The sequence below is a fragment of the Ambystoma mexicanum genome, chromosome 2p (genome assembly GCF_040938575.1).
Source record: "Ambystoma mexicanum isolate Mex_15411 chromosome 2p, UKY_AmexF1_1, whole genome shotgun sequence".
Lineage (NCBI taxonomy): Eukaryota > Metazoa > Chordata > Amphibia > Caudata > Ambystomatidae > Ambystoma > Ambystoma mexicanum.
Window position 1 is genome coordinate 1,331,860,173 of NC_090923.1, and position 72,089 is coordinate 1,331,932,261.

Here is a 72,089-nt window from a genome sequence, read left to right on the forward strand (position 1 = left end):
AATACGTTCCATTAGAGTGGCAACCACTCTGCACTTAACCCAGTCCCTGCTGGACTGGGCGCACTTGTTCCCCTCCCCCTCACACTTCCTGTCTGTACACTTGAATGACTTTGAATGTACTTGGCCAAGAAAGATTGTCTGTCCTGTCCTCCCTCCGTCTTCTCCTCCCTATCTTGGTTTTGTCTGAAACCGTTGTGCAGAGGCGCATTAGTTATGGCCAACCACCAATTAATCTGAAATGTCACCAGGCCTAGTACTTTAGTTTATTGTTCTGTATGTCCCTCCTTCTCTCCCCACTCGTTGTCATGTGCTCGCACTATCTGACAAGTCGCTAGACATAGTACGGTAATTTATTGATTGTATGCTCTTTTCCTAACCCCCGTCCTTCTCCCATTCCTTCCTGTCATGCACTTGCACAAGTAGAAATGCCTCAGGCATAGGATTCTAGTGATATTTATTAGATAATTTGGAAACTTCAAGGCCTAAGAATGACGACTGTATTCCCTTGTACCCTTCCCGCCTTGTAGAACTTTGAAGCTCTTCACTTTAGTATAAGCGCTTTACAAATACACAATTACAGTTACAATTACAACATCTGAGGGTTGTACAAAAGCAGTCCCTCAGAATAGTTACAATATTTACCGGAACCTCAGGATCCAAATCGTAAACTCAGTGGAATTCCACATCTCTGCTGCTTCGTACCACAAATGTCCTCTGACTACTTGGTTTCTGAAAGGGTTACCCACTGTCAACTGTTGAAGACTGAGGGCCTCATTACACGGACGGCGGTAACCATGGCGCTATTAGCGCCATGGTTGCCGCCGGTATTTTACCGAGTCCGCCATGGTGAATGGTGGAATTACCGCCCTATTCCAAGGTGTGTGGGGGTGGTAATTCCCCATTCACCGTGGCCCTTCCCCATTCCCATTTTTGCCCCCATAGGGCTCAATGGAAATGGGGAAGGCGGTAATTACGGTACTGCAAATTGCGGCATCGTAATTACCTCCTAGGTCCCTTTGCGGGTCCTGTCCTTAACGGCTGGTAAAACCAGCCGTTAAGGTAGGGTCCCACAAAGGGACCTCGTAGTAAGGCGGTAAGGGTTTACCGGCACTGGTACCCTTACCGGTACCGGTAAACCCTTACCGCCGTCCGTGTAATGAGGCCCTGAGTCTGCGAGTCAGGTGGCTTCCATACTGCAGGGGTCTGCCAGTGTTAATCAGACTTCACTTACCAAGCAAACATGTTCCTGCCTGTATCCCGTCCTTAAATTGCAGTGCTATTGCTGTGTGTCACTAGATGCACCTGTCATGTGTGGATCCCGCTGGATGTTTGCAGAATGCCAGCATCTCATTTTCCCAAACAGCTGTTCTGTTGCCAGGGGGATCCGAGGGCCACACGCATGATATTGATGGCACTGAACATGCTGGGGAACCCAGCTCTATCATATGCTGCATGGACAATTGCTGCTCCTTTACGAACATCCTGCTGCATGGATTTGTGTTGTCTGGCAGATGACAGCATCAAAATGCGATCCTGGTTCATGACTGCGAGGATTATGTTATCCTTCCTGTGATGCCGCTGGTCTTTAGGAACGAGCAAGTGACAAAGCAAGAGCGGACCCCGTTAACCCATTCCGCAAATGTTGTAATGAGGCCCTTGGCCCCTTAGCGGGTCACGCTAAGACTGGCTGGTAAAACCAGCCTGTGCTGATGGGACCCGCTAAGTGACCTCTTATTCGGGCGGTAGGGGGTTATTGGCACTGGCCTCCTTACCAGTGCCGTTAACCCCCTACCGCCAGGGTCGTAATAACCCCCAAAGTGTTTTGTGCACTTATCACATTTTCAAATACAGCTCTCTATTTGCAGGCATAATTTGGCCCATTTGCACGCTTTCCTCCCAATGTGCGCAATCTTTTATTTTGCATGATTTCCTTGTGTAGATGCATTTGCCAAAGTGCTTTTTGGTATATCGCGTGCATCATCTTTTTTTTGCAAATTAGGAGTGAATATGTATACATTTCGGTGCATCTGTTTTGACCATCATGCATGTACGATCCAATCCTTCCTTTTACAGTTGACAACCTTGCATGATTCTGTGCAAGCACTTTATCTCACAAAGCTGCTTCATTTCCCAGAGCAACTTGTATTGGGAGTGCTTGGAAACACATTAAAGATTGTGAGGAAACTCTGTATAGATGATTAAACTGTGAACTGGACTGGATCTGGTTCCATACATACTGTAGGAATGTCTTTGATCACACATGTGGCTTCTGATATTTCGACTAGGCTTGTTTCAGTTTGATAAACCACAGAGAAGATGCAAACTTAAAGGATTTTGTAATTCTTGGTATTTTTAGAGCTTGTCATTTTGCATCCCTGTACGCATCTAACAATATAATGAAAGGCCAGATGTATGTTTGTCCTGTATGTTTGTCAGATGCAGTCCTGTGCAGTAGATACAAAACTGCATAGCTTCGCCTGTTGTTACCACTAGAGGGTGCTGTTGCCTTCGAATATGTCATGCTCCTACTGTGTCAATGAAAACCTGCACTTAGGCTGTGTACCTGGCTCTTAGATTAGTTAGTAATAAAGGACAACAAGGACTATAAAGCAATACGATGTGGGCCTACAAGCCAGCAATAGTTGACTATTCCACATCTGACATGGGCCAACTTGAGATCTCAGTGTACTTTCCTGTAGGTCTTGCTACTTTCAAGACTAAGGGCCTCATTACGACCCAGGCGGTAAATTACCGCCTGGGTCGTACCTTTACCACCATGGCGTAAACTAGGTTTACGCCATGGTGGTTGGCGGACTTACCGCCCCATTCCGAGGTTGGCGGGGTGGTAAGTCCCCATTAACCCATTTACCCTTCCCCATTCCCATTTTTGCCCCATAGGGCATAATGGGAGTGGGGAAGGCGTTAATTACGCCACCGTAAATTACGGTGGCGTAATTAACAACAAGGTCCCATAGTGCCATGGATTTTAACACCTGCTAGAAGCAGGTGTTAAATCCTCCATGGCGCTAAGGGACCTCGAAATCAGGCGGTAAGGGTCGGCGCTGTTTACGCCGCCGTAAACCCCTTACCGCCTGGGTCCTAATGAGGCCCTAAGCCACCCGCCGGATACATATGTGTGATAAAGTAATCTGCTTGTAGTAACTTTCTCAAACAAGTATGCCCCATCCTCAATTAATTTCCAAATTATTCAGCAATCAAACTTAATAGGAGCTCAGACATATTCAAGAAAAGCCCTTCCACACTATGTGCAGTGTCTGCTGCAGCAATAAACTAAGCTGCAGCCCATTAGAGGTGCATTGCTGAAAACAAAGACAACGTGTCTAAAAAAAGGATTTTCCAGCCAGGAGGATTGCTGAAGGTGCATTCTGGACACTTTATACAATCTGCAGGACTGCCTCGATGGCTCTTACAAAAGTCCTAGCTGGCAGAAAAGACCTTAATTGCTTACAGTCCTGATTCCTTTTACTGTGGCCATATGTGGTTGGAGTTGGGGGTGGCCGAGTGCCCTAGTTGGGGGTGGCCGAGTGCCCTTCAGTCAGCAAACTCCCTTTAATTGAATAGTAAAATGCAGTCAAGTTTTCCCGATATCCAGAATAATGATATACCAGAACATGGAATGAATTTCAGTGGAGATAGTTCAGATATGTCTTCCCATTTCTTTGGACAGTTCTTCTGAAAACGCAAAACGTAACCTATAATTCTGGCACCGAATATCCCAGTCCTACTTAAAGGTTCACTTTGTGTCTGCATGGTGCCCTCTCCCGGAGTTGCTTTTGTCTTCCGTCCTGACCTTTCATAACCCCTGGCTGTCACCATCCAAGCGGAAGCTTTATAATGAAACAAGGCAGCAAAAATAATGAGCGCTTAAACACCAGCCAATCCTTCTCCTGAATCCACCGGTACCAAGCAGGTCTCTGGAAGGCGTGGAAGACTTTCTCTTATGCCTGTGAACTCCGATAAGAAAGTGCCCTTCACTCGTCAGTGCGGGCCATTGCCGCTGCTCCGCCATCCTGATTTAAGCATGGGCTCCTTTTATTTACAGTTAAGCATCTTTCTTCATTCATTCTTGAGCCTTCAGCGACATTTTGTTATTGCCTTTTCCTAAAGCTTTAAATAGAGTCTAGTATGTGCATTATATCATATTAGATTTTGCTGTCACTACATGCCGGCTTTCAATAATTCCCTCTATGAACCGACATGTAAAATGGGAAGAGAACTGAAAAAAGAACTCCTCTACAACAATCAGGACTTTGCTTCACTGCCCCTGCAAATCCGAATACTCAAGAAAACTAACAGAAAATGAAGAGAAACCGTAGGTAGAACACTACAATCAGGTCGACAAAGTCAAATGCCCACAGCAAATTCGTCTACACAAAGCAGCCGTGTTAAAATCCAAGAAGTTCCCCCTGCACCGATAGAATCAGAACAGCGGCCAACCCATGAAAAGAAATGTTCGAAATCATCAATGAAATGGAAAAAAAAACAACCTGTCTCATGCAACAACAGCCCCATATGTTCACGTGAGCTCTGCGAGAACATCTCAGACCATTTCAGGAACACAATCAACAACAGTGGTTGAAGTGGGCGGGAGCAGTTGGGAGCGGTGCTCCTCTAATTTTTTTAATTAAGTTTTACTGTTCCTATACTTTTAGTTTAAAAAGAAATTATTCCAGAATGGTTTCATTTTCAAATAAAAAGTGTAGGAAGAAGTTGAAACTTACACTACAGTGCACTGCATGTTCCCTTACAACAGCAGGCACATTTGTTTAGCGGTTTGTATTGCACATGCGAGGAGGGGTGGCAATGGGGTTTGTCAGGAGCGGGGACAGGCCAGCAGGGAACGTAGTTTAGTTTAGTTTATTGTTTTGTATAGCGCGGCCTGGCCCTGGGGCATCTGGGCGTTTGGCACGGTTACATGGTTACAGATAATACATACATATACATAGCTATTGTAGTACATGATAATATCTAAAATATGCATAGTTATTGTGGTACAGGATATGCAAGATATGGACAAACAGTTGTGGAACGAAAATAGTCAGAGAATGTTGGATATATATAGAGATATTTGAGCAGTAGGGTTTTTCTAGTAGTCCTCTCCTTCTTTTCGTACATTTTGACCACTGATCAACAACATCCAGCAGGCTATCGACGCAGCCACCAAACATGTCCCTAGTAAAGAAAATCCAGCAGCACCAATAGAACCTAGTGATTTCAGGCCAATTACCATAGAAGCCTTTCTCAGGCCCTGCCTGTTGGACATTTTCAAAAACATATATAGAAAAGACACCTGAACTTACCCTTTTCAAAAATGCTTGAACAAACCCTTAGAAACAGGAATAGTATCAAAGCATTTAAAGCTGCCTGCATTAAACCTCTCCTACAGAATTCTGCTGGAAGAGTAGACGGCCTGACCGACTACAGGCCCATGTCCAACTTGCCGAACCCAGCTAAAATCTTGGAGAGCTGCATTTACAAAGAAATCTTCTAACACCTGGAGTCAAATGAAGTAATGGATCAACGTCAGCAAGGATTTAGACCAACGAGAGGAACTGATTTGTCACTTCTATCCATCTGGGACGACCAAACAAGGCTGACGATAATACATTTAAGCCATCATTCTATTGCACTAATCGGAAGCTTTTGACACTTTCATCCACACAGCCTTAATGGAGAGACTACAACAATTCAGCATTTGCAACATTGAACTACAACCGAACAACTCCTTCTTCACAAACTCAGACACACTATGTACATCCTTTCACCTCAAGAATGCAAATCATTCAATGTGGTATCCCACAAGGATCAAGCCTATTACCTCTTCTTTTCAAAATATACATGGCCCCCCCTCATGAATCTATTTAAAAAACATGGGCAAGCATGCTACAGCATGCAGATGACACACTATTGATTTTCAAGATGAAAACAGGCAGAGCCGCCAATAAGTCCCTCGCTAGCTGCCTTAGCAAGATAAATGTCTGGGTGAACAAGAACAACTTAAAAATAAATCCACAGTGTAAATCCTGATGGTCACACACAACGATTGCCCATGCACACAGCTTCCCTGCCCTATAGAAATGGGAATGAGAGCCGAAACCTCAACAGTGATGAAAGACACTCAAGTTGTCCGAGCAGTAGGCTCACACACTAGATACACATGTCAATGCCAAAGTACGGACATGCTTCTACCTCCTACATGCAATCAGATGTATCATGCCATATCTCAACTTTCCACACAGGACACATATCCAGTGATGTTGTCCAGAATCAACCAGCAAACAGCATGTACTTAGGTATGCCAGACTACCTCACCAAGAAATGACAGTGTATCCAAAATACGACTGCAGGACTTCTTCTAAGATTAAACATCACTCCATCTCTGAGAAGGCTGACCTGGCTACCAAAGAAGAAAATCATCCATTTTAAAGCACTCTGAATCACACACAAAGCACTGCATGGCCATGGAGTGGACGTCTTTCAATCAAGAAATTATGCTCTACCAACAAGAAAGGACCCTTAGATTTAGCAAAGACATACATATTGAATCAAGGGGGCAAGATAAAAGCAATTGCAGAGGATGAGGTTTATGGCTTCCCCTCCCTGAGTACACCTGTTTTTCTTGTTGTCCCATGATGTTTCGAATTCATAGTTTGTAGGTTTGCTCTTCGTTGAGTGTTTCTTCCTTCCCTTTATTCAGGACTGTCCAGAAGGGAGATCGGGCGATAGTTATTTTCTACCACTTTTCTAATATATTTGAATGATCACTGCTTTTTTCCAAAAGGCAGGCACCGTCCCAGGTCTAATAATAGCATTCAGATTTTGCACAGAATCGGTGCTCAGAGCCCGTCTTCATTCTGATATAAATCTAATGGGAAAAAGTCTGGTCATGCTGCCTTTACGCTTTTTGGGGATTGTAATGGTCTTGCGACTTCCTTCACACAAATGGTGAAATCTACCGCTCCCTTTGATATGAACTCTTCATGCTGGCCTGCAACGGGGTTCTCTTGGTCGTGAACAATATACACTCCTGAAAAATGGGTCCACCAAATGTCTGGAGGGATATGTCATGCGGCGGCCTTGGAAGCTCTGGTATCATTGGAAATACAAGTCCTGAATCCAGGTTACCGGTCTAGACTTTCCCTAAGATGACTGCCGCCGCTATAAGGGTGGGCGCAGCCTAGACTGGAGTGTGTTGTATCTGTTTTCTTTCAGTATCACGCTCGCCGGTTCCCGTACTGGTTTCCTTGCTATTCTCCTGTTTCTGCTGTGCTAGTGTTAACCTTCTTTCCCAGGTATTCATGTCTTCAGTTCTCTGTTGATTCTTACTGCCATTCTTGCAATATCATTCCTGTACTTTCCCCGGGTTATCCAACTTCTGCTGTATTCCTTTTCAGTGAGTTATCATTTAGAGCGGAACCTGGTAACCGTCTTTCTTATCCCTCGAGCGTCGCCCTCCCTGGGCGATGCTTTTGTCTTTACCTTTGGGTTTCCACCTTCTGCGTCCCACGGTTCTGTCTGTTTACTCTGAGCACGCTTCTTTCACTTACCTGCGGCTTCCATCTCCCACGCCTCGCGGTTATGTTCTGTTTACTCTGTAAACGCTTCTTTCACTTACCTGCTGCTATCTGTCTCCCGCGCCTCGCGGTTCTGTTCTGTTTTGCTCTATAAACGCTTCTTTTACTTACTTGTTACTTATGTCTCCCGCCCCTCGCGGTTCTGTTCTGTTTACTCTGATATGATTCTTTCACTTCGCTGTTGCTTTACATCTTCCGCACCTCGCGGTTCAGTTGTGTTTTCTGTTCCCTAATACACTTGGTTATTTACCGGCTGTCCTTATTCTTAGAGCCCGCTATCTGTGTAGTCTTCTTTCTTCCTCCTTGGTTTCTCTGCCGCTTTAGTACTTTTACTTCACTTTCTACCTTCGTGGCTATTGGAACTCCACAGTTCATCTAAAGATTCTATGTTATCCTGGAGGTGAGATTTCTTTTAAGTATTCAGAACTATTTACCAGAAAAGAGCTGACCACTTCTATTGGACTATTGTCTATGAACTAAAGGTACAATCACCTGCAAACCTCAAAGAAAGGGAAGACGCATTACCTCATCCTCCACTTGAATGTTCTACCAGGGTTTTTTATGCCAGATTGGCTTTTTCCCTGAACTTTTGGGAGCCTGCTCCTTCGTGTCCTCCGGGACTTGGTGGTCTATCCTGCCAAGGTGGATTCTGGGGGAGCTCGCCCCTATTTGCATCAAAGGAAGGAGAAGAAGGTGAAGGAACCTCGACAACCCAGCAAGAATGATTCCGAAGTCCTCGACAGCTAGGTGGAAGACACAGGTGAGGATGAATATCGGGATGGATTTGGAGATCCTGACAAGATACAGCAATTAAGAGTCTGTTCTCCATTCTGATCCTTCACAGTGATCGATTTCCAAAATAAAGCACTACCCCTCTCCTCACAGGATTTATGGAGATCTCTCCACTGGTTAGCATCACATGTTCTCTTTTTTGGGTCACTAGATTTTCTAGTCTGCTCAGAGTAATCTTATATTACCTTTATCTATCATAGAGCCAGATCTCACACTGTCTGTACTCTTTTTAGCCTCTCTACACGCATTGTCATACCAGCCACCTTTATCTAGTGTTTCCTTCTTCACTTGGTGCTTGGGCAGAGTAATAAACAGAATAAGATGTTCTCTAAGTGCTTCTAATTCGCTCGGTACATTGCTATCAGAGCTGTTTTCACTACAGATGGCTCCAAAGTTATCCAGGATAGCCTCATACATATTGGGTTTTAAAGCTAGTTCCATGATCCTGGATCATTTTACTGATTTAAGAACATGCCCAGAGATAGCTATTTCCTGAGAGTTAGCTGTCTGGCCACCACCCCCCTTCATTTTGTTCTTTAAGATACTTTGACTTAGGGCCTCATCAGGAGTTGGGTTGTAAACGGGCGCTATTTGTGCCGAGTGGAAATAGCATTACCCCGTGGTGCAAATAGCGCTGCATTACAATATCGCGAGCACACGCATACTGCTCCAGCGGTAACACTATTTGCGCATGGTGAAACTAGCAAGAAACAAGGGCTACCGCCGAAAAACCGAGCGCAAATAGCGATATCGCTCGTAACCAGCGCGATTAGCGCCAGTGGGAATTGTGTCTCCGCAGGAACGGGAAGCACTACTGCAGTGGCCATTTTGCAAATCCCAGTCCATCAAATGTCACAGCTCCCTGAAGCCTTCCAACCCTGCAAACAACACAGAATGTCCCAGGAGAGGGGTCAAAGGTAAGGCTGCCCAAGATCATATAAGCAAACCAAAATTCAGTGAGGGGAAGCTGGTGGTGCTTGCTGACGAGGTGGTTGCACACCATGATGAACGCTATGGTGCCAGGCAACGCAAAACATCTGCCCAGCAGAGGACAGCCATCTTGCATACAATCAGCCAGAAGGTGAAAGTGGTGTCCATCATCTCCCGGACAGGGAAGAATGCCGTAAGTGCTGGAAACATCTGCATGTAAGGGTACGAAGGCTGCTGTCCCAGCCCCGGCTGGAGAGCATGGCTACCGGAGGAAGGACTGTGGAGCCACTGTTACTCACCGCATGGGAGGAGAAGTGTAGCTCAATGCTGGACATGGAGGGCATCAAGGGAGTTGGAGGTGCAGAGGCGGGTGCCAGTAGCCAGGATGCAGAACGTCAGTCAACCCCCCTCCCATCACATGTGCATGCATCATTGACAGTGTAGTTCAAGATGCCCCAGTAGATAGACCCATGTGCCGGGCATTGCGTCAGGGTGCAGTCAGTGGGTACCACAGCAGCCACCTACTACAACAGCCACCTACCGCAGCAGCCATGTCACAGTGCACCAAGGCCACCCCTGTGAGTCAGAACAGTGGGGAGGGCAGCCAAGGGACCCATAGGTGCCATGCACCACACACCAATTGCGGCAGCACATCGGTGCCTCATAGGGACCTGCCAGTGCCATGTACCCAGCCACCCCCCAAAACAAATGGCACCCGTGGAGGTGACGTGGGTGCATTGGTATCAGAAGCATGAATGTCAGACAACAGCTGCCCCAGCACGGTGCTCTTGCCACCCACACACAGAGGCCAAATACAAATTGCCCATGTGGCACACCCCCATATCCATATCCGTCCCCATCATTGTGAACCCACCTGCAAACACCCCTGACCAACCATGTCCATCAGCCCAATTGCCCGGGGTCTTACTCAGCACCATGTAATGTATGCCATGCATGCGAAATCACATGGGGGAATGAAACCTGACACCATCTCCCATGTCACCTACAAACAACATGTACCATAATGCATCAGAAATGAGGCATAGCGAATATCTGCACTGCAGCACCCGTCAGCAGGGCAGGCAGTGTTACAGCCATGTGCCCACATGCTACCACCTGGAAATGTAAACCAACTGCCCCTAGAAGAGTGGGTAGGATGCCAGGCAACCCAGCATGCCCCATGCATGAGAGCAGCACAAATCCGCAAGACAGCCACCAGAGACACGGCACTGAACAACCACCACAGCGTGCATGTGCAGACAAAGGAATGCATGTCACCATTGGCAAAGGATGCACAGATATCACACATAGCATGGGTGGGATGTATACATGCATTCACACAGTGAGTATTGCCCAATGACTGTGTGAGACCATCCCCAAGCATGGCACAAGTGACCAATATTTGTGCTCCACACCATGCAGGTGAATCCGGATATCTGCAGCTGGCATGGCTTATTGTGGCCCACTATACTGCACGAGACTGCCTACAACCATGCCCACAGCCGGACCCGTATGTGCATTGAGCGCACCTTTGGACTCCTCAAGGCACAATTCCGGTGCCTAGATCATATTGGTGGTGCCCTTATGTACGCCTGTGACAAAGTTGGGAAGATCGGGCTGGTGTGGGAAGTGCTACATAACATCTACCTGAGGAAGAATGTGCCACTACCCCCAGATGTGGACATGCCACACCCAGTGGAAGATGCAGAGGAGCAGTATGAGGCAGGAGCCAGAGCAGCCACTCCCAGAGATGACATGAGGGATGGGAGACTGGCCCGGCAGGCATTAATAGACATTTTTTTCTAGTACAGTACACTGGCTCAAGCCCACTTACAGCACTGTGAATAAATTGCACATTAGCACAATCAGGAATGTCCTTGCATGAATGATGTTTTTAATGTAACTCTGTGCACCAACTATTCCCCCTGCTGCCGCACACCACCAAATCCCCAGTAGATTATCCCACCTCCCCCTGCCCACCACCAACACCCCAGTACACTATCCCTCTTCCCCCACCCACCAGCAACTTCCTAGCACACTATCCCCCCTCTCCCTGCCCACCAGCAACTCCACGGCATGCCACTCCAGGCAACTGTTTGCATGTCAATGTCTATGTCCATGGCCTCTTCTCCCCACTCCCAGCAGCCGATAATCTGGAGCACAGCTGGTGCAGGGACTGGTGCCTAGGTGTGCTCTCCTGGGAGTCCCCTGTTGGTGGTGTTGACCTAGAAGGGATGGAGCTGACCCCCAGGAGCTGTTGGCGTACCACTTCATTGATTTAGCAGGTGGACTCTGCAAGAGCAGAGACACCGTCCATCATCTCTTTCTTTGGCTAAATGCTGTCAGTGCAACCGTAATGGCAGTTGTCACCTCCCGGCTCTTTGCATTGTCCCGTGCAATCCTGCGTGTGGCCCCCTTGATCCTGTCCTGTGTTGCCTCCAAGTGTCTGGAGTGGGTGTGCTCGATGGCCTCCATCTCCCTCTGTCTTTGCTCCATGACCCCCAGCCTTTGCATCAGCATGCTGAGTGTTGCCGTAGGCTGCGTCAGCGTGGGCTGTTGAAAGGGGATCCAGCTGAAGGGTGTGTCGGTGTCCGGCTCCGGTGTATGCATGTGCCAGCATTGTGGTGGTCTTTCTGGGGTCTGTCCGCGCTGTTGCAGATGGGGTGGGCTCCCAGGTGTGGTGGAGGTTTGCTGGCAGAGACTGCGCCCAGGGGTTGGTGTCACTACCACATGAGCTGTGTCCGGGCTGCTGTCTCCCTGTGTTTCCGAGAGCACTGGACTAGGTGGCATGTGGCTGGAATTGCCTTGCTCCTGGTGGGCTGAGGGGTGGTTGTGGGCCTGGTCCTGCTGTGATGCAGTGTGGTTGTGGTAGTGGTACTGATGGTGTCAAAGTGCCGGGACATCGCATGCACAGGTGGTCCTGCTGCCTCTTCCTACTCAGATGCCTCTGCTGTTGTTTGTGTGTTATTTTCATTGCTGCGCTATGTACATGTCAGCATGCGTATCCCGGTGTGTCCGCCGTGTGCATGCTCCCTTGGATATCCCCTAACGTTGGTGCAGGTGCTGGCCGGGTGCTGCTAATGCATCCACTTATCATGCCATGCTTCTTGTCAGTGTTCACATGCCCAATCAATTTTACTCAGGTGCCCCACTGTGCATATGTGGCAGAAATTGTACTCACCCACTAGTCATGTCTGTTGTCCTCTGTGCCTCTTCATGTATCCTGGAAGTGTGCTGTTGCGTAGGACCATGGAGTCGTGAGAAGATCCTGGATAGCGGACACAACAGCGGGTCATGAGGTCAGGGTCGCAGGTCACCTGCACTTTGAGGGAGTGGTAGTGGTTCCGGTTCCTGTATGTGGCCTCACGGGCCTGGGGTGCCACCGACATTGGTGCAGTCAATGGCTGAAGTGACATTCAGCAGTTGGGCGGTTGCTTAGAACCTTGCCTTCATGTCATTGACCTGGGCCAGTGCAATATGGTGGTTCACTTGCCACAGGAGGGCATCCAGCATCTGGCCCAGGACTGCACAGAATTTAGGCTGTGCCATGCCATGCATCATGGCCACAGAGTGCTGGAAGGTGTCTGTCCCCACAAACTGCTGGACTGCCACCAGCTTCGCCAGTGGGGGCACAGCTATCCGGATGTTGATCCCGGGTGTTGATCCTGCTCCCTATGTCTTGCAGGATTGTGCCCAGCAAATCAGCGATGGACTCCTTGTTGAGGTGGTACAGGGTGACCAACTAGGTTTTAGGTGAGGGCCAGGGTGAGCACTGACTCTGGGGATGGGTGCCCACCTTGCGTGGACATTTCTCCTCCTCCTCCTATCTCCCCTGTGCTCCCTGTGCCCTGGCCTGGTTGTCCTGCATCTCAAGAACCAGCTGCCTGTCCCAGCTTGTGGCGAATAGTGGCAGCATGGTGTTGGAAACAGTGTTTGGGCTAGGGGTGTGCCTTATTTCGCCCTCTCGGGTGGTTTGGGTGCAAATGTGGCTTCATTTCTGTGTTCATTTACCTCCAGCTGGAGGCACATCTAGGCTGTATTAGCGCTGTTTTTTTGCACTAATACTGCGTACATGGACTTGTGATAGGGCTGTAATCGCGCTTTGTGTTGTCAGTGCTATTAACGCCGGCTGTGATTGCGCTGGCTTTGATAAGTGCCAGATTTGATAAGCGACGGCTCGAGATCCAGCGAAGCAGTATTGGTGGTGCTAATTTATTCATTTAATTGTTTTATTATAACGCGCCTAATACCATACCTGAGTTTGGTTTCTAAGACCGAATCCGGGATTCGAACCTCTGTTGCTCTGCGTGGTCTTGCTTCCAGGACTATCGCGTTGCCCCTGTGCTATCCTCCGTTCCATTATTGACAGATTAAAGGGCTACTGCCCAACTTGTGATGAGGCCCAGTGGTTTATGAGTGCTATCAGACCTTTCCAGGACCTCAAAATGATGTACCTTCGCCTAGTCTTTGCCTGTGATTAGAATATGATCTATGTTTGTTGCTCTGTTACAGCCTGCAAAGGTATTTTTAGATCCTTTCCAGACTGGCCATATGCATGCCCTTAGATTCAGGTCGAAGAATATCCGAGCAGTATCAAGTACTAGTTGCTGGGTGAACTTTGCGGGTTTAGCCTCTAAAGTGGGTATTTACCAGGCTATACCCTAGTCTTCCTGTATACCTTCTAATTCGTTGATTGACTCAAACTGTAAATGTATGTCTCCCGCAGCAACTGTGTACCTACTGTGTGCCTTAGCAATGCTCCTTTCATTTGCTCGATCTTGGAGTCTTTCCAGTGTCGCCATTTCCTGGCTCCCATAGGCCTATTTCTGATGTATCAACTTCTGGGGCAGCAGTGGTCCAGGGATGTAAATCGGTTTCTAAACCATCAATCAGCCCCACACCTCTAGTACACCAGAAGGGATCTGAACAGATTGGAACAAGTAAATTATAAACCTCCTTGTCCAATTCTTCGTAACGTGGACAGAACGGCAGGCTTATCTCTGCAAGGTCATGGATCGTTGGTAAGTTGCAACACAGCGAAAATACAATTATAACCCAATGATAAAAGGGACTGTCCAGTCAAGGTTGTATGAAAATATCTACTTTATTATTACTACAACAGACAGTTCTAGCACACCACAAAATACAAACCCCCCCTCTAAAGGAACACAGAGGACAGACAGTTTTGTGAAGGAAAGGGAAGCTCTTTGGATACTGATAAGAGGGTAATCGGTAAAGCAGTCATTCTTAGTTGTTCAAGGTTATTTGGTTTCAGCACCAAGGGAGAAAGGGGTTGTAAATTCCACAGGGAGCCTTTGGAGAAGGACCAGGACGACAGAACCACAATGTACCTGGTGCTCCGGATGTTCTTGATGCTCGACAGCGTCAAGTCGGTTCCAGGACACTTTGGAGCTCTCGCAACAGAGTTCAACATGAGGAGACAGCTGCGGGTATCAGGAGGCAGGCAGTTCAGCAAGTGGGCTGTTCGGGTTCAAGAATCGCTGTCTCTGTGCTGGTTGCCAGATCTGGAATGCTGGTCGAGTCGTCTCGAATGGCTTGAGTGACTGCAGCGTGACAACAGTCAGTGGTGAAGCCTGCTGCGGCTCGAGGGCTTGACTGCCTCTAAAATGTCCTTAAAAGATGGATGCTGGTTGAGGCTTGTCTAACACTCCTCCTAGCTTCTTCGCAGGGCTCGTGGCATCCTTTCAAGTTGGACGGGCCAAAGCTGAGGAGATTGTTTGCAGTCAACAGCGTTGTCCTTTGTTCAGAGACTCTCTGGCACTTTCCACCTAGGAAGCTTGCTGGCAGAACCTAGCAGGGCATGCTGTGTGCTGGCTGGGTAACGGTTCTGGAGCTGCTAGATGGGTGCTCTGAGTCCGGTATCTCCCTCTGTTCCCTGGGAGATGTTTAGGGAGGTATCTTGTTTCCCACTTGGAAATCCTGGCCTTCCTTCACTGGAAGAAGACGTAAGGTAGACTGTACCTTCAACGAGGGTCCAAATGAGTCCTTCTTACTCCTTTCAAAGTCATCAGATGATCTTCTAAGTGAGGGGTTCAGCTCTCTTTTAAAGCCAAATGGGCCCCAGTGATTGATGCAGGCTAAACCTACCTTAATGAACCAATCCTGGGTCCCCACTAACAATCTTCTGTTATGCATGAGATCAGAACCAAAGTGCTCTGCAACAGGAAGGGTAAGGGGTGACAGCATATACTCCTAAATCCCACCCATCTTCCTGTCTGTTGTAGATCAAAATGTCTTTCTGGTTAACTGAGCCCTCTTTTTTTATTTTTATTTTTTTATTAAGTGTATTTGGTTTATTACAAACCTTTCACAATCAGCAAAGCATTTCATTTTGCAAAGAGATCTGTCATAACAAAATCAACATCGGACAAGTACAAAGCAGCGGTCAAAAGTAGAAAAAAACTAGAAAGTCCAGAATAGGCTAAACTAAATCTAAAAAACTGTTCACATTCGAGCGAGATACTTAAAATAAATTTTGTTTTTCAAAAAAGTAATAAAGATAAAAATTTGGATTAATGATTCACAGTAAAAGATGAACATTAAACACTAACACAACGCATCCTTTTGACCATTCAATTCACTATTTACGATGCGTTTCCTTCATCGGTATGGTCTAGCCTTTTAAGGGTGTTTTCTAGAAATTTGACCGTTACAAAATTTATTTTTGGAGATTGGCAAGCATAAATTATACTCCACCATTTCTCCGCATCTAGGCCACATAAGTCAGTGATATTACTAGTTAGGTACAAATTTCGCAGGTCTCTCAGTTTAATGCAGAATAACACTAAGTGATTTAATGATTCTTCACTTCTTTTGCACAATCTGCACTTTGTACATATTTTTTCTTTAGTGTATCTTGCCTTTGTTGTTTTGTTTTGCAAGGTATTCAATCTGAAGCGTAATAACAGATCTCTTTGTTTGGAATTTGGGAACTTTCTCAAATAGTCTGGTATAATAGTCATCACCCCACAATTGGATTTCAGGAGTGTATGGGTTTTTGACAGAGCTTTTTCCATTTCAGTGTTCGACCAGTCCTCAGCCCAAAGCACTCTTTTTACAGCTGTTGGATTTTCTGCTAATGTTTGGTTTTTGAGGGCAAAATCTGTCAGAGTTTGTTCATTTTCTCTTTTCCAGTCTTCTACTTCTTTTTCTTCGTAGTAAACTCTGGTTAACTGAGCCCTCTGTGGCTCTTGAACAAAGCACAGGTCTCCCTTGAAGTTTGTGATGAGAGCAGACTTCCTGTCTCCCTTAAATCACATGATTCTCTCTCTGAAAGGGGTCTGCTCTGAAGGAGTTGCCTATGGTACTAGTGGACCCAGACATGCCATTCACTGTTCTTCATACAGAGGGGTGGCAACTAGCTTCAAGTTGACACATTGCATATCAAAGGGCTGTTAGCCCCACCTTCATGTTGCCTATCCTGCAACCAGACCTCTTTAACAATTATTTCTTATTGGTATGCACTGCCACCTGCCAAACTAGACAATAGGTAGGCAGATCCTTGGGACTTTTGATATTTTAATTAGGCTGCTCATTGCTGGAGGAAGGTGTGCCTTCGCCCTTCTTGAGATGCGTTGATGTACACGTGGCTGTCAAATTCCAGCTGAACATGACCGGGGAGGATGGACGCCTCAAGGAGTACACGTGACTATGCGTTTCATGATGTGAGCTGGAAAAATGTGGGTGGAATGGCCTCACACATTTTCAGAGGTTGATCTTCCATCATTCAGTTTCATTTTTTAAAAATCAAAAAGCACAGGCGACCTCACACTCCCTTTGTGGATGGTCGAATTCCTCACACTATTATGGATATTAAACAGTGACAGTTCCTCCCCTTTGTCGGTTTGAATAACCAGGTTTTGGATATCTGGCAAACCGGTCTGATCAACTGCCACCTCCCAGTGTAGTGTTGATTCTAACCATATTAAAAGGCTGCCACTTGGCCTGCCTCTAGGGCTTTTGGTAGCTGGTACACAGAAGGATTGGTTGCCTTGCAACAATACCGTTTCTAGCAGCCAAGTTTCTTGTTTGAGTATTAGATAAAAGCGTCCAATGAGGGTAATCCACTCTGGATCCTCAAGGCACCTTGCAATCCCAGATATATTCCAGGATATAAGTCTGTACCCTTTGTGCTCTCTCACACTGCACTCTCCTGGGGTCAGTGAGTCTACTTCCTCTGAATCATTATGTTCATTAGTTCTGTTTTGTCCCTGAACTGCCAATCTATGTCCTCCCTCCACATGCTTCCTTTCTGCATCTACACTGCCAGGGTCTGTGTTTCCAAGTTCTGGGTTCCTTAGCTGATTTAAGAAGGATGCATTGGGCTTTAATGTTATTCTCTGGTGGGTAGGACCTAATATCAATACCTAACAAGCCATCAACCAGGCTCCAGGATCTCACAAACACATGTATATAGTCCATCGTAGTGTTGGGGATAGGGTCCCTAATACATCTAACCAGATGTTCCCGGATTATTGAGAGCCAACGTTTGGAGTGTATGCAGTAATGCAGTAATAAAATCGTGGCAAAAATGTCGCCTTTACAAAAAATTGCAGCAAAAATGCTGTTTTTTGTCCCAGTAAAGGTGTACCCCATTATACCATTTAAGGGGAGCAGGGGTTGCGGGGGTTGTCCCCCGCTCACCTTAAATGGTATAATGGGTCTGAGGGTTGCAGGGGTGTCCCCCATCCTCTACATGGATTGCGGCGGCAAAACCATAGCCTTTTTTGCCTCCATTTTTTTGTGTAAACGGCAATTTGTGCCGCCATTTTAACACAGGGAACCGTTTGGAGTGTCTAAACCAGTGCCTGGATTTATTAATCAATGTCTCTGGATCCTCATAGAAATTAGGTGGCAAAACTGGTGCATTGGCCATAATTAATGAAGGGCAGCCTCTGCTGGTTTTACAATGGGGGGCCCTGCCAGTTCCAACCCTGTCCCAATTATTCCTATAGGATCTCATAACTGTGATTAAATTAGGGCCTGGTGGTAGCAGACTTTGTAAACTGTTACCGTTTCGCGGCCCTTGAAGTCACCTTGTTTTGGCATTTCCCAAGCCCAAAAGGGCCATTCTTTTTTGGGTAGTCAGAGGATCCTAGAGTGGCCTAGTTTCTTTGCCAATTTTACCATGTAGAGTTCATAAATAGCCCACCAGGTTAGTACACTTATTTATTTCAGTAACATGATCTATATTCAAAAGGCCCAACGAAGCAACCTTTTCCTTTAGCAACTTTACTTCATTGGCCAACTCCCCAAGTCGACTCGCAGTTTTCAGTGCGATTGTAGCCTTGATTTTGCAAAATATACATTCCGCCCCCGCAGTTAAATTCACACAGACCAGGGGTGACATTAGGTGGAAAAATCCAAAGTGCAGGTTTGAGTGCTGGGGTCCCTCGTCTTGCTAACGACATTTTATGCCCTTTCCTATGCCCTTTTTTGCTCGGGTGGATGTGCACCGCCTCTTTCTTATGCTACCATTAGGGCCCATAACAACATCAGCGTCCCCCGCGGTCGAACCCTCGGTAACGGGCTCCCCATATACACCAGCAAGGGGGTTAGACAGGTCAGCCTGCAAAGACGCCATCTTCCTTCCCTTCTCTCCCGCCAGAGAGACATCCAGGGGGATGGATCTCAGCGACACTAGTCATGCAGCATCCCCTTAATCTTGTTCACGTCTTTAATTGGCTTGAACATCCGCAACATTTGCCTCTATAGTCCTGGGAAATCGAAATGTCAGCTTTCCTTTTTGGCCTTTTAATTGAAGGAATCGTTCCAAAATGTCACCCTCACAATTACGACGGCCGAAAATGTCGACTTTTTTTTTTACCCCCCCCTTACACCACATATATATATGGGGGGGTATAGAATATAATATCAATAAGCGGGGATACATATATATGTGGTGTAAAGGGGTTTTAATAATGCTGTTAAGCGAATAGAACAGTTAAACAGGTAGTAGAAATAAACACTAATCAACCATACAATACAGAGTTCTTTTAAAAGCAGCACAGTGTACGCAAAAACGAGTGGACAGCCCAAAAGGGTAAAAGCAAGTAAAATCAGCAGCAAGGCACCGGCTATACCGCAGCAGCTGGCCACAGAACAAACTGTGCAGATGGTGCAGAGCGAGGCACGCCCGATGGCTTAGAGGACTGCCATAGTCCGACTCCCTCCCCTCGCTCCCACACGGCAATGAGCAAAGTTATTAGGCAAAGGAGAGTCGGGCTTATCTCTTGACCCAATTGGTCTTGATTGTGGAAGGGGAAGCAGCGTTTAGCGGCAGAAAATCGGCGCAGAAATTGCCAGCCCTCCGAAATTCCAGATCGCTGTGGGCAGGCACAGATTCTGTAAATACAAAATGAGGGTTGCCCCTAGTCACCGCTAAGCATCTGTGGCTCGCTGCCATCAGTCTCAAGTGCAGGCACAGCAGCCACCGCACAATGGAAAACAGTAACAATAAAACTGCAACAGTTGGGCAGGTTTATGCCATGTACCCAGGGCTTTAAGTGGGCCGGGGCTGGCTGTGGCCGAGCCTGGCAGGCTTATAAATCTCGTTCTAAGGAGGGGCCCTGCCGGGGCTCACTAATTTCCCCTGGCAGCCCCAGCCGCTAGAGGACAAGGCTCTTTTTTTAAAGCCTAAAGCTCTCGCTCATGTGCGAGAGCTTCACACTTCAGAAAAAAATGCCTTTCATCCCTAATGGTGGCGCCGGCACCAGCGAGGCATCCCTTCAAGCAAGAGAGGCCCGTGGGGCAGCGCCACCATTATGGAGAGAAACGTGAGGCCGCTGAAAGCAGAGGTCGTTTTAAACAAAATACTAAAGCTCCCGTGAATGTGTGGGCCCATTAGGATTTCGAGAAAAGTGCCTCTGCTTCCAGCAGCCTCGTCTTCTTAGCCTTAATGGTGACGCTGCCCCTCCCCAGCTGGCAAGGGGCAGTGCCACTGCCACCATTAAGGCTGAAAAGGCGAGGTGCTGTCCCCTGCCAGGCAAGCCTTTAGAAAAAAAATGCCGAGATCAGCACCCTAAAAGGCTGCCTGGCAGGGGTGCCTGTAGCCCATTGAGCCGGGGCTCGTCAAGGGGGAGTGGCCTAATGAGCACGCAGGGGACCCCCCGCCATTAGGCCACGCCCCCTTGATGCACCCGGCTCGTCAAGGGGGAGTGGCCTAATGAGCACGCAGGGGACCCCCGCCATTAGGCCACGCCCCCTTGATGCACCCGGCTGATTTTTCAGTGTCACTTAAGGCACTGCATGTACCTCTAACTGGCAATCCTTCTTCCCCCACCAGTCCCTGGAACGTTTAGTTAGTTGGCAGTCGGGTGCACCTTTGTCTGTTGGTGGGCTCACAAGACTTTCTCTTTGAACAACCGTGCGCTTGTCCGACACAGGCTTTGTGGTGTGCCACCCCTCCTGGGAGAATGGTCTCTCCCAGGGCTCAGGTCACATGTTGTGACCATGTGACTGAATAGCAATAAAAGAGATGGGCTGTTTCTAACTTTCTGGCTCTTCAGTGGCTGTAGTGGTCCCTGCCTGCTGTGTTTGTTCTTTATGCAGCCCAATGCTGGTGCTGCATAGCTGGCGGAGGGCCTTCTGCTGCAGGACCCTCCACTCGGACAGTGCCCATGCTGGAAAACACTCTCCATGATGCTACGCCCCCCATGTCTGCAGAGTCCCTGATGCCGTCCTTTGTGTACGCTTGGGTGCCCCCAGGCCATGGAAGAGACCATGTGCTCCCCTTGCACTTTTTCCCAGTCCCCTCTACCCTTGCACTTGCGCGATCTGAATGACACCTAGCCTAGTAGGATTGTTGTCTGTCTCCCCTTGTCCCCCCCCCCCTGCCTCGTCGCGCCTTGAAACACTTGTGTATAGGCGCGTTACAAATGCCATATATCATATCATATCATTCGTCGGACATGGTGCCCCCTGTCCAGAGATGTCGGCTGGGTGACCACAGTATTGTTACCGGGTCGGGTGATCCCGACCCCCTCAGGGTGACCCCTGCCATGTGACACGCTGCTTGATCGCAGCCCTCCTGTCTGACCGGGTGATCCCAGTGCACTGTGTGTCCCACTCCGGTTCCCCGAGAGCGGGACACAACAGGCTTCACCAGCAAGGGGAGCCGCACTGAGTCTAACTGCAAAAGGGGTGTGCCAGGAATCACGGGACACTTGTTTCCTTGGTACGAACCCCCCCCCTGACCCCCCCAGACTGCCGCTGCAATCAGCCACGCCCTTGTCTGATACGGAGTTATAATTATTCCCGCGTATCCTTCGAAGTTGGTCGAGAGAAACGACAAATCCCAGGCTCCATCATGTCCACCATTGCATTGTAAAAAAAAGAGGGATACAGACGTACTTTGAGTTCCCTTAATTATAAATAAATATATAAATATTTGGGCTGTGGCCGTATGAAAGCAGAAACGTCCAGCAATGAGATTAGCAAATGGTAATACACCTATCTCTTAAGGGGCTAAGGATCTCCACCAGGAGATTTCAATTAGAACCAATTAAAGTCACCAATAACATTCAATTTTAGTAGCATCACCTTCAAACCCAAGATTTTTGCAGCATAGTGCAGCTTGGTCGATGTTTAGAACATCGTGGGCGGTATTATAGAAACATTTCACCTGGGCACGTGCCATAGGGAATAGTGCGAAGTGCAACACACATAGGCCATGATTCACAAAATGTCTAGCGCTGCAAAAAGTGACATTGGGCGTTACTAGGAGTATGCTGGCATCCCACTGCTGATTCTGGCGGGAGGCCGGCAAACAGACCTACCATTCCGGGCACCTGATATCCCAGAATTTCCAGGATATTACAGGCGCAAGTGACAGTAGGTAAATCCCCATTCCATGGAGTCCATAGAACTGCATGGGGCGATTGCCGGTATTTCCGGCACCGGTAATACCATTGCTGAAAAAAACTGCTGTTATTTTGCCAATGGGAGCCTGATTACCACTAGCTCTTGGCTGGAGGTAAATCAGTGAACCCCCAATGGCAAACTTGTAGTTTGGCAGTGTGGGAAAAGTGGCAGTCACAGAATTACCACCACTTTTTTCCCACACCGCCAAACCTATAATGAGGCCCATTGTGCCCAATTTGTGTTTTGTTGCAAATGGTGCAAAGTAAAATCGCAATTCACAAAATCTACTTAGCACTGACAAACTGCTGTGTGTACACAGCACCCAATGGGGCCAGGACCACAAGAGTGCAAATGTAGGGCAAACACGAGAGGAGAATGGGGCGGAATATGCAGGAATTCTCATATCACGATTAAGGGGAGTTCCACATGAGTGACTTGAGTGACAACAGGCAAAGAAACATCCACACCATCAAAGTGCAAACATGCCACAATTCACACAAACAATAGCACCATCAGGCAAAGTGGAAGGCCCTGCAAACGTTGCACCAATCCAGAGCAGGGAACAAGTACAAATGCAGCATGCAAGCACATGCACAAGTTTCACACATTAGCAGACCCACTGCTTCTAGCACTCATACTAGCACACCATGCACCAATAAGAAGGGGGAGGCAGGTGGTCTGCCGCATCAGGCCGATGCCCGATACATATTCCCACCAGATTTCATATTGGATATGGTGAGGGAATGGGAACCTGAATGAATTTCCAATACCATCAGCTCACATGGCATTTATATATTTTATGTATTTATTTCTAATGCGCCATAACCCATAGGCATCAGACCCACTGCATAACTGCCCCTCAAGTGAAAATATTAGCAGCCCTGCATGTATTTGTGACTGGCTCATTCCAGAAAATCACAGCAATCACGGCCAGCATATCACAACACACTCAATCCAGATACCTACATAAGCTGCTGCAATGCATCATGGGCCGCTTGCACAAGCACATAATAATGCCCCACACCATGTAGGCAAAGCAAGGAGTACCACAGTTTATCTATGCCATTGCACATTTTCCAGGGGTCCTTGGAGCCGTCCATTCCACCCATGTAACACTGCAGCCACCCCCCCCCCCCAACTGAACACCTCTACAGCAAGAGGAAAAACTGGCCATCCAACAATGCACGCATTATCTGGTACGCAATGGGGCACATTGTGCATGTAAATGCAAATGACCCTGGATTCCCGCATTACAGTTTCTTCCATCACCAGTCACCTCTGCATTTGGCTCTGACACCGGGAACCGTTGACAGCATGCAGCTGCTTGGTGAGTATGCCTTATTCCATACTTCCAACAACATAACCAAATAAGTACACGCAGTGCTTAAATTGTAAAAAGTGCAGGGGCTCAAATATTTTCCAATTCTCCCATTACACTTTGGGATGGGCAGCTCTCCGCACACTGTTACCACCACGAAGGCTGCTGCACATGCTGTCAACATTTATGGGGTTAAAGTTGGAACTTTTTCCTTCTTTCTGCAACCTTGTCGGAGCAAGAGCATACCTCACGCCCCCCTCAGCCAGCTGGAAGGCACGCCTGAAGGCCGTGCATACATCTCTATCTCAGCACCTTGCTTCCTGCTGCTGCTGTTTTCCACCGGATTGCTGATTTAAAAAAAAAAGAAGAAATAAATAAGGACATCTTTTTATTTTTATTTTCTTGGTGAAAGGTGCTAAAAATGGTGTGCTTTACCAACACACCGCCTGCCATCATCCAAATGGTGCCATTCTCTCATCTGCGGCTGCATTGCAGTGCTTTGTCCCACTCCTTGTGCACCATTGCACTGTTTGCTGACTATGCAGCATTTTCCAAGATGGCTGCCAAATTTCCATCGGTGTCAGGGGTCCCTGGAGTGCCCTCTGACCCCCTCTCCCTGCTCATTGGCCACTAGGTGCTTCTTCTAGCCCACTGGGGACCGGCAGGCTTTAGCCGGCCCCCTCACTCAAATGCCCACTTTCCAAGGCCCCTGTCTGCTACCGTAACGCTGCCTGCCTCTTGAATTTATCTGCCCCCTCTGTTGTATGCATGTGATGTCTGTATGCCTGCCTTTTGTATTTCACCCCCGCCTGTTGTATGCATTTGATGCGCTCAACTTCTCCCCAGTGGTCGAGGTGTATGAAAAGAAGTAGTCGAACTATGTTGTTCCCTGCCAGCCTGCACCCACTCCCCACAAATCCCATCACCATGCCCCCTCCCACACACAATAAAAAACCCAAACACTTGCACCTGCTGTTTAAGGAAACATTCAGTGCACTGCACTAAAAGTCATGTTTCAACTTCTTCCTACACTTTTATTTTAAAACTAAACCATTCTAGAACGGTTTCTTTTTAAAATAAAAGTATAGGAGCTGTAAAACGTAATTTTAAAAAGTAGAGGCGTACCGCTCCCAACCGCTCCCGCTCACTTCGACCACTGCTTCTCCCTTCATATGAATGGTCCAACCCACTCTAAAGGGCACACCCTTGATGCTATCTTCAGCTCCCATGACCTGATCCATCCAGCCCCCGTTACCACTCATATGGTCCGACCACTTTGTCGTCCCTTTCTCCATCCTCTCCCCTGCCCCTCCCCCCAACCTCCTCCCAGCCTTCCCCCATAACTGCAAATGCTGGAACAAAGTAAAGATTGTTCCCGACCTGGCCGAAGCCCTACTTCTTAGACCCCCAACAACACCCCCCCTGACAGATCCTTAACCATCGACTCTTTGACTCATGGCTAAATGAATCACTAATTCCTCACCCCTTCGCGCCCCTCATCCACACATTGCGGCACAGTCTTAAGAGGTAGAGTACAACAATATCTAGATGTGACAGTCTTAAGGGGTAGAGTACAACACAGTAATCTTTGAGCACGCTGTCCAGAATTGAGGCAGAGTACAACAATATCTAGATGTGAGACAGTCTTAAGAGGCAGAGTACAACACTGTAATCTTTGAGCGCACTGTCTAGAATTGAGGCACAGTAAAACAATATCTAGATGTGACACAGTTTTAAGAGGCAGAGTACAACACAGTAATCCTTGAGTGCACTGTCTAGAATTGAGGCAGAGTACAACAATATCTAGATGTGACACAGTATTAAGAGGCAGAGTACAACACTGTAATCTTTGAGCGCACTGTTTAGAATTGAGGCAGAGTACAACAATATCTAGATGTGACACCATCTTAAGAGGCAAAGTACAACACAGTAATCACTGAGCACACTATCTAGCTTTGAGATATGCTAAGAGGAAGAGTACAACACAGCTGAGTGCACTATCAAGATTAGAGATAGGCTGGGAGAGTGGAATGCAACACAATGGGCCTCATTACACGGAAGGCGGTGAGCCATGGCGCTATTAGCGCCATGGCTCATGCCGGTAAAATACCGGCACCGCCTTGGCGGAAAGGGGATTTACCGCCCGTTTCCAAGGTTGGAGGGGCGGTAAATCCCCCTTCCAACATTGCCCTTCCCCATTCCCATTTCTGCCCCATAGGGCTCTATGGGAATGGGGAAGGCGCTAATTACGGCACCGCAATTTTGCGGTGCCGTAATTAGCTCCGAGGTCCCTTAGCGGGTTGGTTTTTAACGCCTGCAAAAAGCAGGCGTTAAATCACCAACCCGCAGTGGGACCTCGTAGTACGGCGGTAAGGGTTAACGGTCACCGTTGCCATTAACGGTGACCGTTAACCCTTACCGCCGTCCGTGTAATGAGGCCCAATATCTCTTGGGCACACTATCTAGATGTGACACAGTCTTAAGAAGCAGAGTAAAACACGGTAATCTTTGGGTGCACTGTCTGGAAGTGGCAGTCTTAGGAGGCAAGAGAATAACACAGTTGGGCGTACCATCTAGATTTGAGATTGGCTAAGAGGGTGGAATACCGGCACAGTCTCTCTTGGCACATTAACTAGGTGCGGGAGATGCTACCGGGCGTAGTTTCTATATGGTTAGATTGGTTGACTACACCATGGAAGTACCTCAGTGTTAAGGTTTAGATATCATTTTAAGGGTGTACTATCTAAGGGTGGAGGAGGTGGGTATTCTTTTAGGAGTTCGGTGTGTGTACCTATTAACACGGGTCGGTCTGAAATGTTCAGCAAGGGATAACCTAGGCTAACACATCATTAGAATGGGTGTTTTGTGAGGAGGGAGTGACCTTGGTTACACTTGCCTTGTTGGTTGACTGCAGGTTGGTGGCTGGCCACTGGCTTCCCCTGCGGACACATGCAGACACGATCTGGAGCTGCTTCTGGAGGAGCTGCCCTTTGCCTTGAGCCCTTAGCCGCAGGGGCTGCCGGGCAGAGAGCTGCCCTGGGAGGGTCAGTTAAGACCGGGAGATTCTGCCAATCAGAGGCGGTGGGCAGGTCGGGAGGCGGGAGGGAGAGGGAAACCAGGAAGGGAACGCTTGGGATTGTGGGGATGTAGGCGCACGGGGCCTGTAACACTTTAAAAAAATAAATACAAACTCCAAAATGGAGCAACAAGGAACGCTGCACTCACCTGCTTCCTGGATGGAAATGGAAGCAGGTTGCTACAAGCGGGTAGCTAGAACCAGGCAACGGGAGATTTTCAGCCTATCATGGGCGGTGGGTGGGTCAGGAGGCGGGAGGGAGAGGGAAACCAGGAAGGGAACACTGGGGATTGGGGGGGATGTAGGCGCACGGGGCTTGCACCTCTTTTAACAAAAAAATACAAACTCCAAAATGGAGCAACAAGGAACGCTGCACTCACCAGCTTCCTGGATGGAAATTGAAGCAGGTGGCTACAAGCGGGTCGCTAGACCCAGGCAATGGGAGATTTTCATTCTATCAGATGTGGTGGGCAGGTCGGGAGGCGGGAGGGAAAGGGAAACCAGGAAAACAGGAAGGGGACGCTGGGGACAGGGCCTGCAACCACAAAAAGAAAGATATAGGAAAGCCTGCTAGATATACACGGAACAAACATACCTGAAGAAAACATTCAAACACTCAACCCACATGAGTGCATCCATTACAAACAATTACAAACACAAAGACCACACCTAAGCCTGTGAGCACATCATACAACATGTCAACAATATGTACAAGACCAAGTTGCATGCGCATACATCTGAAGCATGCATATGCCAAGCCATGTCACACTGCAACCATCTTGAAGGTCTCAGTCAATAATGAACCATTCTACCCAAGGCGGGTGATTTCTAAAATAAAGACCCATGACAAAAAACCTCAATGGCACACCAATGGAAGTACAACAGTGAGGAGGCGCTAATCCTGACAGACTTTGCACATTTCTATAATGTTGACCCATATCCATGGTCTGACAACACAATCAATGTAACAGAATGTGTAGGCCAGTGTCAGCAGGTGACAGATCAGGGCAATATATGTGGAGGGGACCACTGAACACTCAAGGAGCCACAGAGCACATGGTGGATTAAAATCAGAAAAAGAAGCCTATACGACCCCACCTATCACCATCAAACAAATGAGCAGAGCCAACCTGATAGTATAAACTCAATGTGCAAGTGTCCCAAAGAGGGTCATCAAGTGTGCAGCCCAATGAACAGACCAAAGCATGTATATTAAGGTCCCTCTGCATCTCCTCACAATGCAAGAGGGCCTCTTGCTTTCTTTAGACTGTTCCCTTGCAACATCAAACCCAGCCTGTGGCCATGCCTGATACTCCATGCCCACAGCAATGCGAGAGACAGCTGAATGGAAAGTTCCACCAATTGCAATCACGTTCTAGAGCATGTCCTCCCTAAATGTGCGCAACTCCGGCGGAATGTGCTCAACGCCGTGTGCCACCTACGGTCACATCTAGGTGATGTTGACAGACAACTTCTCCAGGTGCTACTGTTGTCTGCTGCCTGGCTTAAGCACCTCCACCTCCCAGTCCACCTGGCGGCCACGCCTAGATTCCCAATGGGTGCTGGGCCTATGCAGTCTGCAAGACATGGATCTGCAATGTCTCAATATGGAGCCAGAGGCAGAATGTGCCTTTGAGCTGAAGTACTAAACTCTGCCAATGCCGAGGACTCCACAGATGCAGGAGGCAGTGCGGCAGCTCCAGGTGGCATGGTCACAGCTCCAGCAACCTCAGTAGGTGATACTGGTCGTGGAACAGGCTGATGCCCTGAGGGCATGTCTTCTACCACAGCTGCGGATACACCTTGGCTAGCCTCATTTGGCCCATGCCTTTCATGTACCCCAGGAGACTTGATACTCTAAACAGATATAGACTGCAGTGACACATCATCATCAGCAGTGGATGAACTTGCCTGCATGTTCGGGGCCAAACCACCCTGAGGCCTCATGAGCATGTACTTCTACTACTCCAAGTGCGCCTGCTACACCCACTGCGGTATTTCCGGGATGAGCTGACAATAATCGCTGGGAATAGACACAGATTCAGAAGAGTCACCTGGATTGCTGATGACTACCTGCAAGCCGTGTTGATTCGCCTCAACCACTGCTTGGTGGTCCAGGATGCTTAAAGAGCATGCCTCCTCAGTTGGAGGTTCCTCGCCTGTAAATGATCACGGACTCCATTGAACCACACGTATCATACAACATAACTGCAACAAATGAATCCAGCACATTATGCATAAGAACAGGCTTGTGGGTCTCTCTAACTATTCCATTTGACATCAATAAAGATAACATTTCTTGACAGAAGAACCACCAAACATACAACATTCAATGCATCCTCCAGTTCATGGTACAATCCCTGATCACAGATGGGTTCACTGCCTGAGAATGGCAGCAATGTCCAATGTGGTCCCATGCAGAGTGGAATCCTCCCCCCAAGCAATGTAACCTCGGCATGCACTCCACCTAATGTGCCACTATCCATTCCAGGCAGTCACCAGGTAATAGAGCCAAACCAGCGACGTTCACGTCAGATGGAGGCAGTGGCCTAAACATGTTCCACACTGCCATAACATATGAAATGCAAACATAGCAATCCCATGTTTCCCTCTTTATTTCCTTAAATTCAAATTGTGTTTGCTTTCCTTGTGCTGACGCTGCTTGCGGGCGAGGTTGCCTGGCCTCCTGGTGTGTGTGCAGGGCTCGTCCTGCTAGCGTGCGCCTGTTTTCTTTTTTACAGACACGCCCTCATCCAGCGAGTCCGCTCTCGTTGCCTCTGAATCCTTCCACACGGATTGGCTTATTCTGTGGCTGTGGCCTCGTGAGGCTTTCGACCACACTGGGGAGTAGGCATTCACTCTGGTAGCAGCGTTGCTTTTCACTCGCATGAAAACGTTTTATATATCTTCTGCATTTGCTTATAATTTCTTACCTTTTAGGGGTTCTGAATTTTAACTCGGACCATTGGCGGGTGACTGGACGCCTGTACTGTTTCACATTTTATTTTGCATTTAACATACCTACAGTGTGTTTTTTATTTTCTTCCACTTTATTTCCTTAAATTTAAATTGTTTTTCCTTTCCTTGTACTGCCACTGATTGCGGGTGAGGTTGCCTGACCTCCTGGGGAGTGCAGAGCGCGTCCTGCTAACGTGCCAGTTTTCTTTTTTACAGGCACACACTCATCCGGCGAGTCTGCTCTCGCTGCCTCTGAATCCTTCCACACGGATTGGCTCCTGCCATTACCATGTGTTATATAGTTTCCTCACTTTATAGGAAGTGCAGCGGAGAGGCGCAGCGGAAGCGCCTTGCCCGTGCCAAAGTTCGGCCTAAGTCGGGCCGATCTTCACTACAGTTGTGCTATGGGCCTTGACTGATCCTCCTAAACGCAAGTCTTACTGTCAGGAGGAGCTGACTCTTGCTGCCCCTCCAAACACTATTTTTCCTGTTGATTGGCCCTGTTTGAATACACCTGTTCTGGCCCACCTATTCCTTTCCCCCTGCAGGCAAGATGCCTACAAGTCAACTCTAGCTCTCTAGTAGCGCATGCTGCAGACTGTTATCTTTTACAGGACTTGTCTCCTGATTTAGTCAGGGATGTCATTTGGGCGTCGCCAGAGGTCGCGAGAGCGACCGCTGCTATCTTCCGAGCGACCTCTGAAATATTTTTGCAACCTCTGTATTTCCAGTGGTCCTGGACTGGAGGTTGCGCTTTTAAAAATAGTTTGTTGTTTCAGCAAACTATTTTAAAAAGTGTGCAAGCTCCAAATTGCCTGCTGCCATGCCTGGGCTGCAGCAGGAGTGGGAGCGGCGACGTTGTCACAGTGTCTGTGATCGTAAATGTATCCGTCTTAATGTTGAGCTGAGCTCATCTGGAGATCGGGTGGGGCTGAGGGGCAGCGCTCTGAGAGCAGACAGCAGCAGCAGCAGCTCGGGTGCGTTCAGGGGACGGAGACTGTTAAATCACAGCATGTAGGGTTTTCGTTTTGCAAAAAGATTCAGCAACCTATGGTGCTTACGTTGTGTTGTTGACCCTCCTTGACCAATGAATCGTTTACCTAACAATCTCCTCTCCATTTGGGTGCTGCTTGGCATTCTGCTCAACAGACTGGCTCTGTGGAGAGCATCTAGCAGGAGAGAAGAACTAGTTGCTTGACAGCTATGTCCTTAGTGGTGTCCATCCATCCACATGGCACAGAACCATTTCAGTTGGTGCTATATGCTTGGTTGGCCTTTGCTTCACAGTATAAGAATCTGAAATGGTAGTGTAGGCTAACGTGTAGAGTGGCATGCACCTAGGAGGGGCAGGTCCTTCTCAATGTTGATGTTGTGTTTATTTTTGTGAAGGGCTCTGTTGTCGACCTGTAATCTCGTATGCTTGAGAGCAGGCCCATGCACAGAACTGTTTGGCAAATAACTAGTTATTTCCTCTCAGAGAAAAACTGCCTGCCCCTAGCAAGCTCCTCTTGTAATGTGCAAAGTGGTGCCATCCCTGGAACCCAGATTACAGAAATGTTTGGTGCACTTTTTACACAGGTCTGTGGAATTACTGAAACCTGGGTGTGCCCTGTTTACCATTGCCCACAAGCACTGTTAATACAGCTGCATGCTCTCGTTTTCTGCCATTATGTGGTGCTTTGGCTGATGTCTACTCCTGCTTTCCGAATTCTATGCTTTTAGCAAAAGATTATGGGCATGTTTTCAAATCCATACCTACTTGTTCCAGAGTTGGGCGAACGGTTTACAAGTTCCTGTGTGTAGTGTGATTCACTTGTGCACTTATTATAAAAAGGCAACATGTTCACAGAAATGTTCGTGCACGTTTCGAAGCGTTCCATCCCCTTTTTATTTGCAGGAGTTTGCACGCAGCTGTTACATAATAGCCATGCTGTTTATTACAACAATGTCACCACATGTTCTTTTACAGAACTATGGGGGGTACATTCCCGGAAATACCCTGACTTTGTATTACGTCTTATTGTGCTTACTCATGGTTTTAAACATTTCCATTTAACACCCTTTGCTAAAATCTGAAAGAGTGCTAATCTGCATATTTCATTGTAAATGCTGACCAATTGCGAGATTATCTATAGGTAATGCACACGTGCATCATAACCTGTGCATGGGTCTGTGCAGACCTGCCCAGCCATGGCATCGGCATCACCCAGGAGTATAGATCTGAACATTGGCAAACAAAGGCCAATCGTGGTATCACCCAGGAATGCAGACCTCGGCATTGGATTGGTATGCTGAGAGGGCAGGTCTGTGCCAGCTAGGCACAGGCCGATCATGGATTCGCTCAGGAGCCTGTCGCGACTTTTTATTGGCTTGGCATGCAGAGTGGCTCTGTGTGAGTGCAAGGCAGACACAGCTCAACAGTGGCATTGCTCAGGAGCCAAGATTCAGCATTGGCCTGGCATGATGGGCTGCTCTGTGTGTGTGCGCAAGGCGGAAAAAGGGTGTTCGTGGCATCCCCCAGGGAAACAGTCAGAGCTGGCATGCTGTTCAGGATGTTTGTTTGCATGTAGGAGGTAATGGGTGCCCAGAGTACGCAATGCTGTATGAGTGCGCTGCTTTCCCCAGGCTAGTCTAAATTCTTTAATACACAGTTATGGACCCTCCCAATGGTATGTATTTTGCAACATCTGAAGCCTGAAAAGTAGATCCATGCAAGCTTGAGCAAGCTTGACATGTGGCCAACTTTGCTCCAGACCTGCAGATGAACTGACCTACTGTTAATTCTGTTACCAGTGTAAGGGTGTCCACTACAGAGTGTAATTTGCTTTCTGACTTTGAGAACATTTAGACATGTAATTGCTCATGTTACTATAGCTCGTAAGATAGCTCACTGGGTTTAGCACTTGCTGCTGCAATGTGGGTGTGATCTGCAGATTACAGGTTCAAATCCCAGCAAGACCAGCTCAGCCTCACATCCTTCTGAGGTTGATGAATGAGTACCAAAACAGGTTTGATGATGTAGTATGTATATTTGTTCTATATAAATATCTTAAGCGTAAGTGCTATATAATAACACACCATTATCATTTGGCGTTGGACGTCTGCTTGCATTCATAGTAATTTGCTAATATGGGCCTAGACACACTGATATTAATGCTACACATGGTGATCCATTCTTGTATGAAATGTGCATCACATTACAGTGATATCGTAACCATATATTTAGTAGTGTACTTAGGAACAATGCTATGTGATGCTCTTTCCTGTTTTTTCAAGGGGTGAAAACTTAATTTGATGTCGCATCACTTCCTGTGATGTCACTCTTGGGGGCATGGCACTGTGATGTCGCTTACGCTACCCCTGGCATTTTGGTGAAATGACGTCCCTGTTTGCATGGCTGGTGTCGCAAGTGTATAGCTGGCAGGTAGCAGTGTGGCATTTCATTGTGTCATTTCACTGTCAATCACATTCCAATTATGAGATGGATGCTTAACGAGGACAGGGAGATCAACCTCTTTTGTAAGTTATCAGAAACTGGTTGTTGGGCATCGATTCTGTCACTATGGCTCAATGAGAAAACTGTCACTGTGGAAATATAAATTCTGACAAAAAAACAGCCTTACAGATGATCATACTATGGAAATGAAGTATAATGGTGAGGACACTTGGGGTATCCTGAGACCCTGGGGATGTCCTGATTGGAGCTGCGCATTTGTTTTCCTAAGTACATGCTGCTCACAGATCTGAATAGGTCACTAGTCTAAGCCTGCAAGTGCTGGGTATTGTGCTTTCACCTACCAGTGGTTATTTGCAGAGGATTCTTCCTGGCAGCGTGCTGTCAAGTGGATAGTGGTGCTAGCTTGACCCACGTTCCTCGTACTGGGTCACAGTAGCTGCACCCGGGTTTACAGAAAAGGCGGAGTTTGGTCATTTCTCTGCCGGAGTAGTACGTTACTCCTCTATGGAAACATATCAACGCTTTGCTGGCTCTCATCGCAGCTTGGGATTTGTAGGCAGAATTGTCATTTCTGTGCCAATTCCCTTTAACCTTAGAGACCCCCAGATCTTTTGCTGGACTCATGTCTTTTTAATTTTTACTACTGAGTGAGTGGGACTTTTACCCCCACTCCCTGATGTGTTTTTCTGACTAGGATTTTGTGTTTCTAACTGTTTAATGGAGTCTGGTAAACTCCATACGGATCTGGTTGCCTATACAACAGAGGGTGTTGTTTAAGATCCTCTGTTTGATTTTTAAGTGCCTTCACGGGACTGCCCTGAGATATCTTGTCTCAAAAATCACTGTTTATCACCCGGAACGCTGTCTGCGATCATCACGACAACAGTTACTGGTGGTTCCCTCATCAAGTTCTGTGACATGGGGTGGCAAACGTTTTTCCTGTGCGGGGCCAAGAGCTTGGAATGCTCTACCCTATAATCTCTGAAAAATTGAGTCTCTTTTAGAATTTAGGAAAAAACTAAAAACGTATCGGGCCTCATTATAAGCATGGCAGTCTGGGAACTACGGTACCGGTAAGCATGCCAGTAACATAGTTCCCGGACCGCCATACTACGAGCTGTGCTCGCAGGAGCCTGTCAGCCCGCCAGGTCTGGCCTGGTGGGCAGAATGGCACCAGCGAGTGCAGCATGTCGGATGCACCGGCACCGTGCTTCAGACATCCCCATTCCTATTGAGCCCTACGGGGCTCAAATGGGAATGGGGACTGACAGGCACCGGCACCTGGCAATGCTGGAATTACCGGGTCTGGCAATGTCGGAATTATCCGGTTATTCCTCATTGACAGTTGCCGCAAAAATTGTTTTACAGGCACGGCTACAGCCGGAGTTGTAATGAGGCCCATCCTTTCAATTAAATGTGCAGATAATGCTGGCTTTTTGGTCCTTCGTGTTACTTCATCTGCACCCAGATGCATTTTTTGCCAGGTTCCTTTGTGGATGTGCGCTCTAGAAATGCTAACTACATACATACATACCTATATCTGCTTTTTTCATTGTGACAGCACCTTTTGTGTAGTGCCACTGAGAAGTCCCTCTTAATGTTTAAATACATGTTCTAGGGTGAACTACTTTCCCCAAGAATAGTAAGATGACTTTTGGCTTGCTTACATTTTCTTTTGTGGTTCCAGCACACGCCACCCAATGTGGAGTGCTTGGGGGTTACATAGTAACTCCATACCCCACTTCTCATTAACATTCTGTTACACTAACTTGAATGGCTGGTGGCAGTGGTTTATTTTTTACTACCTTTGTGCCATGTATCTGCAGACTGATTTCTCAGCTGCAATACAGCACCCAAGGGTGACCATTTTCCCAAAGTGGCCCGTGTCTTCTTTTTTGCCATTTCCTGATAGTTCCTTCCTTCTGGGCTTTTACTCTGTTGTTTGAATTGGATTTGAGTCCTTTGTGCATTTTGGCTTTGGAGGGCTTTGGCCCTGAAGCCCGGCAGTCTCCAGTGTGCCTGGAAAGGCAGGAAGTGAGAGGGGTCCGAATTTTCCCTGTCCTTTGTCTCTAGGTATGCCTGAGTGAAACCAGTTCTGATTGGCCAGTTGGCTGTCCAGGAGGACAGTCACCCTGCTGGTTGATTGACATCCTAGGGCTGTGAATGAATGGAAGCTTACTTAAAATGCAAGGTCTTTGGGACAAGAGGCAGAGTTGACCACTGGAGGACAACATCCACTGAAGAAGACATGAAGCGATGCCAGCATCACCCTGTTGGACCATGAAGTGCCCAGTGAAGCCCTGCAGATTTGTTAACACCATATTAGTTTCGACTGGAATGGCCCAAAAGGGATGACTTCGTCCCTAGGGCTGGTTGGAACAACTATCCTTACGACAAGCTTCATTTTGGCACAATACCACACTTGCTGTGTTTTTTTCAATGCTGCAGAATCCCAATGCCTGGGGACCACTCACAGCCATCGAGTGCATTGTCTTTGGAAGTGCGATAACTTTGTGGGCATCCAGGGAACCCTACAGAAGCAGCAAATCTGTATCCAGAGTCCCCTCACCAGAGTCCATGACTGAGGGATCAAATAAGATCCAACCAGAGCTGTTAGTTCTTCCTTGGCACTGAGAAAAAGGTGCCAAACACACAAAAGCTGCTGCCTCAAGGAGAATCAATTGCTGCCGAGTTCCTCGGTCGAGTGCTGCTGCAGAAGCCTGCAAGACATCTTCCCCTTTGTCACCAGGACCAAGGATCAGGGACAAGGGTCTGCTATGCTGCAACAGCAAGACATCCAACTGGAACCAATTCTTCAATTCACAAGCATTGTGGGGCTTGGGGTACATCTACCTTTTGCAAATTGTGGTGCTTCCTAGTTTGGGGAGTACTATTTTAAACACTTTTTAGTTGATCTCAACTCACCTGCACTGGTGTTCAAGCTTGTGCTTCTTCAAGGTGGCTCCTCTTGCGTTTCTGTGATTTTCCACTGGGCTACTGACTATTTTAAAACATAGTTCTAAGAAGAGTGCATCAAAACTTTGGACTGGCTCCTTGACTTTGGCTGTCCTGGCTCCCTATAGGCCCCCTTCTGAACCTATTGGCTTTGGCAGTGCCTGCTCCGTTACAGGTTTTAATTTGTTGAAGACTTTTATTGCTGGGTTAAAAGACTGCATACATCCCTCTGGGAGAATCCAACTGTTTTACCACTTAAAAAGTATGTTCTGATCTAACTTTAAATTTTCCCTCCTTGAAACTCAATATTGGCCATCATTACAAGTTTGCCGGTCCGGAAACAACGGTGTCGGTAAGCTTACTTAACTACGAGTCTGCAGGTGTGCCGTACCGCCCGCCAGGTTCAGACCTGGCGGGCGGAACGGCAGCCGCCCCAGAATTTCACGGAAGCACGGGCATCGTTATTAACGGTGCCGGTGCTTCCGTGGTCCCCACTCTCATAGAGTCTTATGAAACTCTATGGAGATCAACATTTTACCCATGCCTGACTTACCAAATTGACGGGGCTGTAATGCCCTGGTGTTTCCGGCAAGTCAGGCGGCAGTAAATCATTTCGGATCCGGCGGTTATCTGCCAGTTTTACCGGCACGGTTTCCGCTTGACCCGTAATGAGGACCATTGTAATGGTGATCACAAATAAGTGCTAATACTGACCTCAAATGACGTCACTGAGTGTGCTGGAATATGTTTAGGATAAGAAAAGTTTACTCACCTACTTTATTGGTCTTGTTGAATTGAATCCTAACTTTGGGATTAATGTTACTATTAGTTTCTGCTTTTTAAAGATTGTCTAATAATCCTTGTTTATATAAATACATACTTATACTATAACGTTAAGTGTGGAAGAGTTTACTTGGATACCAGTATTTACTCATTTATTTAAACAGCTTCACAGATCACATTACCCCTCTTAAGATAAACCTGGCTGATCATTCAATCTACCAACTTGTCTGGTACAGGCCTTTAAAAGGTGGGTTACCTAATACAAAGAGATACATCTTGTAAAGTCCCACAACAGTTGGCTTGATTAGAATAAGCGAGACCAGGCCTTGCTTGTGTGAACAGTTTCTTACTGTTGTTTTTTTTTCTCCTCCCTCTGGAACAAATTATGTATTGCTCTACCTTAAGGCCGAGCCTTCTTTGCGCTTACCGAGAAACCTCTCCCCAGTCATTCAACAAGTGACTTTAAAGTTGCCATTTTATGGGGGTGGTAAATGCTGGAGTAAATAGTTCACAACAAGCTGTTGCCCCATAATTTAGGTTCTTTTCTTTCTCTTAGTGGTTCATGCATTACTCTGAGGGGTTTGTTTCTCATGCAGCTATTATCCATTACCCCTCACCGACATTCTGTTAGTTCTGTGAGGTCAGGGGTATAAGTGACACATCTGAAACTCTGCTCACAGCGGTCCCAGATCAAGAGAGCTACACTGGGTTCTCAAAGTGGAACATGTCAGTGTTTTCTTTTGTCTGTCTTCTTAATGAATGTTTGCGTCTATGTGTAGTTTTCTTTTGTTAGACTGCAGCTACCATAGGCCATATTTAGTGGGGTTCACAGAACATCTGTAATATTTATACATTGCACTGATTTTGATGACCTAAAGCATAATGTGCTGTTTTCATGTTATAACCCTCACAATATATGCACTCTGATAAAGAAATTGCCTTGTGAAAACATAACTGTGTACAGGACATTAGCTGGTAAATTGCTGAGCTCCTCTACATTTTTGCAGAAAGGGGGTATTAAAGAGAGCTGTTGTAAGTAGGTGTCAGACTCATGAGAGCAACCAAAACTGCAACGCAGACTCCAATGTCAAATCAGCACTAATACTACTCAACCCATCAGTAGCCTTCCACACAGTCCACCACAAAACACTCATCAAAAGACTTGAAGGTGTTGGAATCAGCAGCTCCTCTGGCTAAAATCCTTCATGCTAGAAAGAACGGAAACAACTTGGATAGCACCATTCAAGTCAGCACCTTGCAAAACAACATGTGGAGTCCCACAAGGCTCATCAGTCTCACCACTGCTTTTCAACATCTACATGACTCCCCTGATTAAGCTCATCAAAAAATATTGCTACAACTTCACAGACAACACTCAAACCAACTACAAAATCAACACCAGCGAAGAACAAAATCCAACCGGTTTACCAATTGCTTCACAGTATTAAACCATTGGATGAGCACCAACAGCCTTAAACTCAATCCAGGCAAAACAGAAATCAGGACCATGCCCCGTTGAACCATCACCAGATTCCATGGCCTACCAAACTGGGAAACCCACCAGAACTATCCAAGGTTGTCAAAAATATTAATGGACAACAAACTAACACAAGAACTGCAACTAAACGCGGTCATTATTGTTTTGCCCGGTGAGGACCAAAGTTTGTATGTTACAAAACCAATAAAATATAATATTAAATAAAAAAAGAAATGCTTCTTCCACTTACACACAATCAAGAGGATAATCCCCTTCTTCACCTTCCCACATAGATCACTCGCTGTCAACTATCTCATCATGTCATGAATAGACTACACCAAAAGCATCCATCACGGACTGCCAGAATACCTTATGAAAAAACTACAATGAATACAGAACTCGGCAGCAACACTGCTCCTCAGACTCACTAGGAGAGAACACCAGCACTGAGAACCGTACATTGGCTACCAGTCAAAAAATGAATCTTCTTCAAAGCGCTCTGCATGACACACAGAGCAATCAAAGCCAAGGTGTGTAATTCATACAGGAAAAAAATCACCATCTACAAATCAACATGAGCACTAAGGTCCAGCAACAACATTTGCCTCGAGCCGAAACAATACGCAAAGCACAAATTCAGGGGATCAGCATTCTCCTGAGACTTTAGAACTCGCTCCCATAGGAAATACGAACAACAGAAGATCCTCTAAAATTCAGGAAACTGTTAAAAACATGGCTCTTTAACTTACCAAGCTAAAGAGGCAACACAATAGAAACCCTGAAAGAGGACCACCTGAAGAAATAAAGTATCCAACCTCAAACACCATAGAAAATTTTAACCCAGCAAATCAACCCAACCTGCAGAAAAAGATTCTGTCAACTAACCCTACTAAAAACTCTCTGATACTATGCATGCTCACCACCCAACACTGAAGAAACCAGGCACATACATCCATTGCAAATAAACGAACACACCAGAAACTACAGACACTCCACCCAACAGACACTAAACAAAATGCACATAAACCACCCATATACAACTACGCACCGAACACCACACAATGTCGACCAACTAAAAATAAACCAGCACACAGTGACCGTTTTTCTCGAACTGAAGCTACCAACAACACATCAAAGCGCTTGTTTCCGCCGATACAGCCTTGTCCATGTATCTATTGTGCAAGTGACCCGGCATATTTGCATTCATCCTACCTGCTCAGGGAAAGTAATAGAGATTGTAGCCTAAGATGATATACAGAGGTGCTTTGGCACCGCATCTACGGATGTGGGAAGCTGTTGGGCATCCACTACAATGCAAAGTGAGACTGAGCACCAGCTTAATAAAACTCAGTATCTGGAGCTGCTGTGACACCATGCTTGAATGGCCTGATTTGCACATCCCAATACATTTGGGTTATTTTGGGGTACCAGGTCAGCTGGATTAGAAGAGATCAGACCTGGTTGGAGCTTTGTTTCCTGAGGAAGATTGGACTATTTTGAAATAGATACAACATTTTGGGAAGAAAATGTACTTAATGAGGGAGTCCAGACCCCAGAATGAAAGCAGCAGCATCTTTACCTGGACACTTTGTGGTGCAATATTTCCAGAGTAGCCCAGTGGTTGTCTGTAAGCATCTTCTTGTGGTTCTGGGATATCAGTACACCCGTCTATTTCACTAAGGATTCCTCCCATTTGTACTCACCAGTGTTAGGGGAGCACTTTGTTATGATGGTAAGGGGAAATAGTTGTGATTTTAACCTGTTAATTAGTAAGCCGATTAGAGGGAAAATTGGGTCATGTCTTGCGTCAGTCGACCTCGGCTAGCTTGGATATTTTTAGGCAGAGGAGGACGCTTTCTGCATATGGGGAAATCGTTCCTCTGCTGCCACCCACTACCAGACCCATGAGGTATGGAGATATCTCAGTCTGATCACTACAGGTTCTATAGCAATGGCAAAGAGTAGTGTTAACATGGGACCTCCCTGTCTGGTCCATCTGCTCAAGCTAAAAGGGTAGCTGGTAATACCAAAGCCAGAATTCTGGCCAATGGATTTGAGTATAGCAAATGGACATAGATAAAAGAATAGCCAGACAGACCCATTACCTCTAAAACAGAGAACAGATATTTTCATGAGTGGCATTCAGATGCCTTTTCAGTATCCAAGAAGGCAGCAAAAGCCTGGGATATAATGGCAGAGTTTCTGTATGTTGAATGCAGTCGACCTTGCTATAAGAAACCCTGACCGGTCAAGATGTATAAAGGCTGCAACGTGTGTAATTAGGTATGAAGCAAGAACTTTGGCTAATATTTTAGTGTCAAGGATAAGTAATGAAATAGGACTGTACAATGCACACGTGTGGGAATTTTGTTGGGTTTTAGGACTAAGGTGTTCAGTGCTTCGTTCAATGTTGGGGCTAGAGCTCCCAGTGTGAAGGCTTCTTCCCAAACCTTATGGGGAGCCAGTTTAGGGGCATGCTCCTTGTAGAATTTGGTGCCCAGATCATCTGAGCCTGGGGACTTTGCTATGGGGAGGTCTCTGATTGCCCTATTTCCTTGGTCGTGATAGGCGAGTGCATCACAGCGAAGAACACTAGCATTGAACCTGCCAAGGTGAAATTCAGAGATGTAATGTCACAGGTCGTCCAGTGAAATCGCATTCACAACACGTGTAAAGAAGTGAGTCTGGGAAATCCCACACTTAATGACGGAAATAGTTAAAGTAAATGGCAAAGCCCACTTTATTAACAATCCACATAAAGCAAGGGCAGCAGTAAGCGCACAAGTCTCAAGATTCAATACAGAACAATGAATTATGAATGGAAAACGTGTCATCGCTCATGTAATATTACAATTTTAGTTACAAAATCGTATGGGGCTGAGGGATTGGTAATGGGAATTGTCTACATACACGATATATAGGGATTTGATTTTTCATTGGATTTAACTAGCTGATGGCTCCACCTAAAGTCATCCATAAATTGATGAAGGTAAGGAGGACATAATTTCAGCAACAGGTAATTTGCTAATGCAACAGTTACAGGGCGCCATCACATTGAGAGTTTTGATTGGTTGGCATCTGTCTTACAACCCTCAAGCACGTGGCAGGTCATCAGCACATGAGCAAAAATAGTGGTAGGGGCAGCGAAACCCAGGAATTGCTTTTTCAATAAATAAGACACCATACCTTATTTCCTAGGCCACGAGCCAGGGCTTCTAGCTTTGTCCTTGGCCTTTTCCGGTGTCTCTTTTTCTGGGATTGTGTGGCTAATCGAGGCAGGTGCCGTCTGCATCTGGAGCTAATGAATGGACAGTGGGCCTCATTACGACCCAATCGGTAAGGGGTTAACAGCGCCGTAAAAGGTGTCGGCGCCGTTAACCCGTTACCGCCTAATTACGAGGTCCCTTTGCGGGTCCCGACCTTAACGGCTGGTTTTACCTGCCGTTAAGGAAGGAACCCGCAAAGGGACTTTCGAGGTAATTACGGTACCGCAGTTTGTGGTACCATAATTACTGCCTTCCCCATTCCCATTCAGCCCTATGGGGGCAAAAATGGGAATGGGGAAAGGCCAATGGTGAATGGGGAATTACTGCCTCGCCAACCTTGGAATGGGGCAGTAATTCCGCCATTCACCATGGTGGAGTTGGTAAAATACCGGCGGCAACCATGGCGCTACTAGCGCCATGGTTACTGCCTGGGTCGTAATGAGGCCCAGCGTCTTCCAATTAAAAGTCACGTGTGAGAAGACCATGTTTTGAATTAGGTTACGTGGCGCTTATTGTGATTTTAGCTCATATTAAAACAATGGTTATTACCCTTTCAGGCCACTACAGACTTAGTTGATCCTTTAGTTGTACAATATTAAGCTTTTAATTCATCGCCATCTGGCTTTCAAAGGCTGTCTATTCTTTACTTAACCACTGTCTGGCCTGCATCGATCTGCATTTCAGCTAATTTAGCAAGTCGTGTCTTCCTGCAGCCTCAGGGCTCCTCATTCACTCTAATGTGACTCCACCGTCCATTTTATCAAAGATGGTCACTCATTACTGTTGCGTTTCTAAGTTTAGTAAGCTATATGTGCTTTGACACTCTCCTCTCTGATGGCTACAAGATCTTCTCCGCACCCAGATCCACTCGCCCTGGAGGGGGTGTAGCCTTGATCTTTCTTGAGTGGATTCCTGCCACTATAATTCCCACTCAGATCTACTACTCTTTCGAATGCCTCGTCTGCAGGCTCTCAATCTCTCCTAGCCACTGTCTTACTGTTGCCATTCTCTACCGGCCCCCTGCTCAAATCACCTCTTTTCTCTCTGAGTGGGCTGACCTCTCCTCCTCTCTCCTGGCCTCAACCACTCAACTCCTCCTCCTTGGTGACCTCAACATTCACCTTAATTCTCCCTGTCCCTCAACTTTGCTCTTTGGCGACCTCTGCGATTCCCTCTCCCTCTCTATCCTCCCCTCTGGCCCAACGCACTCTGCAGGGCACACACTTGATGTCTTGATCTCCTCTAGCCTCGCCCTATCTATCCCTCTCTCCACTCCCCTCTCCTGGAGTGACCACTACCTCCTCTCCTCTCATCTCTCTCTCTTCCCCCCAAGCCAAACCTACCCCAACACTGCCACCTACCTTCCTGGATATCCGGCCCATGAAGCGTGTGTCAGTCGAGGCTTTTGCTTCCAACTTCTCCCCACCCCCTCTTCATCTGGCTGACTCACACCCTGACACAGCCCTGTCTTCTCTCTATTCTTCTATTTCTGATACTCTTGATGTTCTTGCGCCTGTCATGAGGATCCGCCTGAAGTCCAAAGCTAAGTGGAATTCCTGGTATGACTCCAACCTAGCTACACTTAAACGTAGGTGTATGGTGGCTGAGAGAAAATGGAGGGATTCCTGCTCATCCTCTAACAAACTGGCCTGTCGCCTACTCCAAAGGCAATACCGCTTCTCTGTCCGTACCAAGAAGAGAGTCCACATTCAAGCCTGTGTCTCTGCAGCATCTAACAGCTCGGCCGAACTCTTTAAAATTTGTAAGGATCTGTCCAACCCTGCTGCAGTCTCTATCCCTCCCCTTGACTCTCAGGCTCTTTGCAATGCCCTGGCCTCACACTTTATCTCAAAAACCCAGGACATCCTGTCCACACTCTCCTCCACTCCCTCTCCTCTCCCCTCTCCGTCGGTACTCACTGACCCTCCACCAGCCACCCCCCCCACCCTCCTTCTCTTCCTTTCCTCTCTTCTCCCCTGATGAGGTCGCTAGACAAGTCCGATCTATGAAAGCCTCATCAAAACAGGTTCATCCCTGTTCCTCAAAAACTCTCAAGGACCACATTGATTCCCTCGCTCCAGCCCTTGCCGACTTCTGCAACCACTCCTTTGCCTCAGGATCCTTCCCCTCCCCTCATAAGCACTCCCTTGTGCATCCTCTACTCAAGAAACCCACAGCGCATCCCTCTTGTCCGGCCAACTATTGCCCAATTTCCATTACCCCCTTCTTAGGCAAACTCCTTGAAAAGCTGGCCATCCCTCAGCTAAACCTTCATTCTGATTCTGTTGGCTGTCTCCATGACCATCAGTTTGGCTTCAGATCTGGCAGAAGCATGGAAACTGCTCTCCTGAACATCCGTGAAGATCTGCTTTCCAACCTTGACTCTAGCATTTCCTCTGTTCTCATCCTACTTGATCTCTCCTCTGCCTTCGACACCGTCAACCATACCATCCTGCTCAACCGTCTCCAGGATAACTTGGGCATCACCGATCAGGCTCTGGCCTGGCTGACCTCTTTCCTCTCTGATCGACCCTCCCAGGTCCAACTTGGGTCCTTCCTATCATCTATCTTCCTCTCCACCTGTGGTGTTCCCCAGGGATCTAACCTCTCGCCCTGGCTTTTCAACCAATACCTGGCAAGACTCGCCCGCTGTATTGCCATTTTCTGCTCAAACTTCCAGTGCTACGCAGACAACACTCAACTCATTTTCAGGCTGCCCTCGGCCACCTCCTCCACCTCTCTCATCACTGATTGCCTAACTGCCATTCAAGATTGGTGTGCCGCCAACGATCTTTGTCTTAATGCCAGCAAGACAGAAATCCTCCTCATTGGCACACCATCACCTTCCTTTACCCTCACTCTCTGGCCAGCTTCCCTTGGCCCTCCTCCTATTCCCACTTGCGAGGCTACGAACCTTGGTGTCACCTTTGATTCCACACTCTCCTTCTCCGCCCACATTGCTGATGTATCAAAAAAGTCAAACATCCTACTGTACCTCCTCAGAGGTATTCTTCCTTTCCTCTCATTCCCCCAGAAGCTCACTCTCTCCCAAGCTCTGGTTCTCTCTAAGTTGGACTATTGCAACAGCCTCTTTCTTAATCTACCTGCCTCTACTCTCCGCCCTTTACAACTTATCCAGAACAGGACTGCGAGACCTGTCCTTGGCCTCAAGCCTAGGGATCGTATTTCCGCAGTACTGAAATCTCTGCACTGGCTCCGAGTGGCTGTGAGGACTACGTTCAAACCCCTCTGCATTGTCCACAAGGCCTTCTGGGGCCTGGGGACTCAACACCTTCAACTCTCTTCCTAAATATCTTCCTTCTCAAGCTCTTCGACCTTTCGCCTCCGACTCCCCAAGGGCCAGTCATTTCTCCAAGCAACAAGTTGGTGGTAGATCTTTTCTTGGCTGGGGCCTCCCTCTGGAACAGCCTCCCTGCCACCCTGAAACTTGAGGAGAATCATCTCTGGTTTCGGAAGCAACTTAAAACCTTTCCCTCTGCTTCTGCTTTTTCTCCTCCTCTCCCCTGCTGACTTCCTGGCTTAAACTGATACTACACTGGTTACCTGGCCACCCTCTGATCTTGGGCCCAGGTCCCCTCCCCCGCTAGTCGCACAACTGCACTGCCTTCTGGAAATCCCCGCACTTGGGGACTGTTTTTCTGTTTCCCTACAGTCCCCAGCACTTGACACCTGATGTCTGCACTTACCCTGGCACTTGCCAGATTGTGGCCGTACTTTTACTTTTTGTTATTTATTTGTTATTTATTCTGTTACATCCCATGTACTGCACTGACCCCTCCTCCTTTTCCCCCAGCATTTTCACTTTCCCATTTTTCCTCCTTCCCTTGCACTTGCACAATCTGAAAGACACCTGGGCTACCAGGATCTTTGTCTGTCTTCCCTCTGTTCCCCTCCCATCCCTCGTCGCGCCTTGAAACACTTGTGTATAGGCGCGTTATAAATGCCATATCATATCATATCATATCATATCATATCATATCATATCATATCATATCATATCATGTCATGTATTACGCTCGGTTTCCCTCCTATAATGATTGGAATACAGGAGGTTCTGATGGTGTGCGATAGTGAGATCTAGAAATGCAATAGACTGTGGATCCACACGGGCTGTGAAAGATAGATTGCTGTTCCGAAGATGGAACCAATCAAAGAAAATGTCAAAGCTCTGTTGCCAATCCAAATGAATAAAATATCATCTATGCACCTCACCCAGTTAGTTAACTTGAGACTGTGAGGGTTATTGGCTTAGATGTTCAACTCCTCAAAGTTGGTCATATAAATATTAGCCAGACTTGGGGCAAAAGATGCCCCCATAACTGCCCCTTTTGTCTGCATGAAAAGGTCCTTTTCAAATGAAAAGAAGTTGTTGCATAAACTCATTTCGAGGAGCTCTAGAATGAACAGGGTGGGCCCCTTCTGTGGAGGAGAACGCATGTCCAATGAAATCTTCAACAGGTCTGTTGACTCTCTTTGAGGGATGTTGATATACAGCAAAGTGGTTTCTAGAGTAACCAAAAGGTTGGTGCTGGTATTAAATAGCAATCCCTCGATATTGATGATCACTGTGATATCTTTTACGCATGACCTAGTGGCTGTTGCTATTGGTTGCAGAAAGGTGTCTATATATTTGCCACTGGGCTCCAAACAAGAACCACACAGGGATACAATAGGGGACCCGGGTGGATTCAACCAGTCTTTGTGGACTTTGGGTAACGCGTAATTTACTGGAACCCTCCCGTCTCTGGGTGTGAGAAACATAGCTTCATTCCTACTTAAGTATCCCATTTCAATGGCCTCAGTGCATACTTCCTAGAGTCGCCTCATGATCCCATCTGTAGGGTTGACCTGGATCTTTTGATAATGGTAAAAATTTTGCAACGCATGTTTCATGCCTGTAGAATTAGATCCATCCATGACCACAATACCTCTACCTTTGTTCGCAGGTTTCATCACAAGTTTGCCATTGGTAGCAAGACTCTTAAGGGCATGATATTCGGCATTTGCCATATTGTTGAATTGTCCCCGGTCCCTGCTTGCTTGGATAATACATGGAATACCTTTCAACACCATTTTCTCAAATGAAATGATTTCAGCAGGTGTCTGCACGTCACTAGGTATGAACGTAGATCTAGGACTAAATGCTGTCTCTCCCTCTTGTGCAGGTGGTTCTTGTGTGGCTGGTTCTTGTGTATCAAAGAAAGCCTTAAGCCTCACTGTTCAGTAAAATATACAGCGTTCTAGCTCCCATTGGTTGTGATTGACGTCTTGTGTTGGCACACAACAAAGTCCATTTGTCAAGACACTTTTTTCTACCTCTGATAGTGTTATGTCTGACAGATTGAATATGGGTTGCAATGTTACTGTAGGTACCTTCTGTTCTATATGTATTGGCAACTGCCTTATGCTCCCAGCCCTCCGCTCCAAATTCTCATTATCTGACTTTACTGTTGATGCTACAGGTGGAGTGTTTTCAGCAGATGAGCTACTGGTGTCTGAAAAGGTCACCCATTTCTTTTGCTACTGAACTGTCTATTACCTTGATTGTGGAACAAATTGGCGGGTGGAATATAGTTGGTTGCAAGACAGGGGAAAGTCTTTTCCTATCAAACTCTTCTGGACTGTGTTAAAATGGTCTGGAAAACCTCAGTTTAAGTGGAAAAGATAGGCTGGGAAATCCCTCACTCAATAAGTGGTGTTATTACTTTTGTGACCATTATAGACTTAGTTGATCCATTGTTTAGGAAGGTTTTTGGTTATAATTATTCTGCACCTGGCCTTCAAAGGCTTGTTTTTCTTTAATTAGTCTTAGAGAAATATGTCTTGTGCCATGCAAGTTATTATCTTATGTTCTCTCTCGGCCGCCCAAACCCTCACTAATTTCCCAGTTACCTTGGCAGCTACTGTTTCTGCCCTGCACAGATCGGTATTTCAGTAAATTCAGCAGTCCAAGTTTCCATGTAGCCTCGAGGCATTTCATTAATTTCAACGCGTGATGTGGCTTACATTTTGAAAAAGATGGCTGGTCATTACTGTCGCATTTCTATGATAATGAGCAACATGCGTGTAGTGTTTGTGTTGCATTTCAGCATATACATTGCTTCTGTTATGTTCTTCATTTCTTTATGGTTGCAAGAAATATTCTACATGTATAAATGCATATTTAAGCTAGTGTCTGCATTTCTTCATGGTGAGTGAAAACAACAAGCACCATAATGATAAATGGAAGTAGTACTTTGAGAACCTTACTCATGAGGGCACCCGTCAACAAATTGACATAAACAAATCATCATTCTGCACCCCACCATGGTAGTCTGCAGAGTGTGCAGTGCATTTATTTCTCATGACAGTGTGTTATTATCTTCATCTTTTGTGGGCAGGTACGTGTAACAAGAAGTATCCAGTTTCGCACAGACCTTGCCCTTCTTGGACGTCAGAATGCCTAACACATATCGGTTCTGCAAGGTGGTTATCCTTATGGCCCATAGTTCTGTTCTTCCTTAATGGCATTGAGTCCATTCCCTGTATCATTTGTCAATTCAATAAGTTCCCATCTTGTAATTTGAAGCCACTTCACATTGGCCGCTGTTTGCACTCCAGCCGTAAAGAACGATGCAAAAAACATTTCAGCGTGGCTAAACATCCTGTATTTCTGTGGTATCACATTTATCTTGTCATTTCATTCTTGGGATAAGAAATGACTGCAGCATTGACGGCTCAGGACCAATGATCGGCAGACTCGCTGATGCAGTAGGTAAACAGGCTTGGTCATTGGGTGCTTGCGGATGATCATGAGGTTGACGTCTGATATGATCAGAACAGGAGCTTGCAGTGTTGTCATGGAGCATATCCATACCCAGGATGGAAGCAATTGCATATTGGCCAGTCCTTCACACGCCCAGTAAATGTCCATGGGTTCCGAGGTGCCCTCTCAGATATGGGGAAGGTCAACAGTCAAGTTACAATTTTGATTTTCCCCCCAAAACAGGCTGCTGTTGCTTCTGAAACACAAGGAGTATTGAGATAGTTTCATAGTCTTAGTATTGGATTAATATTGATATATCCATGTCAAACTACTCATGAATTTGCCCCATACAGCAAAACAACTTTCATTTATTTTAAGAATCATTCCTTTTGGTAGCACAAACATTCCCCCTGCCCCACATTCAATTGACCGTTCAACCCATCTACCTAAAGACAGCACCTTTCATCTGCAACCTAGGTATACCTGCACAATCCTTGCTGTGCCCTACAGCATCGGAACAAGGTAATGCATGCAGTTCAGTGAAAACATACTCATTTTTGTTAACGATTTATCCCAAAGGTCAGTCATGTGTGCCTGTCCTCTTCTTTGATACATATGTATGCGATCACTCAAGCCCTCGTCTTTTGTTATCACCTTCAACCTCACATTATTATTTTCATATATTGTTGAATTATCCCCTCACCCACTGTATCTGGGCAATATGTCCTTTGGTGGTGCCTTGCACTCTGCATCAAGCCAAGTAAACAAAACAACTTGCTATTTATGGTGTCATCTCTTGAGGCAAAATCTAGGTGCGGCTGCTGCATATGGAATCAACGAACAAACAAAACAGGGGTATTTTGATTTCTCTCTTCCCATTGTCCACATATGGCGGTACCACATATTATCTTCGGTATGGTGGTGCACATCATCAGATCTACCTGGGATAATACTTGGGTTAGAAATATCCCTCCTATCCCTATTCACAGAAACATTAACATGGTTAGTGTTAGTACTATTATAAGATCCAACCTTCCTGGGACTAAAACACATACAGCATAACAGAAAAAAAACAGAAAAAAAACAAAAAAGAAAAAACAAAATAAGGCATAAAGCCCCTTAGGTTATCCCTCTTCTTTCGAGATCATGGTGAGACCACAGTGCCCAGATGCCCAAACAAGTGCAAAGAAGAAGTTAAGGGCGTCATTGAATTCAAAAAAGGTAGGCCAATTCTCGCCTTTATGATCCCCCTCTTCTTCCTCCTCCTGTTGGGTGTAGCAAGCTGAGAGAACTCTTCTGTTTGTGGACATTGCTGAGATAAATCCATGTCTTCTTGCCAGAGACCTTGACCACTGTAGGAGTAGCGTAGACCACCTGGAAAGGTCAGTGAAAACATGGCTCCTTCCACTTGTGCACAATGTTTGGCACAAAAATGTGATCACCGGGAAAGAGCTATTGTTGCTGTTATTGTGGTGATTCCTGTTGCTGCTGTGGTATGATATCAGTTAGTGAAGCATGCACGGATCGATGGGGTCCAACCTGGCGAGATATAAATCAGACAGATTTGGTTAAGTCCCTAACATATCCTTGAAACTCATTTACTAAAATGTGTGCAGACTTGTGTGCGTTAGAGGCTGTGCACAAAGGTGTGAGCGGAGTGTGCAGCCTCTTGCCTGTAATTGTTTCATGCAGGGTGATGATCTGACCTCGGCTGATTGCACCGAAGAGAACAGGGCAAGCAGTAAACAATGCAACCATGGCTTTTTTAATGTAGCACATAACTTTGCAAGTCTTTGATTCAACAGACCGCTCAAACGCAACAAGAGGCATTTTTCCTTAAACATTTCATTGAAAAAATATGTGCCGTTGCCCAACCTGATAACGTCACAAATTCCCATTTGGAAAACACTTCACACTATCAAAGAGTGTGCGGCTGGTTGGGCATCAGGGTGAACACAGGGACCTGCTTTGATCCATCGTGGAAATGGGAAAACCACAACAATTAAATATCAAAAGTTACTGCCCATGTGAACCAAGTCCATACAGTCAATATGAAGGTGTTGAAAAGGGCCATAAAAGGTGGCACAATATCGCCTTCAGTGTTTTGAGAGTGTGACCTGTGGTATACATGTGACAAATAATACAATTTGATATGAAATCTTCAACGAGCTCACAGAGGTTTGGGATGAATCATTCCTCTTGTAGCTCAGCAGCAAAATATTGTTTAGTCATGTGTGTTCGGTAGTGCAACTGATTTAGAGCAACGGTAAGCACTTCTCGGGGCACGACTGGTTTACCAGAAATGTCCTGTCTCCATTTGAGGTCTGTGGGTGTGTGAGAACACCCACTCTTGGCCCTTAATTCTTTTTCCCCCTGAGGCGCTTGCACTTGCAATTCAATGTGCTGAGCATGGGGAAGGGCATTCTAAGGCACTACACCTTCTACTTGTTGTGAAGACAATTTGAGGGAAGAAAATGTTGTGTATCTCAACTATGCTGCTTCTTTGGCTGCTTATTCTGCTGCATGTTTGCCATAAGCAAAAGGATCTGTATTGTTTGTGTGAGCTGCGCATTTCACTAGTGCAACTGCTGGAGGAAGAGATAATGTATGTATCAACTTGGAGAGTAATGCTGCATGTTGCACAAGTGTGCCGTCTGATTTTTTTGAAACCTCTGGCATCATCTGGATAGGCCTGGATATACCATGGAAGTGGCATAAACCGAATCTGAATAAATGGTGGTGAAACATCCTTTAGACAGTTCTAGGGCTGTTATAAGGGCCACGAGTTCTGCTGCTTTTATTTATTGGGTTTTTGTAACGCACCGATACACAAGGGTTTCAAGGTGTAACAAGACAAGAGGGGGAGGATAACAGGGATGACAAAAACAAAAACGCTGCTACTAGGATTTGAGACATCCGGAACATGCAAGACTAGTGCAAGGGGAGGGGCACCTTGGCCAACACCTTTTAGTCCCCATCTCAAAATTGTACCACTGCTGCTCCCGTGTGCCGGACCCCAGTGCTTTGATCAATCATTGACAAACCCTCAACAAAGAGAACTTTCCCTTCTTTGAGCGCATCCTCCCTAACGCAAACATTTTCATCAGTGGTGTCCTCATATGTGGTGCAATCATGTACTGTGTCATTTGACTGTACTGGTTCTGCGTTAAATGTTGCTGGATTAACAGTGTGCCATCTAACGATGTCAATGGAGGAGTTCAACAAGATCACTTCATACCCTGACATCCGCTGGGTGATGAGAGTATTTTGATTTTTCTAGGATTGCGAAAACTGCATGCTCCATGTAAAGGGTGACTGGGCATTCCATGGTAATAGTGGATAATTTCTGCATGGAGAATGCAGCGACTGCTGCATGGGAAAGTCCTTGCATTATGGGATCCAGAAGACCATTGAAATAAGCCAAGGGCTTGTACCCAGTGAGGTCTTTTGCGTGAGTACGGCTGTCATCATTTGCCCGTGGGAGTGTAAGAACAGAAAAAATAGCTTTTTAAAATCCGGTGTTGCTAAAACTGGGGCATTACTCATGGCATTCTAAGCAACTGAAATTATCCACTTATTTGATGTGGCCAAGCACTGTGCGTTCTTTGCTTCATTTACCCCTTGCAGTAGTGGTTTAGTGTGTGTTGAATAGTCACATAGCCACCCTCTACCATAGTTACATAACCCCAAAAACTGCTGCAGCTGTTTAGCAGTGGTAGGCTGTAGTGTATTCTGCACTTTTGCTTCCCTCTCTGGAATTATTTTCTTGCCTGCTGAAGATATGATCTGTCCTGTGTACACAAGTTCTTGTTGGCAATGCTGAAGTTTGTCCTTGTCCACTTTGTACATCTTTTCAGCCAATAAGCTCAAAAGCTTTATTGAGTCATTTCCACACTGTTCTTCTGTTTTGCTACAGACCAGAAGGTCGTCCACATACTGAATTACTCTTCTCTGTTTTTGTAAGTTCCCTAGATTTATTTGCAATACTCTGTTAAAGATGCTGGGAAAGTCACAGTACCCCTGCGGCAAAGAAGTTTGTTCACACATTTGTCCTCTGTAGGTACATGCTGTGAGATACTGGCACTCTTAGTGTAATGGTATTGAAAAGAAGGCATTCTTAAGATCAATCACAGTGAAACATGTTGCTTCTATGGGGATAGTACACAAGAGACTGATGGGATTGAAACCTACTGTGATTTCTGCCTCTACAATGTTGTTCAATGGGCGCAAGTTCTGCACCATCCTCCAAGTTGTCAATTTTGCTTTTTTCACAGGACAAATAGCTGTGTTACAGGGTGATTCTGATGGTTGTATTTTGCCCTGCGGCTATACAGCCTGTAAGGTGGAGTAAATACCTTTCTCTGCTTCCCTTGACATGGGGTATTCTTTTACTCGGGCCTAGATATCTCCTGGTTTCAGTTTAATGTAATCCATCCCTATGCTTTTCAGCAGACCTACATTGTGTGGATCACTAGTCTACAACTGACTGGGCCCCCTGCCTAGATCTTCCTGTAAGTGTGACAATAATGTGTTGGCCAGGGGTAGGGTGTACAGTACTTCTCTGTCTTTCACAATTACCTGACATTGTATGGAGGGTTCAAATATGGTCTCCCCCCTCATCTTCAGTGTCTCCGAACAGCCATGGTTGGACACATGCCTCATTCTTTGCATTGTTTCAATGCATAGAACCATGTGCCACTCTAGATCCTCCTTGTCAAAACCGGACAGGATTACCATGTCTGTCCTAGTGATCACTGCTTGCAAGTATATCTTGATAATGAGGCAGGAACAAATCTAGATGGAGTGGTGCACCTCGCAGGGCGCTGTGGCCACAGAGTGCTTGTATTACTGCGACATCCAGCCCTAGTGTAATATATACCTGGCATGAGCATACTATAGCTGGGTGTCTTGTGAATACAATAAAGGTGCTGACAATTCATGTGCCCGGTATCTGGTCTTTACATCTAACACCTTTCCATCAAATACCTTTCCATTGAAAATCATAATTGAATTGCGTTTCTATCGAAAAGCATAGTCATTGAACAATTTTTGATGGTTAATTTCCATGGATAGGGTCAGGGTTAGGGGTTAGGGTTGGGGCTAGTGTGAGATTTAGGGTCAGATTAAGTGTTCGGTTAAGGGTTAGGTCAGGGTTAGGGTTAGCGTTGGGGCAAGGGTTAGGGTTAGGGTTGTGGCTAGGGTTAGATTAAAGGTTAGATTAAGGGTTACATTAGGGTTAGTGTTGGGACTAGGGTTAGATTAAGGTTTAGATTAAGGGTTCCATTAGGGTTAGGGTTAAGGTTAGGGTTAAGGGGGTGGGTGTGGGGGTTGGAGGGGCTGGGGGGTGGGAACCCCCTCCAATATTAAAAACATTAAAACATTAGAAGGAGCTGGCCAGTGCCGAAATGTCAGCTCTGGACAGCTCCCTATAACATTTTAATGTAGAAAATAAACAAATTGAAATTCTATCTTTTACATTTAAAAGTACATATCCATTTGATGTAAACATGTCGATGGATATGCACTTTTAATGTAAAACATAGAATTTTGATGCTTTCATATTCGATGCATCTTTTTCGATGCAATGACCTTAAACCTATGTGCCCCTATGGGGATAGGTAAGTTTTCAGTGAACTGAACACCTGTGACAGCCCCAGAGAACCCCTGCCTGTCCATTGTTGTGTCTGCCAATGGGTACTTCCCCTGAGTAATGTAGGATTTGGTACCCCCCATGTCTAGTAAAAAGGAAACTGATCAATCCCATATCTTCACTCACACTCTGGGTTCCTGTTCCGGGTTGGGAATTACTGATAGTACTGAGCATGGTAAAGCTCCCTGTGGGCTATGCTATTGAGGGTGAATGTTGGATCCTGGGAGCAGGAAAGGATTGCTCCCCAACACGCTTGCTCCCGTATAGTGAGTAGCCCTGTGGTAGGGAGTTCTTATCCCATGGTTGAGCAGGTTGCTGGGTAAAGTTTGGAACCTGAGGTTGCACTAGTTTTTGTACCAAGGTCAGGGAATATGGAGCAAAGTGGAAATTGGGCTGTGTTTTAAATGCAGGGCAGTATGTTGGGACATTATAATTAAAGGGGGTGTGTCAGGGGAACCGTCTGTCTTGTCAGGCGCAGAGGCAGCATGAACACCTGCCTCCCCGTAAGGTCTTGGCACCTGGACCCGATGGGAAACACAGGATACCGCAACCCGTCGGGGAAAGAGGGTTAGGGTCCGTTGAGTGGATGGGTACGGGGTAGTAGGATCACCGGGAAAAGGATCAGGGAGATGTTATGGATGAGAATGGGGGAATTAGGGAAAGATGCTCCTCAGCTCCTGCCGCCCCATCCACTGGTTATTCTTGTGATGAGTTCTCCGCCCACTCATGATACACACATTCACACTGTTGACCAGTAATTGGGGGCCTTTGTTGTGGAGCCTGGAACCACTACTAGAGCTTTTGCTTGGAGCTCTCAACCACGCTACATTCCCTCCAAAACACTACGTTAGTATGAGCCTTTTGCCGTCACTGGATTAGCTGCATGCAGTTTCAAGACTCGTGCTAACATGCACTGTTACACGGCATCCTTGTCATTACATTGCGCCTTGTGACATTACAGAGTACATCAGCAAAGGATCAGAAAAGTACTTAGCTGCGGATCGTAGTCTTGTTCTCCTTCTCTACACACGGATGTCCCAAGTGACCTGTAGGAGGCTCCGCTGAAAATACCAAAAAACACAATAAGCGTGTGCTGGGTCTACTATACGTTCTCACACTATGTTTGTGTCCCCAAACTATGGGCCAACAAGACCCGCTTATGTACTTGAGTCGGGTTGTCTTCATCCGAGGCTCCGCACCCGTGTCTCCTGCCCTGCCCCGCTGGAACACCAGAAGTACACGTTCCAGGTTGCCTCACCCGGAATGTACCTGAGCTACACTCAGTCTCCCCTATGCACTCTGCATGCGGGTTAATGTTCGATCATGCGTTGCGGACTGAGCCGCCAAGTATGTCTGCCAGGTCCGCGACCTCGATCGCTTTGTTAGTCTTTCGTTCCACACACAGTATTATTCAAAAGGACTTATCTGTATGCTGGTGCGGGGCCTGTGATGAGTTCAGGCGGGCGGAATGCACCGTGAAGACTAGCCCGGTACGGAACGCTGGGAAACACGTCCGATCTCCTCAGAAGCCGGAATAGCAAGCGAAGAAGCGTGGGCGCGGCTCACGCATGCGCGGTTTGTTGGGCGCGGCTCGCGTGTGGTTTTTCTTCTCCCGGCAGGCTTGTGAAGCACACAGCCTGCTGGGAAATGTAGTCTCTTTAGGTTTCTGAGTCCCTGCATACTTTGCCTGCAACATGGATGGAAAATCCTGCTTATATACTGCAGATAAGGCTTCTTCAAATGATTTACAGGGTTTTGGTGATTAGGGAACATATTACTACAAGAAGTGCTGCTAACCTGCCCAGCCCTGACAGGGTGACTGGCCTGCTCCTGCATTCTCCTGTGAAATGCCCCATCTTACTACAGAACCAACACTATTGCCCTATTCAAGGTCTTGTGGCTCTGAATCCTCCTCCTCTTCCTCTTTGGAAACTTCCTCTTCCTCTCCGAAAAACTCCCATTTCCCTCCTAACATCTCCGGGTCCTTCTGCACAGTTATGACTGCCCCTTCCAAACTCATCTTTACTAACATTTTCCTCACCAACTTTGCTTCTGTCCTCTGTGTTTGCTCTGCCTGATATTATCCTTCTCATTCTTCTGTCGACAACAATGTATTATGTTTGGTTGTATCTCTAGTGGTGATTTAGCTTCTATCCCAACCACCTTATTTAAATCTGCTTATACTTCTTTGGGGAGTCCTTAATGCAGCAGGTGATAAAAAATGATACTATTCTTGTCACTTGCCTGCCCTGTCTGTGTCTGCTATATTTCTTGTATCTGCTGTATGTATGCAGTGGGGTGCTCATCTACCTTCATTGTGTGGCCCATTACAAAATGCATGTCGTATCTATCAGGGTACATGTCCCTCAAAACCTTCCACACTCATGCTCAACAGTTATTAAACGGAGCGCCATCATGAGCAGTGTTGCTAAAGTTATTCCCAGATATCCCGCCTTTCAACATATTTCATCCACCTTTTCCCCTAGTAGGGTGGCAAACATACTTTTCATGTCCTCCACAGCTAAACTGATGCCCGCTGTGTGCTTATCAAGGGCATAAATCCACATTACATTTTGCCAATCCACATGAGGCCAAGGCACATAATGCGGTCCACACAGCTCCTTCTGCAGCAATGAGAACTGTATTCCCCCTGCTTACGATGGGCAACACGCATCTGACCCTTTGGTTTTGCTTGGGCCATCCGACCAAACCGAGCCACCATTTCTACAGTGATGCCTCTTCTACAGCCTCCAACTCCCACCAACCTTTGTTCTCTTCCCATCTTCCCATTGGATATAATGAGTCATAATCTGCCAAGTCTCTGTCCTCATCGGTATCCAGTGATCCTTCACCTGTGCCCCATGGCCTGCCCTCATCATATAGGTTTGTCTGGGCAGCTGAAATCTGGGGATCATTTACAACTCCACCCTCGATTTTAAGGAGGATTTGTCCCGTCTTCCATTGATCAGGACATATAGGTGCGCATTGCCCCCCCCCCCCTTGCCCCTGCTGCCGGTTTTGGCCCTTTCCTTTGGTGGCATCTCTATGCATCCCTGATGTTGCCTTCACTTCTTCCGCTGGAAGAGAGAACTGACACCTGTTATAAATTATTGCAGACTGCAGGGGGTACGACCTGTGTGGGGGTTGTGGGGTGATTGCTTCTTTGTCCGCTAGGGTGGATCCCCCCACCACTGTTAGGGGCCCCGTCTTCTTCTACAAACATTTTCCATAAATCTAGAATGCTCTGCCGATTCCTCAACTGTTCGTCCTTATAGGCTGATAACAAATATGCAGGTACTTGCTATAATAACTTCTTCTCATGCGTGCCTTCTTCAGGCCATGGTGTAAACATTTCCCCACAGTTCCTCAAATGCACTCTTCATGGTAAATCAAAAGTTAACGGTGTTAAGGGTTGCTTTGCCAACCTTGAGTTGATGAATCGGGTGTTTCCTTAAAATAAGAATTGGAAAATTCACAAGTGCCTACTGCCAGCAACTGCAGGGGGAAGGGTGGTAGCACTAAAATATCCAACTATTCCAAAGAGAAGGGAATCCCACTGCTCAGTGGCTGCGGTAATCAAGGGCAAATACCAATTTTTATAAGTATACTTTTTATTATTAAGCACAAGGTAAAAGTAATGCATAGTAAGCCAACAATCACCAATTGGCACACGTGTGTATTGTTTAGCCAAAAAAACAGCTTTGTCTAGGTTTAACAAATCAGTCTAGATTCAAATGGTAGTTACATACAACAGCCTCAGTTCTTGTCTAAACAGATCATATTCATATTCTCATTCAACAGAAAAAGTGTATTAGAATGCATACCCATTATTGTCATAGACCTCTACACAGTATGTACACATACAGGAAACAAAACAGGAGACAGATTTGGGAGAAGACGAAATGTTATAGACAGGCCATGTAAAGAAAGGTAAAAACAAATAATCATAAACAATTACTAAAAGTACATCTAACATAAATTATACCCACATTGTATGGTTTCCATGAATTAACATATGGCACATTTCAAAGGTTAATATTGTTTTCATTCAGCATTCTTTGTTGATTAACAGTCACCATCCCTCTGCAGGACTCTCATGGATCACTACCTGATCTAAACCGAAAAGGATTCCCACTCCAAGCGTTTAGATAAAGAATAATATACTATTTAAGTATGAAATGCTGTAAACTCCCTGTCTTTTCGTTATGTTATTTTTGTTTGTTGTTTCATTTACCTCTTGTCTGTGAGACGGTCTTCGCCAGTGTTTTTAGGTGAAATAATTCAATAGGATGTTTAATTCTGAAAAGGAAATAACGTAGTTAACTATATGAAAAAGGGTTAAATAACCTTATATCTTATTACAGGTATACCACTAATTATGGATATTTACCTTGTGGTCTGTGTTACTTCACAAATAATCTGTTCGGATTCTTCATAAGATGTATTAAAGGTAAGTTGCTTGAGTAAAAATAGATCTGAAAGTAATAGTAAAGATCTCTGTCAATGGAGAATTAATGGGCCTCATATGCTTAAGTAACTCATTGTTTATGAGTATATTTACAATTCCAATGTGGCCCCATCCATGCCGTAATTATGTTTGGATTATTCTCCAAAATGATTCCCGTTGGTGTTTATATTTCAAATTCCTAAAATAAGGGTAATAAAACATGTCAAACCATCTTTGAGGACACTTCCTGTATTATGGGCAGATTGATGTGTGGAGTAGCATGAGGCCAAGACCTCTTCTCTTTTACCTGTAATTACTGCAAAGATGTTTCAAGATGGCAGCAGCATTCCGTGTGTACAGGAGGCCGGCGCCATCTTAAAACCACTGACATATACGGAAGATGTCATGGCTGCAATGTCGTCATCACGTCACGTGCCTGTGATGTAATGTGTTTACAAAAATCCATTTGGTTATTCCATTATGTTATGAATTGAATGGTTCTCATTATAGTTATAATTAATATATTATATAGTTACAGCCGGCGCCTAGACTCCACACATATGTGTTGTATAAATCTTACTTGTATCTTGATTACATTAGTTATAAAATGTTTAAAATGTTTTTAATTTCTGATTTTCGGAAATGGTCAGATTAGATCCACCCGGAACTGGAAAACAAAGGATTCAGATATCCTGTCTATTGCGGGCATCAGCCCTATAGAGAGAGAGAGAGAGAGAGAGAGAGTTGGACCCCCAAACCACTTCACATTGAACACATACAACAATTGCTCATTTAGCAATTACGTTCCTTTGAGTGAATGATATACAGTCGCATCACAAAAACAGCCCAGATCTGGCATTTGGTATTCCCTCCAATATTTCCTTACATTTGCAAATAGCAGCCTTTGTGGTTCGTAAAAAAGTCAAATGCACTCAATATTGATTTAAAAAATTCCTATTTTTAAGACATGTCCTAAGTCAACATGGGCTTCCCTAACATGCATTGCGATTAAACTGTGTAATCACAAAAAAGTCTAATACATATAGATTACCAATCAACAGTACACTTGTATTGCTTAGACATGTCACAAAGCGTTATGTGGTAGCCTAATATTTGGATATGTACCTAAAGGCATTTTTCTGTAACGCCATTTCATCAAATGAGACAAATTACATAGAAACTCTGAGCATCATCATCAGTGTTAATAAACTACTTACAAGTACTAATTATACTCCAACAAACTCAAAAGACATATGTTCATATAAGATTCAAACACAGCTTATTTTTAAAAAAAACCTGCATTTCATCATCTTTGTTGCGACCTACTGATGTACTCCTAAGTTTACAAATAAGCTTGGCTTCTTCTTTTCTCAGGGTCAATTCACAGTCAGCCAGTCTCTAGTCTTGTGGAATATGTTTGATTCCCACTAATGTTATTTCGTCTTTGTTGTCCATCTGATGATTGGTGGCCCGATATTCCTGAAGTGGGAGCCTTTTATCCACTCCAGGCAAAATATAATTATTGGTTTGTTCCCTTATTGCACGTTTAATACCGGGGACCAGTTTCTAAGTGCGAGCCCGGGACGCTAACCTGTGTTGCTATGCATTATCTTGCTTTCAAGACAAACATGTTGCCCCTATGCTATCCTCCTGGCCATATTCATGTGTTCCCTAATTCTAAATTTGAGTTATTGTATCATTGCCCCCACATATAATCTGTTCATATACATATAACATTGTAAATTACACATGTGGTCTTGCATTTGACAAAATCCAGAGTTGGCCAAGCCTTCTTATCTTTGGTCACAAAGGTTTTGACATTGTTTAAAGCATGTTTACACATGGAACAGCACATACAATTTCTCTAAAACTCACTTTTTTACCCATAAGTACGTTAGTCTGGACCAATGATTGTTGACTACTCATAAAACCGGGGCTAAATTTGTTTTTAAGTGTCAGAGCTTTAGTGAAGACAAACTCGGGTTTGTTTGAAATGTAATTTCATCATCCAATAGTAGGATGTGCCAGTGCTTGTTGAATATCCTTTGAAAGTCCTTGTTGTTTCTACAATATGTAGTGATAATGCGTGTCCAATTCTATTCTGGACAGGTTTTGGTTGTTAGGTTAGGTAGTGAGATTCTGTTCATACTGTCAGCTTGCCTTCTTGCCTCATTTATGCATTTGGTGGTATATCCCCGCTTCAAGAATCTTTTTTCAATAATAGTTGATTCCTTTTAGTAAGCTATTTCCCCACTACAATTGTGCCCTGCTCTTATGAACTCCCCTTTAGGGATGCTAGTTATTACACTCCTTTTGTGGCAGCTGCATGCATGTAGGATAGCATTAACCTCAGTGGGTTTCCTAAATGTTCTCGTACATATGTTATTCTCAACAAATTATATGTGTAGGTCCAAAAAACAGTGATGTGACCGGTGCTCTTTTCTAAGGTAAGTTCTAATCCAAAAGTATTTTTGTTAGGATAATGGTTGAATGTGTCCAAATCATCCTCGGTTCCCTTCCACATAATAAAAACATTATCAATATATCGAATCCACTTGTGGATTTTCTCAGAAAAGTCAGGAAAGGTGAAAACGTGCATAAATTCCTAGACACCCATGAAGAGGTTTGCTAATGGGGACGCAAAGCTTTCCCCATGGCCACACCCTTCATCTGCCTGTACAAAGATATTATGCTGCAATGTAAAGGCTAGGAATTCTTTAATCATGTCCATTTGGAGTATGAAAGAGACTGATTTGTTTTTGAAGAAGTAGTTAATAATTGTTAATGCCAACTCATGATCTATAGACGTATTGAGTGCCTTGACATCCATAGTCCCCAGAATAAAGTGATTTTCACATTGTAGTCTTCATGGTACTTTAGAATCTTCCATTTATATGGTTGAAGCGGTTTACACATATGCTCCAATGACATTCCAATGTTACCACCAACCTTTGCCCCCGCTGTCTTAATTGCGGCACCTGTTAACTAAAATGTCAAAAGGTTCCTGTCTCTAAAACTTTCAACTTGCAAAAAAACAGGTTAGTAACACAACAACTGACAACATCTGACAAACAGAAAACACAATCATTGCCACAAATATCTGACTCCAAATACCTCTCTCTACACAATTACTGACAATACTTAACAACATACACCTTTACATACAGAATTACTAGCAATACCTAAACACTGTGAGACAGGCATGGTATAAAGAGATGACAAAGACAAATAGATTTGGAAAACCTTTATTTTTGGTGGTCAGGATGGAAAAATGCCTATCTTGCCCTAACTCTAGGGTGGGAATGCTCCCTAACGAAAAAGAAAACTAAGGAAAGTCTAAGGTCCTCATTACACGGTAGGCGGAGAACCATGGCGCTATTAGCGCCATGGTTCATGCCGGTAAAATACCGGCACCGCCTTGGTGGAAAGGGGAATTACCGCCCCATTCCAAGGTTGGCGGGGCGGTAATTCCCCCTTCCACCATTGCCCTTCCCCATTCCCATTTTTGCCCCATAGGGCATAATGGGGATGGTGAAGGCACTAATTACGGTACCGCAAATTGCGGTACCGTAATTAGCTCCATGGGTCCCTTTGCGGGTTGGTTTTTAATGCCTGCAAAAAGCAGGTGTTAAATACCCCAACCCGCAAAGGGACCTCGTAGTAAGGCGGTAAGGATTTACCGGTACCGGTAAAATACCGGTACCGGTAAACCCTTACCGCCTACCGTGTAATAAGGCCCTAAGTATGTCAGTCACAAGTAAACTTCTGGCTGTGCCAAAACCTATGATTGCTCTCACTTCTATATAGTAATGGGGTGTGTGGGACTTGCCCATCTTAACAGTGTTCAAAGCAAAGTCAATGTGAAAATGGAGCTCTTCCACAGCTCCCTTCCTAAAGTTCAAGACACTCAGGGTAATAAAGTTCCACAAGTCATTAGGATTCACTTGGTAAAAGTCATAGTACCTTTCCTTATCTGGTTTGACTTCTTCACAGGATCTCTCAGGCTCCCCTTGTCTTGAGCTTAGACCCTCCTGATTATCCTTCAAAGTGTCAATGATCAAGGTTACTTGGATTTCAAATGCAAAAATATCATTAACAACAGTTCCTTCTGAAAATATCACTCTTCACTTGTTGCTTGCTGGATTCCTTCCCCATGCAAAACTAATTCTTTCTGAACTTCAACTTCAGTATCTCAACAAGTCCTTCTTAACTTTGTTATCAAACATAAAGGTATACAACAGATTCTTCTGAAAATATCACCCTTCACTTATTGCTTGCGGGACTCCCTTTCCATGCAAAACCAAGTCCTTCTTATGCTTAGGCCTCGCCTTGTTGTGGAGCAGTTTGCAGACCACACGGTCCACCCATTACAGGTCGCACAGGCAGGTGACTAAATTTACTCACAGTTTGTTAGGGTGGGGTCTCTTTGGCCCTCCTGGATCAGCCTCCTGTTTGGGGACAAGCCCAATGCTTCTCAATATTTTTGGTTCACTCACAATGTGTCTGTTAGTATTAGTGTTTCACAGTTTTGCTCTTACTTCCATTTTCTGTAGCCTTCTTTTGCTCTTACTTCCACTTTGCTCTTTACATCAATTTTCTTCCAGCTCCCCGTCTGACAACGATTTTCTGTAAGGATTTTGATTTTGCTCAGTTTTCAGCTGCACACAGCTTCCCTCCCATTGCTGCGCTTCCCTTCCCTTTCCTAGAGACTTTTGAATGCATATATTCTTATACGTGACCACTCAGTGATACTGTTTCTTTCCAGAACACTTTTACCATTGTCCCCTTGTTAGCGGTCTCCTTTTTGCATTGCTCATTTGTTAAACTGGCTACCGGAGACTTTCAATGACGAGTGCTTTGACTCACGGTCACTCTGATACAATGTATACTGTCCTTTCTTTACCAACAAAAGATTTTACAGCCTCCTCCAGCTTTGCTTCCTTAACGGTCCTTGCGCCTGAGATTGGGTCTCTTTGCCTGCCCTCAGATTCTCCTGGGCTCTTATTCTTACCCAGGGAAACCAGCATGGACGGGTCAGCATTCACCATGGGATAAGCATGCCCCTCGGCTTCCTCCTGCTGACACCTCTGGCTTGCTACAGACACGGCTCCCTCGCCACGCTTCCCTCGGCTTCACCTGACAGCCTCTCAGCATTTCTGCATCCCATTCTCCTTTGCACGGTTTCTGGTTCTGCAGTGATCCGCCCTCCAGCTCGCAGTCCAATTCACCCTTCAACTCGTTCTCCAACTTGCTCTCTTTGCCAACCATGTGTGTTCCTATTACATTAATCTAAATAGTGAACAGGCTGCAGGTGGGCATAGTTAAAGTCAATTGCCTGACCTCGTTAATGGGACATGTCCATTGGGGACGTTGTTGTGCCTTGATCTTCATCTTCCTCGTCCCAGTATCATAGTGGTGTTTCTCATGGGAAATCTGTACCCCTCTAGATTTTCTCTTCTTTGTCTCAGTACTTGAATAGTGTTTAGGGAAAGGAGGAGTGTGCGCTTAAATATACCCTAGAAAGGCTGAAGGGGGGTTGGAAAGGTCATCATTAAGAAGGGGGGCTACCATATCTCACCCTCAGGTACCCTCTTTCCAATCCCCAAGGACCCTTCTCTCAGGTGGTCCTCCCTCACGTGTCCATCCCCATGGTTGGGATTGAAATGCGATGGCCTTACCGTGGCCACCTGTGCAGAAGATGCCCAGGGAGTAGGTTGGGAAAGACCCATAGGTTTTCCAAATACCCTTCCCCTAAATCTCTGGCCTCCTGCCAGAGGGAAAACGCTGATTGAAATGTGCTTTCTGTTGGGGTAGGCCATTCACAGACGTTGATATGTAGGGAAAACGGTTCTTCCTGCCTGATGCCAGATGTGGAGAGAATGTGGGTGTCTGGGTTCTAATGTCCTGTATCAAAGAGGAGAATTCTGGAAAATCTCTACCAATAATGACTTCTTCTGGTAGGCCAGATATTATGGCTGAAAGGATTACCTTGCGTTTGCCCTTGATATAGATGGGGACAGGTATTTTGGGATAGATTTCTTGATCCCCATGAGCACAGTGGATCCTAACCTACCAAGCGTACTTAAGGACTTCAGGGTTTAGGTGGTCAGATCAAATGGTAGTTTGCTTACTCCCAGAGTCTATCAAGGCTTTTACTTGAGTACTATTTATCATGGCAGGCTCATATACTTAAGGTCTCAATGTCCCCTTCTTGTTCATCCCATTCATATCCTTCTAAGCAACCCATATCCATTGGTTCTTCTTTTCGATTTTGGGGAAAATTTCAGTCTAGATGCCCTGGTTCTTTGCATGAGAGGCAGATGAGCGGAGGTGACTTGGTGAATCTAACCTCCTCTCTCTTGGTTTCTTCCCTACTTTTAGAGTCTGTCCTTCTTTCTATTCTTTCTTTAGCTTTGGATATTTGTTCCCTAGGTCATAATAGGACTCCAGACCTATCTTGCTGGGATAGAGAGGGACGAGTTGGTGCTCGACCTTCTTTCTTTTAGTCATTTTGAATGTAGTAACTGAAAGTGCTGACTAGCATCGGAATGATTTTGAGCGGTTTCAATGGCTAAAGCCAAAATAGATTTGTTTAATTGCAGTTCAGCCCGTTGTAAATAAGGAGGTAGGGAATGGATAAATTGCTCAATGTTAATTATTTCAATAATCCCTGGTAGGGGTTTCCCTTTTAACTAGAGGGAAGTGGTGTTCTATATGAGTTTCCCCAGGATGCAACTTAATGACTCACAGTTTTTGGTGATAGAATTACTAATGTTTCCAGCCCTTCTTTAATTTCTGCAAAGGTACCAGTTCCGGGGAGGTTGAGTAGTTGGTATGAATTTTGTAGTCCTCCTTTAAGTAAAGGACATAAGTAACGTAGCTTTAAATCATCGTCCCAATGAAATTGTGTTGCCAGCCGTTCGAAATACAATAACAAATTCCTAGATCTTCTCCCTCTTTGTAGGGTTGAAGAACTCCCTGGGGAATAGTGGGTCTCTATTGTGCTCCTATTAACCTTTCCAACCCATCTTGTAGGCAATTTTCCACCTTGATCAGATGGTCAGTCAACCAAGCTAAGGCTTCTTCGATGGATGCCATTTTGAGGTGCAGGTTATAGAATTGCCCACACCACTTCTGTTTCAGAGTTAGAACGTTTTTTTGAACCCTTTTCAGAGCCTTGCTCTAAAGTTAGATTGGCCTAAGGGTAAAAGACTAGACGGGTCCTGAACTAGTCGGGTTGAGGAAGAGGAGGGGTGATCAATGGCTGCAAGGGAGGTTCCTAATCCACTTGGCTTGATATAAATGTGTTTTCCCTGACCTTTAGGACAATATGATCTCAGTGGTGCAAATGGTAGGTATAGATTGGACGGGTGCTGAGGAGGAGTTGTGAGTGAAAGAACAGGTCTTGAATATTAATAGGTATCTGAGCTTTCAGTGAGATGGCCTGTTTGATTACTGACCTGGTCCTGTTCCTCAACACTTATTATGATTTTCTCTCCGACTAAGGGGACCACTAGTAGCAATATAGGGTTCTTCAATTATGCTAGTTAAACTGTATCGCACACTTGACACCATATATGAGACAGGCATGGCATCAGGAGATGACACAGAAAAATAGATAGATTTGGAAAGACTTTATTTTTGGTGGTCAGAATGGAAAAATACCTATCTTGCCCTAACTGTAGGGTGGGAATGCTCCCTGATGAAAATAAAACTAAGGGAAGTCTAAGTCTATCATTAAAAAAAAACTACTGTCTGTGTCAAAACATTTGGCCAATTTAACAGTGTTCAAAGCAAAGTCAGTGTGAAAATTAAGCTCTTGCACAGCTCCCTTGCCCAAGTTCAAGACACTCAGGGTAAGAAAGTTCCATAAATTCTTAGGATTCACTTGGCAAAATTCACAGTACCTTTCTTTATCTGGATTTACTTCTTCACTGGGTCTCTCAGGCTCCCCTTGTCATGCGTTTAGACCCCCCTGATTATCCTTCAAAGTGTCAACGTTCAAGTTTACTTTGTTTTTAAACACAAAAATATAATTCAGAATAGTTCCTTCGGACAATATCACTCTTCTCTTGATGCTTATGCAACTCCCTTTTCCATGGAAAACCAAGTCCTTCTGACCTTCAACTTCAATATCTCAAGCAAGTACTTTGTAATGTTGTTTTCAAAAACAGTTCCTTCAGAACATATCACTATTCACTTATTGGTTGCAGGACTCCCTTACCCATGCAAAACCAAGTCCTTCTTATACTTAGGCCTCACCTGGTCGTGGCGCAGTTTGCAGACCGCAGGTCCCCCCATTATAGGTTGCGCAGCCAGGTGCCTAACTTTACTCACAGTTTATTATGGCGGGGTCTCTTCGGCCCTCCTGCATCAGCCTCCTGCGTTGGGGCTACCCCAATGCTTCTCAATATTTTTGGTTCATTAACAATGTCTCTTTTAGTATTAGTGTGTCACAGTTTTGCTCTTACTTCCATTTTAATGTAGCCTTCTTTTGCTCTTACACTTTGCTCTTTACTTCAATTTTCTTCTAGCTCCCCTTCCGAGGAGAAGCTTTTAAAAGGATTTCTATTTTGCTCAGTTTTCAGCTGCACACAGCTCCCCTGCCATCGCTGTGCTTCCCTTAACTTTCCCAGAGACTTTCAAATGCATACATTCTTATACATGATCACTCTGTGATACTGTTTCTTTCCAGTACGCTTTTACCAATTTCCTCTTGTTAGTGGTATCATTTTCACATTACTAATTTGTTAAACTGGTTACTGGAGACTTTCAATGATGAGTGCTTTCACTCGCGGTCACTCCGATACGATGTATACCACCCTTTCTTTACTGATAAAGAGGTTGACAGCCTCCTTCAGCTTTCCTTCCATAATGGTCCTCGCGTCTGAGGTCAGGGTCTCTTCGTCTGCTCTTCAGACCCTCTTGGGCTCTTATTCTTACCCAGGGGAACAAGCATGGACTGGGCAGCATGCACCACGGGATAAGAGCGCCCTCGGCTTCCTCTTGCAGATACCTCCGGCTCCCTGGATACACGGCTCCCTCCCCACGATTCCCTCGGCTTCACATGGCACCCCGTCAGCATTTCGGCATCCTATACTCCTTGGCCTGGTCCCTGGTTATGCTCTGATCCGGCCTCCAGCTCGCTCTCCATTACGCGCTCCGACTCACGCTCCAAATCGTTCTCCAACTCACTCTCTTTGCCAAGCATGTGTGTTCTTTTTAAATAAATCAAAATAGTGAACAGGCTGTAGGTGGTCAAAGTTAAAGTCAATTGCCTGACTCTGCCTGGCCTTGTAAGTGGGACATTTTCATTGTGAAAGTTGGTATGCCTTGATCTTCCTCTTACTAGTCCCAGGACACTATTGGTGTTTCACATGGGAAAACTGTACTCCTCTTGATTTCCTCTTCTTCGTCTCAGTATTTGAATAGTGTTTAGGCAAAGGAGGAAAAGGAGGAGTGTGAGCTTGAATATACCTTATAAAGGCTAAGGGGGGGCTGGAAAGGTCATTATCAGGAGATACCATGTCTCATCCTCATGTACCCTCTTTCCAATTCCCAAGGACCCTCCACTCAGGTGGTCCTCCCTTGCTTGTCCACCCCCAGGTTAGGAATTTAAACTTGATGGCCTGCCCCTGGCCACCTGCGTGGACGATCCCTGGGGAGTAGGTTGGGAAAGACACTTACATTTTTCACAACACCTTTACATATGCGATTGCTAACAACCTCTGTCAGAAAACACCTTTATTTACACTATGATGTAGATCATGGTTGTCCAACTCCAGGCCTCGAGGGCCGGAAACATGTTGGCTTTTCAGGATAGCCTTCATTAATATTAATGAGATGAATGTGCATACAATGATTCTAAATGTATGCTGATTTCTTCTCATGAATATTAATGAGGGATATCTTGAAAACCCATCAGTATTCCGGCCCTTGAGGCCTGGAGTTGGACAACCATGATGTAGATCCTTCCACTGTCTCCTTAGCTCGAGACAAGGGCACTCAAAACCTCCTAAAGTTCACTTCTACTTCGGAACTCAGGGATATCCCGTCCTTTCAATATATAGGACTATCACTTAAACTACAACATTGTCTTTCCCCGTTAAGAGGAGCTTTTCCCACAGTTTTTCATCAACACACCAGCAATAATAAAAAGACCAAAAGAAAGAGAGAGAGAGCGAGAGAGAGAGAGAAAGAGAGAGAGAGAGAGAGAGAGAAAGAAAGAGAGAGAGAGATAGAGAAAGAGAGAGAGAGAGAGAGAGAGAGAGAGAGAGAGAGAGAGAGAGAGAGAGAAGACCATTGTATTTTATCCAACACATGCGTCCTACTTACTATGCAATCTGAGTCCTCCTAGCACTGCGCTTCCTTGAACTGCATTGCACAGCCCGGCCTGGTGTTTCCGTCCAGAAACCAGGCAGACCTTTAGGGAAACACGACATCAGCCCACCTCTCTGTTAGAATACATCATGTGTTCTAGTAATTGAGCTTATGCAACATTCCATTATCCCTGTTAGCTCCGGCCTATATAAAACCTGAGTCAGCCTAAACCTGAGTCAGCCTAAATTGCCCTACTCTTATTGGTTAGTACAATAACTAATGGCATCAGAAGTGCAACCCACCAGGTATCCAATAAAGTGAACAGTGGCGAAAACTGCCCCCCCATGGCAACATACTAGATACAGTGAAAGCTCCATCCTGTGTGACAAGACATCTTGCTATCTTAGGTTTATTCCCAAATTCTGCTGCTCTGCTCTGTCCCCTGGCAGCATGCCCTTGCTGTTGATATATCTTCATCTGCTCATGCCAATTACACAAACCATCAGCTCATTGTGCACTACCATTATTCCATCAAAAGTGTGAGTTTCTGTGGAGAGGTTTTTCATGGAAAGATACAACTGTGACCTAATTCTTGGAACAATAACTCATAATTACCCTGCCCGCATCCAGCTGCTAACATGGCAACCAATGAATGTTCTCTTGGAAGCTGCAAAAATTAAATCAAATTCGGTAAACGGCAAACAGTAGTGTGCAGCAGGCCTCGACTAGGCCTCAGTTCTATTTGAAGTCCACGAAGCTTAAAACTGCACTAAAAGATGGAAGTAATGAGAATCATTAATTACGAAGCCTAAACCTAAAGAAAATAAATGGCACCACAGCAATACATTTGGCCACCAGGCCTGAGCCTAATGCAATCTGAATGGCAAAAGAACTGCACTTCAATAATAGTCACGCAAAATATACTTGCTTCATGTTTTGTGACAGTACACCTGCGCCTTTACATCTTAATGATTATTAAATAGCTCCAAGATCAGTGCTGCTGCAGGTCTAATGTCTAACGCTGAGATCAAGTATAATACCAAACAGAAGTAACATGCAACCAAGTCCCATATAAAGCCACCTCCTCCACCCTCACTGCCCACGCAAACTAGCAGTGACTTTTTCCCAATTTTCCCAGTTGAACTAAGTCTATCACCTATGGGTGCAAATAGAGCTATTCCTGATAAGACCCAATTACGGGGCGGCAGCACCGAGAGTAACCTGACCATGTAGTTCATCATTTTGGGATGTTACATTATATACTTGTAAGGAGTTTCAACAAACCAGTGGCAGTGTGCTTACATTATTAAACTAACTGCAGGTGTAATGTCTGACCAGCCTTCATATTTGCGAGAACCCGCACCTGCAGGGGCTGCCCAACACATGCGAGGCGCTGTATCCGGCGCTGTAAAGAAATGGGTCTTGTTTTTATCTGCCAGCCTAAGTTTCCCAGGGAAAAGCATGGCATATTTAATGCTTTTGTCAAAGTGACATTGCTTGACAGATCAAATGGTTTGAGAGGCTTTTTGAGTGGTCAACTTTAGATCAGTAAAAAAGGAGTCTCAGGCTTCCTGGTATAACAAATCACTGCTCGGCATAGAATAGTGTCTCTGTCGCAGTAGTTGAGTAGATGCACTATCACAGAGCTGGAATTCAGTCTGGGATGTTGGACCGGGCCAAGGGATCTGTGGGCTCTCTCAACTAGAAACTGCAGAACGAGAGTGAGGGGTCCTGGAGGATTTCTCTGATGAACGTTTCCATGAAGGTTTTCATGTTGTTTGTCGAGACTGACCCAGGCAGCCCCACAAATCTGACATTGTTCCTTCGGCACCTAGACTCCAGATCCTTGATCTTACCTGGACCACCTTCATATCAGATTGTAGTTGCTGCAGCACATGTCTCCTTTGGGCACCACCATTTTTCAGAGCACTGCTGTGTGCCTCAACGTCTGTCTTCTTGTCTATCCTTTGATGCATTTGGTCGACCTTGCACACCAGACAGTCCAATTTACTGTTCACAGACCTAAATCCATTCTTCACCTGAGAAAAAATCAAGGACAGGTCAGATATCCCCATTGTAGCATCTTGCGCAGGAGTGGGTGGCTCAACCATTACTCCTCTGGTTACTCGGGGGGCCTCTTCAGGCACAGTACATGTTGTCCACGGGTTACTACTGATGCTGTGGGATTTGCGAATGCAGTTGCAATGACCTTTTGAACACTCTGGAACTTATGAGGTACATGTTTCAGATTTATGACCAGAAAATAAGTAATGGATTACATAATAATGTATGAGATTTGTTAACGTGATACTATTACCCTCTCATGAATGTCTGCATTATTTCTAGAAACAGTATTGAAACATGCCCCTGACGAAGAGAAGAATTGTCAAAATGTGTTGTTTTTTTTGGTCAAATAAAAAAAAAATCTTATATAACAAACACCTGTGATATTTTATTGTTTAATTTACATATCAACATTATGTCAACATGTCTACACAGTTCATTGTAAGTTGATAATCTATGTACATACACACGAAATAGCTTAGTCTCAGGCCTAAGATAGTGTGCCGGGGACAGGAAATGTTGGGAAATTATTTTTCTTGAATTATTTATACAGCCTATGTGTCAGGGCTGTCTTTTCTCCCCTGCACCTATATCTCCTGTAAATCTGTACCTTAACGCAAGATAATGTATCAATGTTTGAATATTTCTATATTAGGAGTGTGCATAGTGCAACATAGCTAACATCGCTTATTGCTCTTAGCCATGGGGGACAGAACCTTTGAGTGCCTGAGTATCTCAGGAGGCAGACCACAAAGCTACAGTACTTTCTGGGTCCTACGTAGCTCTTACTCACTAATGCAGCACCCCAGCAGGGAGCTATAGGGAATGACCGACCCGTCAGGCATACTCCTGACGATCAATCCAGTTGATGTTGATTCCTGTGCTAGTAAGAGCGGGATGCTATCAGGCCCACTCTGCTAGGCTGAGAGTGTCAAACCTGCAGGTACAAGGCCATTCAGATATTGCTGGGCTCTGCGGCATCCCAGCCCGCTCCCTATGACAGCAGTTGGGCTTTCAGACTGATGCATGCGACTCTTCAGCCTGGCCCGCTACCTTGGGCGTCAGTTTTCACCTGCCTTATGCATGGCACACATTCTTCAGCGTCTCTCTCACTCCAGTCATTGCTTAGGCCAGGCTGCAGCCCCAGGCACCCAGGCAACCAGAATCAGGATGCACCACGGGACATCTGAAGGCCGACGCTCCTGAGCATGGCCAACGGGTGCATGCTTCCATGCACTTACCTCTGCCTGAACAGGGGTGAACTCGCAATCTCAGCTGCCCTATTGCAGCGTCTTCCCCGGGTGGCCTTCGTCAGTCTCTTCCGACCTGCCGGTGACTCTCTGCCACCATTGC